Consider the following 72,089-nt stretch of genomic DNA (forward strand, 5'->3'; position numbering starts at 1 on the left):
AAACCTATACGATCAACTTGATACCAAGGAAGGCGAAGCAAAAATATAAAAAAACCCAAACAGAGAGCAAAGAAAGCAAGAGATTTTAATCAGATATATGTATCCGAGATGAAAATAATAAAATACTAATTGACGAAAAGGATGTTAAAAAGAGATGGAGAAAGTATTTTAACAGTTTATTAAATGAAGAATGTGACAGACAGCCTATGGAGTTAACGGAGAGAGTAACAGCAATGGTTACCGGAATAACAAACGGGGAAACGGGGAAGTGGCTCAAGCGCTTCAAAAAATAAAGAAAGGAAAAGCAGTTGCACCAGATGATATTCCTGGGGAAGTATGGAGAGCATTGGGAGAGACAGGAATAAGTTGGCTAGCAGGTCTTTTTAATAGAATTATGGAAGTTGGACAAATGCCAGACGAACGGAGAAACAGTATACAGGGTGAGTCATGAGGAACTCATACTCCTACCTCGTATAGAGGCTCCTATGGGGAATAACAAATGTCCATTAAAAAGTGTCCGCTCCCATTGTTTAATAATATACAGGGTGAGTTTCGCATTTTGACAGAAATTTCTATTCGTCATAATTTTTTAACGGTCAGACCGATGTGTCTCTTATTTTGGTCAATCGTTACACTATTACCACCTAATTAAATGATTTATTCAAACTAGAAAAAAATCAGGTCCGGCTTTAAAAAATTAGTTCGTTTGGGTCTTAGAAAAAATTTCACCCTCTATACGCTTTTTGAAAACTCTAATATGAATTTTACAAATTAGACAAATAGGCAATTAAAATGGCAGATTTATTTTATCCCCACATGATTACTTATTTTTTTTTTTAATAAAATTTGTCTATGAATAATAATTAAAAGTTTGGTAAAGTGAAACATAGATTAAAAAAATTAATTTTTTTTAACAAATATTTAATTAATGTTACCACCCAATTAACTGATTTATTTAAACTAAAAAAAAATCAGGCCCGGATTTAAAGAATTATTTCGTTTTGGTCTTAGAAAAAATTTCACCCTGTATACGCTTTTTGAAAACTCTAATATGAATTTTACAAATTAGACAAATAGGCAATTAAAATGGCATATTTAATTCTTTCCCCACAAGATTACTTAATTTTTTATTAAAACATTTTTTCAAAATCGGAATTTTAACCTAAAAATGAAAAAAAAAAAATGAAATCACGGTTAACTCGCTACGACTCTGTTCCATTTTAATATTTTTTTTCTGAAATTTTTACAGCACATATCTCTTACCATTGTGAAGACTATGAAAATTGTTGTATACTTTCAGTCTTCTTCTCGTAAAAGTTATGAATTTTTACAAATAAAAGGTGCAGATTCGTAAATTGCAAAGTTACATCGCAAAAATTAAGTGAAAAAATTTAAAATTGATCTATTTGATCACGTCTATGTTAAACTATAGAGTCCAAAGAGAAGTGTTATGGGGAGTTATAGATCTAGACGTGTTATAGAAAAAAAAATGGTGAAACTTTTAATTTTAAGAAAAACGTTGTTTAATTTTTTTTATTATTATGATAAAATTGCGATTTTGACAAATTTGATTTTTTAATAAAAAATTAAGTAATCGTCTGGGGAAAAATAAATACGCCATTTTAAATGCATATTTGTCTAATTTGTAAAATTCACATTAGAGTTTTCAAAAAGCGTATACAGGGTGAAATTTTTTCTAAGACCCAAACGAACTAATTTTTTAAATCCGGACCTGATTTTTTTCTAGTTTGAATAAATCAGTTGATTAGGTGGTAATAGTGTAACGATTGACCAAAATAAGAGACACATCGATCTGACCGTTCAAAAATTATGACGAATAGAAATTTCTGTCAAAATGCAAAACTCGCCCTGTATATTATTAAACAATGGGAGCAGACACATTTTAATGGTCATTTGTTATTCCCCATAAGGGCCTCTATACGAGGTAGGAGTATATACAGTTCCTCATGACTCACCCTGTATTAGTACCTGTCTACAAAAACAAGGGAGACATACAACACTGTACAAACTACAGGGCTATAAAACTACTTATCCACACCATAAAAATATGGGAGAGAGTAATTGATAGACGGATACGTGTAGAAACCGAAATATCCGATAATCATTTTGGCTTTATGAAGGGCAGACCAACAACAGATGCAATTTTCATTGTAAGGCAACTGATGGAAAAATACAGGAATAAAGAAACCAACGCTCATATGGTATTCATTGATCTTGAGAAAGCATATGATAGATTTCCTCGAGAGATCCTGTGGTGGGCACTCAATAAGAAAGGAGTCCCTGGCGAATATGTAAAGATTGTGAGAGATATGTATGAGGGAGTAACGACTAGTGTTAGAAAAGGTGTGGGAGAGACTGATAAATTTCAGGTGAAAGTAGGATTGAACCAAGCCTCGGTGCTTAGTCCTTATTTATTCTCATTAGTTTTGGACCAGATAACAGCGAAACTACAGGGTAGCATTCCAAGGTGCCTAATGTATGCTGATAATGTAGTGTTAATAGGAAATAGACAAAAAAACTGGAACAGTGGAGACACGATCTGGAGGAAAAAGGTTTAAAACTTAGTAGGACAAAAACAGAGTATTTGGAGTGTTCGTTTTAGGATGAAGTTGCTACAAATAAAATGGTATCTTTGGATGGTGAAATGATTGTGAAAAGCAATAGTTTTAAGTACCTAGGATCGGTATTATAGAGTAATGGAGAAATAGATCGAGATGCATGCAGTAGAATTAGGGCTCGATGGATGAAGTGGAAAGCAGCGAGTGGTGTGTTGTGTGACAGAAAAATTCCAATGAAGCTGAAGGGAGAATTCTATAAAATAGCCATAAGACCTTTTATGATGTACGGAACTGAATGTTGGGCAGTGAAAAAGAAAGAGGAACAACGAATGCATGTGGCGGAAATGAGAAGGTTTAGATGGATGAGTGGAGTGACAAAGAAGGATAAAATTAGAAATGAGTATATTAGGGGAAGTCTAGGTGTGGCATCAATCGATGTCAAAATGAGAGAGCATAGGTTAAGATGGTTTGGTCATGTTCAACGTCGAGAAGTTAATCACGCAATACGAAGAATGGCTGAAGTGCAGATTCCTGAAAGGAGTAGTAGAGGAAGACCAAGGAAGACCTGGGGGGAGACGATAAGACAGGACATGTTGGTAAAGTGGATTAACATTGATATGACCCAAGATAGAATTCTGTCGAGAAATGCAATTAGATACTATAAATTTACTTACCTTTAATACGTGAAAGACTTTTGCACATTTTTTTTATTTTGTTGCCTCTACTCATTTTAATACGTAAAAACACGTTAAGGGAACACCCATAAACTACGTCGTTGAAAAGCAGGAGGAGGGGACTTTGCTTATTACGTCGGTATACGACAGCAGGGGTCAAAGAGTGCACACAAAACGTCGTTTGATATATTTAAATTTGTCTCTAGAAATATAGTTTTTTACTAGCTTCTACCAAAACGAATCTTTTATAAAAGTATCAGATACGTAATCATAATATAAAAACGTAAAACTTCAATACTCACTATGCAGTGATGAGCGATCTAATAACCGGCAAAATAACGCAAAAATGGAAAAATAATTAAGTTTTGAGATGAAAAGAAATGAAACTAGGGAAGGTGGGAAATTTAGCTATAAAAACCTATAACTTACATTATATTTATTGTTTCCCACCTTTAAACGTATTAAAGTAGTATATATGTCAACTAAAACTGTCACTGCCATAGTGGCAGTTGCTAAACTCGTCCGATACGTCTAAAGGTGGGAAACAATAAGTACATAGAATGTAAAGATATAGGTTTTTATCACTAAATCTTCCACATCTACTAGTTTCATTTCTTTTTATCTCACAACTTATGTATTTTCCATCTTTTGCGTTATTTTGCCGGTTATTAGCGCACTCATCACTGTCTAATATTAATTACATTATAGGTATAATATGCTAATATAAACGAAATTGAAAATAAGAGAAAACAAAAGGTTCACGAATATAAAAAGTTTACCCTATTTTAGAATTAAAAGAATTATATTTAGTACATTGAATCACGGATTTTGTTCCAATTTTCAATGTAAACTGAACAAAAAACTTATATCAATTTAAATTATATATATAAACCAAATTATTCAGGCCCTTACTATGTTTTCGTGGAATCGACAGACAAAAAGTTGTCACGTTTATCAGCAGTTCGTGTAGGTCATTACCTATTTAAAAACCAGTATCTTAAACATGATGTACTAGACATTCAATCTGTTGGTAGAAATAAAGTTAAAATAATTTTTAAAATTTATACTTGTGCAAATTCTCTAGTCGAACACGAGCTTATTAAGAGAAATAAACTTGTTGCGTACATTCCTTCGTGTTTTGTTCAGAAAAAGGGAATAATCAGGGAAGTTGACACGTTTTGGGAAGAAAAGTATATTTTGGAAAATTAGTTTCGGATAAAAAAGTTATCGAAGTTAAAAAGTTAAAAAAAAAAGGAGTATAATAGATTCTGACAACGAAACAGTTCTTGTTCCTCGCCAGATGGTAATATTGACTTTTGAATGATATATCATCCCTAAATGGACATGCGGCCTGGAATAACCCATATGTGAGAATGGACAGCAAAGTTAGAATTTATAAAATTTGCATCAGACCTGTTCTGACTTATGGCATTGAATCAAGAGGAGACATCAATAAAACTAAAAGCATGCTACGACCAGCCGAAATAAAGACACTAAGAGCAATAGCAGGGAAGACAAGAAGAGATAGAATACGAAACAGCATCATCAGGAAACAATGTGGCGTGCAAGATGTAGTCAGATGGGGCAGGCAAAGACGAAGAGAATGGTTCAGTCATGTAAAAAGAATGGAGGAGCACAGACTACTAAGAATTGCGCTAGAAGGAAAACCAGCAGGCAAGCGTCCACCTGGGAGAGCACCAAAAAGGTGGAGAGATAGATAGGCAGTCTACCTCTCAAGAAATATTTCAACGTCGGAATTAACAGATCGACAGATCTACAACAAGTATAAGAAGATGAAGAAGAAGAAAAAGAAGAAGAAGAAGAAGAAGAAAAAGGTATTAATATCCTTAAATGTGTCACTAATCGTAGATGGGGTGCTGACCCTAAAGTTGCACTGAAATTTTACAGAGCCTACGTGGGATCTATTGTAGACTATGGTTGCATTCTGTATGGTGCTGCCAGTAAAACACATTTACTGACTGTGACCGCATTCAGTTCAAATATCTAAGAATATGCTTGGGCACCATGAAGTCTACTCCTTGCCCTGTTCTACTTGCTGAAAGTAACGAAATTACTCTCCAAAATCGCCGAGAAATTATGGCAATTAAACACATTCTGAAGTTAAGATTAAATAATAATAATCTGCTTAGCCAACTGTATGAGTTATCTACTGAAAACCTCTCAAATCATTATTGGCGCATAAAAAATTCTCCCCCGCTTGCTGATGCTTTCTTAGATACTTACGATTATTCTAACATCTGTGGTAGAGAAAAAAGATTACCAATATATAGAGTTGATTTTCAGGTAATGTTAAATAAAATGAATAACAAAAAATGACCACTGGGAACAGTTTACAAAAAGGATGGAAAGCGACTTCTACGAAACACAAAGACAAATATGGAGATTCATAAGGAACTAACGGAAATAAATGGCAGAATTGGAGAACTACAATAACATACCAGCAAACGAATGGGAAAGATAATTACGGAAAGATAATTAAAAATTGTTTAAAGGAAAGGAAAATAAAAATCAAAACAATAACCTACCTGAATTCAGACACGAAATAGAAATCAGTTTTCAGGAAGTAGAGCTAGCCATAAATTCACTCAAAAATATAAAATTACCAGGACCAGACGGAATAACCAACGAGCTTCTAAAATACGGAGGAGAAACTATAACCCTAAAGATGACAAAACTTATGCAAAGATTAATATTGCACTGCAAGATACCAGACACATGGAGAAATAGCATAATGATACCAATGTTTAAGAAAGGAGACACAGAAGACCCCAACAATTATAGAGGTGTAAATCTACTAAGCACCGCACTTAAGCTAACCACTAAAGTCCTAACCAACAAAATCAATAAACTAACAACTTTATAAGATAAACAACAATGATTCAGATCCGGAAGATCCTGCGTAGACGCCGTATTTGTACAGAGACAAATCACATAAAAGGCCATTGAGTACAATAAACCAGCATATCTATGTTTTATAGGCCTGAAAAAGGCTTTCGATCGCATCCAAGTCGAAGACGTCTTATATTTACTGTATAGAAGAAACATACCAATCAATATTATACAAACCATCGAAAACATCTATTTCATAATCGAATACAGAAAAAGATAAATGAAAAACTAACGCAGTTTCTACCAGTACAAAGCTGAGCGAGACAAGGTGACTCATTAAGCCCACTGCTCTTTAATACAATAATGGACGAAATAATAGGGATATATAGAAATATATTTAGTACATTGAATCACGGATTTTGTTCCAATTTTCAATGTAAACTGAACAAAAAACTTATATCAATTTAAATCATATATATAAACCAAATTATTCAGGTCCTTACTATGTTTTCGTGGAATCGATAGACAAAAAGTTGTCACGTTTATCAGCAGTTCGTGTAGGTCATTACCTATTTAAAAACCAGTATTTTAAACATGATGTACTAGACATTAAATCTGTTGGTAGAAATAAAGTTAAAATAATTTTTAAAATTTATACTTGTGCAAATTCTCTAGTCGAACACGAGCTTATTAAGAGAAATAAACTTGTTGCGTACATTCCTTCGTGTTTTGTTCAGAAAAAGGGAATAATCAGGGAAGTTATGAAGGGAAGCATGGTTACAGAATGAGGAATAAAGAAATCCAAATATTATGTTATGCAGACGACGCCGCATTAATCGCCGAGACAGAAGACGATCTCCAAACATTAACACACATCTTCAATACAACAGCCAAGAGATACAATATGATAATATCAGCAGAAAAAAACCAAATGTATGACAACATTTAAATACCCATTACGATGTAAAATCGAAATTGATGGAAAAATAATAAAGCAGGAAGCAAGGTTTAGATACCTGGGAATAGATATAACCAGATCTTAGTGACACAATCTGGAAGAACAAACACCTAAGACAAGACACAAAAGCAAGAATCTATAAAGCAGCAATTAGACCTATATTGACATACACGGCGGAGACAAGACCTGACACATCTAAAACGAGACGACTACTAGAAACAAGAGAGACGAATATCAGGGAATTACACAGACGAATATCAGGGAAAAGTCTGTTGGATAGGGAGAGAAGCGAAAATAATATGAAGACCATGCAGTGTAGAAGACATAAATGGATGGGTAACAAAACGGAAACAGCAGTGGAACGAACACCTTAGTAGAATGCCAGAGGATAGGATAGTATGAATAGCATGAGATAAGTCACCAAATGGACGCAGAAGTGTTGGCAGACCAAGAAAAAGATGGTGCGGTAACTTAAACAATTTAGGAGGTTAATATTGAAGAAGACACAGGCTTTAAAGCCTACATACAAGAAGGAAGAAGAAGAAGAAGTTAAATAAACCAAAAGTCATTATACCAAATTCACAGAATCTCCAGAAATAAACCCTGTCTTAGTTAAATCCTTGATTGAATACACGGTTAAATCCATATTGAGTGACTATAATGATCACGTTATAATGTATACCGATGGTTCCAAAAAAGAGGATGGCGCCACAGGTTGTGCAGTTTACATTCCACCGTTGATTGAGGTATTGGATATATCAATATATCAATATTTCAATCAACGATTCTACATAAAAGCGAATTTTTGAAAATCAAACTGCCATCATATTGTTCAATATATACTGCTGAAGCGGTAGCAATTGAAAAAGCGTTAGACTGGTTAAAATTACTCAAATTAAATATAGCAGTTATATTATCAGATTCATTAACGGTCATTAAAGAATTAAATTCAAATAGGACTCAACATAAAAGAAATAGTATTCTATGTGCCATTAAAAATAAAATATATAATAAAGATATTACAGAAAGATAAAGATAAGGATAAAAATAAAAACAGTTTCTTGTTTTAATTTGATTCAGAGTTGGACCACCATCTCCATATAGCTATTTCAGCATCTATGCATCCTCAGTGGAGCTATGCAGTCACAACTCTAAAACGAAATCAACAAACTCTGCCTATTTAAGGGAAAACATCGCGATGCGATGAATCCACCTTTTGAGACGCATAACAGCGACATCTCTCGTAATAGGAGTAAGACGAAAAGCCCCAGATGCAAAGGTTACTCCTTTTATACAATTAAAATAATTGAAATAAAAATAATAAACAATAATTTAAATCCAAGATTTTTCGTTATAGACCAGGGCGCATCTGTAAAAATATTAGTACATTTGGACGTTGAGAGGTGACTCAAATTTTTTTGCAGAAATTGCTTGAAAATAAATCAGATAATAATATTTGAGTTATCCTCCCTCTCAAAAAGGTCCGGAACATTGTTTAAATAATCAAAATGTCAAAAAATTAAGGAAAAATGCGATTTTTTTCTTGGTTTTTTTAATATAACTTTAAAAGTATTCATTTTCGAGAAACGTTGTACTGACATAAAAGTTGCGTAATTAAATTTTCTACAATATAGAACTGGTTAAAAATTCAAAAAACAGTCATCCTTGTTGCAAAATAGCAATAATCGTGAAAAAAACATACAAAAACAAGTATTCGTATTTTACGTTTTTCAACCATTTCTGCTACACTTAGGACCTTCATATTTCACCCTGAAAAACTTTATGATACAGTAAAACAATACTGTAAATTTCATTAAGATCGGTTTAATATATTTTGCAAAATAAATTTTGCAATCCAGCTTTCGTAAAAAATATTCATTTTTTCAAAATGTTACAGGACTGAAAATAAAGCAGATAGCAAGTTGAAAATTGTTTTGCATATAGAAGCGTACTGTACCTTTCATTCGCAATTTTGCAAAATTAAAATCGATTAACACCACGGCGTCAGGAATTTTTTTTAAATAATCATTAATTATTGGTGCTACGCGCAGGACAGCGGATAGTTTGCTCTGATTGGGCATTCCAATGACCTTTGATAATGATTGATACATTTTAATTTTTATTACATTTCGATATAAATAAATAAATTTGTTTATTGGAAAATAAAAACACATACTCTATCCTTTGAAATAACACTTTTATTAGCAAGAACTTACTTTGTTCATATATTTTAACTTAAATAATAAAAGTTTATTATTTTTAAACATATGCAATTGTTTAAACAATATTTCACAAACAATAATAAAATTAGTTTGATTTTTGTGGAATTAAAATATTAAAATACAACAAAATATAGAGTAAGAAAATAATACATTAGATAACGATTGGAAGAAATTTTGGTGGAAATCAACTTTTGTGAATCGAACACCGCTGTCCTGCGCATAGCACCAACAATTATTGTTTATTTCAAAAATTTTCTGACGCCGTGGTAATTAATCGATTTTAATTTTGAAAATTGCAAATGAAAGGCATAGTACACTTCTATAAGCAAAAAAAATTTGAACTTGCTATCTGCTTTATTTTCAGTCCTGTAACATTTTGAAAAAATGAATTTTTTTTGTGAAAGCTGGATTGCAAAATTTATTTTGCAAAATCTATTAAACCGATCTTAAAGAAATTTACAGTATTGTTTTACTGTATCATAAAGTTTTTCTTGGTGAAATATGAAGGTCCTAAGTGTAGCATAAATGGTTGAAAAACGTAAAATGCGAATACTTGTTTTTGTATGGTTTTTTTTCGCAATTATTGCTATTTTGCAACTAGGGTGACTATTTTTTAAATTTTTAACCAATTTTGTATTATAGGAAATTTAAATACGCAACTTTTATGTCAGTACAACTTTTCTCGGAAATGAATACTTTTAAAGTTATAATCAAAAAACGAAGAAAAAAATCGAATTTTTCCTTCAATTTTTGACATTTTGATTATTTAAACAATGTTCTGGACCTTTTTGAGAGGGAGGATAACTCAAATATTATTATTTGATTTATTTTCAAGCAATTTCTGCAAAAAAATTTGAGTCACCTCTCAACGTCCTTCTCAAAACAGATCCGCCCTGGACTATTAAGAAACTGCTTTCTGGCTGCATCCCGTATCTCCGGCTTTTACAATATATAGGCACAAGAGACGACGAATATAGAAGAAAGCAAATAAAGGACACTTAGGCCACGTATTTACCTTCTTTTGGTCTAGGAAAAGGGCCGAAAGACAGTTTCAGGTACTCAAAACTGAGTAAGGATGAAAAAGATAAAGGCAGTTTTTGTTTTCATTTGATTCAGAGTTGGACCACCATCTCCATATAGCTATTTCAGCACCTATGCATCCTCAGTGGAGCTATGCAGTCACTGATATTACAGTTATTTGGGTAAAAGTCATACTGGCATCAAGGGTAATGTACTGGTTGACCAGCTTGCTAAGGATGCTGCCATGCTGGACTATATGTAGCTATATTCACACTGGATGACTTATTACAGCTACACTATAATAACAAAGCTTTAATAAAATGGAAAGAAAAATGGAAAAACATAGCAGCGAACTCAAATAATCAGTATTATACTATCCTATACTATACTACTACCTTACCACAAGATATTCCCTATATTTTTAAATACACAATGCCGAAGAAGACGACAGTGACAATAACTTGTCTGAAGACTAATCACGGCGCATTCTCAGCTCACTAGCTCTTAGCTAAGTTAAATATTATCCATTTTGGGGTATGCTTATGCGATAATACATAATATATCACAATATGACATCAACCATATTCTTTTCAAGTGCGGTAAACATAAGTATGAAACAGATTAACTCTATTCAAAATTATAAGAACTTAAAATTCAGACTCCCATAAACATCACCCATTTACTTTCTTTAGACAGTAGAGAAATATATGAGCTAATATGTAACTTTCTTTTTAAAGTTGGATATATTATTTAAAAACCAATATCTTATATTACAATTCTGTGGCTAAAAGTCTAGCTTTCAATCCAACTCTTCAAACACACACACACACACATAGAAATTCTGCAAAAATATTGCTTGTTTTCACAGATTTTTTAAGTGATTTCTTTTTAACAATTTGTCTTCAGTTTATTTGTTTTTGAGCTTTTCATAATAGCATTATAATTATCCAAAATCGAATAATTATATAATACAATACATAATTTGATGTCTATTTATTTATATTTATGTAATCGATAATGTAAACCAAATATAATGTATGGACTTTTAATAATTATGATATCAATCACACCACAAATACATATACATTGTAAAAAAGTAGTTTAAAGGTTCACGGAAAATATTCCAACATAAGCAAAAAAAATGAATACATTTAAAGATATTTTTATTACAGTTTAGCTTTAGTGAATAACAAGTGCAATGTATTCAGGATAGGACTCGATTCATTACTAGAAACATTAATTTATGTTTATTGATTACTAATGTTTTGTATTTTGTTAACAATTTCAGAAGTGGAAGTCGAAACGTCAAATAAATTTAATTTCAAACTCAAACTGTGGTTTATTCCCAGTGCAAATTGCATATGTGTAAATTTTAAATATACCCAATATATTTTTTATCCTAAAGGTTTTGTCGAATTTTAGTTGGAATGTTGATTGAAAGTAGCCGAAAATTCAAAATGTAAGCGAAATCCAAAATCCAAAAGCCAAACACCACTCGTTCAATATGCACAATAAAATCAAATAAATACTGAACATTGTAAAACCAAGTCGAACCAATCGTTTCTATGACTTGTCAACTAGCAATTTGTCATTCCAATCTTCTTTATGGTCCTCGTCTAAACTATCTCTACTAGCAATCTTGGCCCAATCTTACATACTTTTTTACACGGGTATTGAAAATAAGATCGAAGAAAATAGTTTTCATTTTTCCTTGACATGTGTGCTGCTTATATTAATCTACCTATTTCTATAAAAATCTCACCTTCTCCAGATTTTATTTTCAGAGATTACAATACAGCTATATTATTTATTTTTTTTATTAAGAAAAAGTCGCATCCACCTAATGGTTATTAGCGACGGAACAATACATAATAGGTTAAACAAAAATGTGGTACAATATAAGTATAGTACAAAGGTAAGGTTACATGCATTATCTACAAAATTTGTTAAATTTTATTGAATACACCAATTGTTTTTAAAAAGTCAATTAAATTTTTTGGTTCTGTATTATTGGCACCCAGGACTGACATATTTGACACGATATTAAAATCAATCCGTTCTTGTGTATATTTTGGCATTCAATGTTTGACAGTTAGTTGTGTGATACACGATTCACAAATAGGTGGTTCAGATCTTGAGAACAAATATGAGTGAGTAAGCCTGGTAAGGCCTAGTCGTAGGCGGTTGAAACTGCTTGCTCATAACAACTTTTATAAACTGTTTTGCATTTTTTTACAGTGTCTTTAATTTGCCTGAGTTTTGAATTTGAATTTTGCCATTCATCGAGCCAGTCATTTAGCACAGATTGTTTTATCAACACTTTCAAGTCATTAGGGGCACATTTTAATATAGTTTCTGAATCCGCACTAGTCACTGCACTACACGCACCTGAGTCTGCATCTTCATTTCCACTAATGCCCACGTGGGAAGGAATCCATATAAAGTTGACTATTCTACCGTTTTTGAGATAAGTGAAACTACAACTTGATCATTTGTTCAATTGGATGATTTCTTTTGTACCGATGTTATCGCACTAGCGAATCAGAAAGAATCACTACTCTAGTTATGTTATTGTCGTTAGAAAATTCAAGCGCTCTGTAGAGAGCGAATAATTCGGCTGTGTATATACTGCAATACGGGAAAGTTGAAATAAGTGGTACTAAGATGGTACTAGTAAAAGTTTATGTTCTATGGATTTGTGTACTAAAATTGCAACTCCCCCACTTGCGAGAGCTGTGTTAGTTCGGTCTTTCCGAAAGCATGTAAAATGTTTTGGCGAATATGGGTTAGAACATACAAGATTATTTTCCTGTAGACATATAATTTCGGGACAGTGTTCTGATTGAATGATATTGAGCATTGGTAAGCGATGGAAAAGTCCATCAATATTCCACTGTAAAATTGAGTTGAATGTTATGTTTCAGTTGAAGAGAGATCACTCTCAGTAGTAGCTTCTTCACCGAGAAAACGTATCAGTAGGGTTTTTAGCCTTGTAAAACGATGTTTTGTGGCTCTGTCTGGAATATATTGATAAGAGACGGTAAGCAATCTTATGAGGCCAAAGAAATCAGATGTGAATTCTTTAACAATTTCGATAGGAGATTGGCTGCCTTGAATATTTTCAATAAGCATCATTAATTGGTCATAGCTTAAAATGGACGGTGTTGATTGTTTACTTAGATATGATTCAAGCGATTCCGGGATAGGTAATGAGCGTTTAAATTTTTTATTTTTTTGAGTTTTGGTTTTATGAGGCTCAGCAGGAAGAAGACATGTTTGATTATCAACAATATTTTTGACAGGTGGAGATAATGTTTCCTCTATGGTTCGTTTGGTGGAGGGACAGGGTGATTCTTTCGGGATCGCTAGTGAAGTCTGTGAAATTATCTCTATATTTTCGGCTGTAGCAGAAGATTCCAGTGGAGTATTTTCGTTAGTTTTTAAATCTTGGGTTGCTCCAGAAACGGGCTGTATAATTTCCACTGATGTAGAATTAGAGGTGTTTGATGTGGATACTTGTGGAAGTATTTCGGTATTTTTATTTTGATCATTATTAGAAGTTTGGTCTACTTGATTACCAGCATTGGTAGGAGAGCCAGAAGATTGAACAGTATGGGGGGCCAAGGGTCCTGAAGTCTGAGAAGAAGAATTTTTATTGCTTGAACAGTTACTAGCAATGTGACCGATTTGTTTACAGACTTAGCATGTCATACTATCCTGGTAAATGAATATTCTATTATTAGTATTATCATAATTTAGAAGAATTGAATCTGGAATTGTCGTGTTATGCGGACTAATAAACACTTGCCTTCTAAAACTTTTTATATGGCTATATTCTGGAAGAGAGGTACTGATCTTTAAGAAAGTGATTGTAGAAACTAAGTTTAGGCCGAGATGTTTTAATTCTTGGACGATTACTTCGTGTGGGATACTTGGACAAACATTTGTCCATAGTTTGTCATAAAATCCTCAACAGCTTGCTTGCTACTTAAATACATGCATATTCGATTATTAGATAGGTGAGACGAGAATAAGATATTTTTGGGATTTATTAAATTACCTAAAGAAATAAGGTATTCTTGCAGTGGTGTATTATTAATAGCACTAAAAAGTATTGCGTTTTCTTTTCCTGGGAAGAAATTTTGCTGTGAAGCTGCGGTAGAATAAGATTTATTCGCTGGGACATTCTGTATAGTAACATCTGATGATATATTGACAATTTATTTACGGTACTACCGAAACTAATTACTTTCGTTTCCCGCAAAAAGCAAACTGGTAAATTGTTTATAATCCATAAACCTGCATCTATTTACAATAACTGCTGTAGTAGATAGGAATATAAACTAACAAAACTGGTTCAAATACGCAAATATACGATAAAATAATATATGTGGTATAAAACTTACAGTTTAAAGTTACTTTGATCACTTTAACTATAATTAAAAACTGGTAGTTTCACTGGTAATAGACAAAATATCAAGAGCCGAGACACTACGTATTTACAGCTCATTAATTTTTCGGTCTCTCAGCTATATTATTCTTAAGATTTTTCGTTCCAATATAGATGAATTTCAATTGTTTTAGAAATAGTGTGTTTCGGATCCATAATTTTTACACCATATGTTTAGTGTCTTTTAAATTGTCTGATGTATTGTTAGTTGTGTTTCTTTTTGGGCTTAAGTTTCTGTTCATTAGATGTTTGCTAATCCTAAATAACGCCTCTTTGCTAGTAAAATCCTGTTTTTTCTTTCTTCAGTTGTATATCTTTCTGAGTTATCATTCTGAGGGAGCCAGTAGTAAAACAATAGTAATTTGTAGCTACACACACCGGCAAAATTAGCCGAACACGTTAAAAATGGAACATGTTTGATGTCTCGTATTTCATAAACCAGTGGTCCGATTTGAGTGATTCTTTTAGTATGTTATAGCCTTATTATTTAAGAATATCGGTGTAATAATATTGTTGCTAGACAGGTAAATGTCATTTTATACCGGGTGTAACAAGCATACTGTGTTTTTTTCTTAAAGTTCGGAACACCCTGTGGAAAATTCCAGCATATATAAAATATTAAAATTAAAACTCGATTGTAGAATTATGCTTTCTTAACATTTTATTTTTTGATTCATTTGCTTATGTTGGAAAATAAAAAAGTTATGTGCTTTAACAACTAGCCATGTGTTTCATCAATAAATCCTCATAGTAGGGGAGAAAAGTATGCTAAATTTGCAATTACTCGAGCGTTCTTGGGACCCGGAGTGGATTGTAAAGAATGGGTGGTACAACCAAAAAAATTTAAGTTAAGTTTTCCATAAAGTGTGGTACTCTCCATTTTTCAATTTAATTTTCCATTTCCACCAATCGTTTTTTCCGATTTTAGCGCCATTTATCCATAATAGGAAAAAATGTTGCGAATAAAAGTTGCTTATTTTTACGTCAAGGATCCAAATCTGCAATAAAAATTGGGGGCTCCTATTTAATATTTTAATGTAACCCCCCACCCCACCTCCGTGGGGGGTCGTGTTTGGTGCCATTCGGTAGATTTTTGAAACATATTGAATAGGTGTATTTTGCAGTTTTACGATCTGATGTTCATTTCGCAAAATATCGGAGGGTTCGTATTTATAATTTTTAATTTACCCCCACCCCTCTCCGTGGGGTGTCACGAGCCCCCACGGAGGTGGGGTGGGGGATTTAATTTAAAATCTTAAATAGGAGCCCCCAATTGTTATTGCAGATTTGGATGCTTTACGTAAAAATAAGCAACTTTTATTCGACATATCCTTTCGAATTATGGATAGATAGCGCTATAATCGTAGAAAAATGATTATTTCAAATGGAAAATTAAATTAAAAAATGAAAAGTCCCCCACTTTATGGAAAACTTAACCTAACCTTTTTCTGATTTTAGCACATACTCTTCACAATCCAATAGGTCCCCATAACGCTCGAGTAACTGCAAATTTAGTATAATTTCCTCCCCTACTATGAGGATTTATTGATGAAAAACATGGATAGTTGTTAAAGCACATAACTTTTTTATTATCTCACATAAGTAAATGAATCGAAAAGAAAAATGTTAAGCAAGCCTAAGTCTACAATCGAGTATTAATTCTAATATTTTACATATGCTAGAATATTCCACAGGGTGTTCCAAACTTTAAGAAAAAAACACAGTATGATTGGTACACCCGGTATAAAATGGTATTTACCTATCTAGCAACAATATTATTCCAACGATATTCTTAAATAATAAGGCTATAACATACTAAAAGAATCACTCAAATCGGACCACTGGTTTATGAAATACGAGACATCAAACATGTCAGTCCCATTTTTAACGTGTTCGGCTAATTTTGCCAGTGTGTATATTACCAGTAGTAATTTGTAACCTTAATTGCATTTTTCCAATCTAAAATTTTGGCAAGTGTTTGATCTCTTGTTCTGCTATCTGGACATCATTACTTCAGTTTTTATTTCGTTTGTGTTGATTCTTATATTTTCTGCTCCAATTGAAAAGAACATATGCTCTTAATTTTTCAGATCGACAGGAGATATCAGCTCTTTATAATTAGCGTATAACAATTTTGATGTATTTATAATAGTTACCCTATTGCTCAAGAAAGGAATACATTGTTACAAGAAAAAGGAAAACCTACTGGCGGAGAAGAAAAACTCAGTCATCACAAAGATGAAAGAATGTCCGTGGTCCTTAATAGACCAGAACAGCAGATAAATAAAGTAGTTTCGCGACATCTCTCATCACATAATTCATCTCGAGCGCGACATCTCTCATTACAGTATTCTCTAGTTCTTCTTCTTCTTCTTCTTCTTTTTGTATAGACATGACTCTGTCTGTTTTTTCAATGTGTCTCTAGTAAGTTGTCGTTCCATGGTTTTCGTGGTCTTCTGACTGATCGTCTTCCTATTCAGGAACCGCGTTTCGCTGTCCTGACTATCCTATTTGTTGTCATTCGGCTTATGTGATCATTCCATTCTATTCTTCTGTTTCTTACCCAGTTACTAATGTTATCCACCTTGCACCTTCGTCGTATATCTGTATTTCTAGCTCTGTCCCATAGAGTCTTACCATCGATTTTTCGAAGGGTTTTCATCTCCGCTGTTTCGAACAATCTTTGTGTCCTCTCTGTGTCGGGTCGTGTTTCTGCCGTGTATATCATTATTTGTCTGATGACTGTTTTGTAAATTCGGCCTTTCATTTCTTTTCCGATATTTTTATTTCTCCATATTGTGTCATTCAGGCAACCTACGGCTCTGTTTGCTCTATTCACTTGATCTTTCACTTCTGTTTCGAGCCTTCCGTAGCTAGATAGTGTGATGTCTAGGTATTTAAACTCTATCACTTGTTCTATTATCTGACCTTCCAGCTCCAATTTACATCTTATTGGATCTGCTGTTATAACCATGTATTTTGCCTTTTTTGGGGAAATTAACATTTCAACATTTTTCTGGCAGTTATGTTAAATTGTATTCTCTAGTTCTATGTTAAAAATAGACATCTCTGTCGTCATACATGTTTAGAAGCGTTGTGAGGAATCGTTTTAAATATATTTGTCGTTTACAGACCAGATTAGTAATAGTCGTTTTAACAAATTATATTATTGTTCTGTTGGGGAGGTTAATTTCATTTATTATTTCATTCAGTTTACTCATTAACCCTTTCATTGCTGACGAAATGTTCCTAACGCGACCTGGGTTCCAACTCGATTTTTCGCTGCATCTGCATTATAGTGTTTTGGTAGGGATGGCCCTGGAATTTCTACATCCATAATACCTATAATATGTATAATCTTATATCAATGACATTATATCTATCTATCTAAGCTGACTGTTATAAATACACTTCTTTCTATAGGGCTTTCATCGATTGTCATTTGTTTCGAGCTTCTGTCATGTGTCACATAATATTAATATATCTACGTCATACGTCTTTGGTTTGTATCCTTGGTATACACTGTGAGCTCGTACGTAGATGGGATATTTATAAATTCGCGAGCGCCAGTAGTGGCAAATCTGTAAACGTTTACCGGAAATTTGACATAAATGTCAAAGTGATTAATTTAACCCTTAACTACAGACATCCGGTATTTTTTACCGGCGGGCATTCCCAAAATGTGGATTTCGTGGTAACCTCACAACTTACAAGTTCATGTGTCTCTGTACCTCTCGGGCAGTTTGTATAACAATGCTAGTCAAATCGTGTATTGTGTATTGTCAATATTTTCTTTTCTGGTACACATCAAAAATCTTAACCGGTAAAAATTACCGGATGTCTGTGTTAAGGGAGTATTTTTATATGAGTACTATATTTGTAAATCTGAAATGTTTACATTATTTTTTTGTGTTTTTGGGGAAAAATTAAAGAAATGGACTGTGGAAGATATCCTGGACCTTCAATGAAGGTTAAATTTGAAGATAAAAATTTTGAGGCCACTTTGCAAAAATGGAATTGCCATTTAATTTTATTACAATTTTACCCCTTGCAGATTTTTTTTCATGCATGTAAAAATTTTCGTGGATGCTATTTTATATTTCCTTTGTGATTCTATGTTACGTTTATTTGTTAAAAAAACGTTTAAATTTTTGTCCATAGCATTTATGGCCGTTTGTTTCAATAGACCAAAAATGTTACCAAAATTCTGGTTTAATAGATTATTCTTCAAAAATCTTGTCATTATAATATTAAAATCACTCATTTTACCATTTTTCCCATATCTAGAGACTCCATAAAAACACATAATGCAAAAAGTTTTTGTTTTTTATTATTAACTCTATATTTTGACTCTATTTTATAATGACCGGTAAAAAATACCGGGAGTCTGTAGTTACGTGATAATATTGGGATGTCTGTAGTTAAAAGTTAAAATTAAAATTAAAAACATTAATTATAAAAAATATTAGTTGGTCAAAGCTGTGGTATATATTTTTACCTTAAATATACTTATGTTTTAAATACTGAATTTATGTTTTTTTAATATTCCGTAATATGTAATTATAAATTATTCTATTAATCTTAGCGCCATCTACACGATAATTGTGAAAGTATCAGAAGTAAGAAATTAATATTTCATCAATAGAACGTCAAAATGTATAGCAAAATCTTAAAAAAATCTATTACAATTTAATTACTTTTTAGCGTTGTAAATATTAAGCGATAACAATTAAATAATAAATTTAAAAATTACCGGTGAAAGTTAAATTAGTAATCCGCCAGGAGCGACACCAGCGAAGCTCAGAGCGTATATACCAGTACCTAATGTATGATGTAAATATATTAATATTATGTGACACATGACAGAAGCTCGAAATAAATGACTGTGAATGAAAAGCCCTATTCTCATACTAATATATCAATTATGATGTCACTACCTGTATCATATAATGAACTTTCTTTATGATACAGATTTTCATTAAGATACAGATTTTTAACCAATAGAATCGCGATATGGCATTCGCGATAAAGGTGGTACACGCGCAGTGACCAATGGCGAGTCAAATACATACGCTTTGACAGTTCTCAATATGTACACAAACCGTCAAACTGACAAACCACTGAATTTATTTGTGTTACAAAATTAATAAATTTGAATATATTTTTTGTTGTGAATGATCATAAAAAAAATAGTGTATAAAACTTGCATTTAATTATCATTATGAAGCTCGTACTATATATGAAACTCGCCGCATACGGCTCGTAACCCCTTAACCCCTCATACTCGCTTCATAATGACCATCATTAAATGCTCGTTGCATGATATACTCTTATCTACGTACTCAATAGAAATAAAATTTGTTTCAGTCAAATTCAAACAAATACTAACCTGTAAACGAATGTTTATACAGAATGCATATCTGCAATGACGACTGAATAAGTAAAATGTAAAATGATTGTATACGTTCCACAGGAACATCATCTGGTCCGACTGCTTTTCCTTTCTTCATTTTTTGATAATCTCTAACCACTTCCTCATTTGTTATTTATTTGTTGATGATTGCTGTTACTGTCTCCGTTAATCTTCTTGATATCCTTTTCGTGAATTTGTATGTTATTATTTTCATATCGGATACATCTAATCTAATTAAAATATGTTGCTTCATTTGCTCTACCTTTGGCTATTTTATAAATCTTTGTTTCGCCTTCCTTGTTATCAAGTTCATCGTATAGATTTGTATACGCTTCTGCTTTAACATTTGCAACTGCTACTTTCGCTTCCTTTTTAGCGACCGTAAAATTTTGAAGATCTGTGTTCGGCCTATTTTTTGTCAATTTTTATATAGTTTTCTCTTCTCTTTCATTTTTTATTGTACTTTGATTAACCACCACCAAGTTTCTCTATCTTCGAACTCATTTCCGTATAAAAAAAAAACTAAAAAACCGGTAGAGGTGCTTGCTGCACTCTCTAATTGAACTGGAATAATGATGCGGCTGTAGTTTCGTGTTTCAACGAAATTGAAAATGGTTATTCATTTTTGATTTATGTTTACTCCCATTGGAGTACGAAGGGAACCATTCTCGTTGGAACTTTACCGCGCTGAGCAGATGGGACGTGAATTATATATTGTAAAATTCCCTCATCTTCCTTAGTCTCAGCATCCGTTATGGCTTCCAAATTGTAGAAGCCTCGGAGGTGTTACCAGAGAAGTTTCCTATTGTTTTCAGTCTGGTAAGATGTAGAATGACATTTTTGGATGTTGTTTTATATGCTATTAGATTGAAAACTTAGTTTTTTGATAGCAGTTGCCGCTAGGGCATCCCTGCCATTTCGTTCGTTGCAATACGTGACAGTACGCCGGGGTTTGTCCTAGTTGGGTCAGAGAGAGCAGTATATGTGCCTTTTGATGAGAGACTAATAAGTTTCGAAACCGGTAGAGGTGCTTGCTGCACTCTCTGATTGAACTGGAATAATGATGCGGCTGTAGTTTTGTGTTGCAACGAAATTGAAAATTGTTTTTTCTACGAGCGTGCAAAAATGTCTACTTCCGCGCACCCATTTTAGTTTAGAAAGTTTTACTTTTCCGCCCGCGTGTTACTTTTCCGCACGCGTTTTACTTTTCCGCACGCGTTTTACTTTTCCGCACGCGTGTTATACATGCAATAAACCAATATTTAGATATTATTTACTAATTTATTTCAAATATATCTTATTGTGTTCATGTTTTAATGAAATTAAAGCGGGAATTCGATGAAATAAAATAATTTTGACATAATATTCGAAAGTCAAATCAGCAGACAATAACAGTGGTTTTGAATCGTCGTCATGGAAACCAAGATCGTCGTCATGCTAACCAATTATACTGAAACTTTGGTTTTGACAACCATGTCAAAGAATTAATTTGTGTATGTATTTTCATATTAATTAAATTACTTAATTAAGATTTGGCCATTTTTTAAAGACTCGTAGAAAAAATATTGTTCCTAACGCTTGCAGAAAGTCTCTTTTCCACACTCGACTGCTTGCCGAACTCCCGCTTCGCGTCGTTCGGCAAACTGCAGTCGCGTGCAAAAAAGTATGACTTTCTGCAATTGTTAGGAAAATAACTAATTCATTTTTCATTTCCTTATGTTTTTTCAAGTAATTCAATAGAAATCTCTAATAATGCTAGCAATCTTTCTCTAAATTGTATTGGGGCTTTCTTTCATGTCCAAAATATTCTTTCTACTAGTCTTGGCCACAGTATATAGAGGTTCCACAATAAAATCACTCTTCTGTCGGCTCTTTGATCTCAGGAAGAAATACCGGCAGTACGCAATTGGTAATTCACCAGTGATGGATGCGGGTTTTCCCTGTTAAAAGCCGTACGTTTCTATGCGAATAGCAATGCGAGAGTGGGGCAAAAGCGACTGCCAACATTGCGCGGTCGCCATGCGCGACTACAGATTTTACTTCCAATTTTTCGGAGAGTGGTTCCACTGTCCCTCTTTATACTGTGTCTTGGCCACAAAAACGATGGAACGATAACTTACTAGAGGCACATTGAAAAAACCGACATAGTCATGTCTATACAAAAAGAAGAAGAAGACTTTTGTCTTGAATAGACCTTCCTCTTGGCCTTTTAACATGCACCACATGATTTTTTGTGGTCCTCTCCGATATTTTGGTTTAGTTTCGCTTTTATTTCGACGTTCATCACAAGCAACGTGTGTTGTTGGCTTAATCTCACACTAACTGTTACCTTGTAGTCCGTACATTCATGTATTGTATTACATATTTTCTTAGCTTATCATGAAATAATCTATTTGAGTGTGATTGTGTCCACTTTTGTACGTAATAAGTTGAGTTTCCCTCTTTCAAAAGAATGTGCTGTAGATAATTCAAGCATAAAATTTCCCACTACATTTCTCCATGTATTGTAAATAAAAAGCTTTTAATAAATAACTTATTTTTATCACATCTTTAATTATTGTTTTTGACTCATAATCAATGATCGTGCAGAAAATACTCTTTTTCTATGGATGCTATACAATGTGCAACTTCTCTCACTACTTACATACATTCAAAACGAACAATTTCTCACGCAGTTAGAAAAGTCGGCCATTGCAGTGAGAAATATTTGTTTTAAACACAATTATTGTTGTTAAACAAAATGTGTTGAAGCAACACTTACCAGGAATTACCTTTCACAACTGTTAAAATGTAACTGTTACATAATTATATTTTTGAATAAATAAAGTATATAAATATTAAGAATATTAAATACTTACATATAGGCAATTGATTATGTACTATAGAAAGGAACTACAACGTTAACGGGGTTTTATTATTTCATATGGTCAATGAATCTCTATATATGAAAAAACCGCGAAGTGCTACCATTTAAAGGGGTGCGTTTTTGAGAAATGGTTGAATTAGTCCCTGGGCACAGGTTACATTAGGGTGAGTTCTATGCAGTTTTGGTACAAACACGTCTACATAAAAATTGTTGTTAATGTAATTGAAGTGTTAAAATAAATCTGTTGTGATATGAAACAGTTATTTAGACTTTAAATTAAAGTTATTAATTATAATAAAACAAACTAAATAATAGTGTTTTTAAGAAGAAATCTGCGCCTTTTGTCGAAGTTGGCAAAATTTCTTCATACGCGAAATTTACAAACTATTGTAGTTTAAGTGCGGTAAATTAAAAACTCATTAAGTGCTTAACTACTACTTGGACAGTAACTTCTTTTTGTGGACCACTCGATTCAGGTCGGTAAGTGGTTATTTTAAATAATATAATTTAAGAATTACATTTATCGAAAATGTTGATTAAAGTTAAATTCAAAACAAATACAGGTTAACCGTGTTTGGATAAAGAATAAAATATAAATATGGCTGCAGGAGGAATGCAACCGACTACAATAAACGAAGCGTTTTTAATGCAACAAAATAATAATTTATTTCAAGAAAATTGTCAACGTTCCCAAAACGAACAATTATTATATACAGAATGGGTAAAAGTCAGCAATGAAAAAGATCAACTACATAGTATGATCACGCAAATGCAAACACATATAAGTATGCTAGAAAATCAAATCAAACAGATTTGCAATCAATCAAATAATAACGCTAAAAATACTGAGGCAACGCCTCCTCCCAGGCAAGAATACGAGACTGATGAAGAGGAACTGGCTAAAGAAACAGAATGGGTAAGGGTAAGAAACAGGCAAAAAAAAAGGAAAATAATGAATACCTCATTTTCTCCACCTACTCCTACAAAAAATGAAGAAATAACCAATAGGCTTGAACCTAAACAAAAAAAAGTCCAACCTCCACCACCAATAATAGTGGAAGGAATTAAAGAATATAATAAATTTATCGAACTGCTCACAAAGGAAATAGGTATAAATAAATTTATAATCCAAATGGTAAATAAAGAAAACTTCAAAATTAAAGCCAACGATGAGGATACGTATCGTGGCGTGACAAAAATACTACGAGAGCAAACACCACACAGTTGGTTCACATACGAAGATAAAAGAACCCGACCAATTAAGGTAATAGTCAAATATCTCCCGCATTCGTGCAAACGAGACAGCAAAATTGAAGAATTGGTAGGGAGAGGTTTTAAAGCAGTGAATGCTATAAATAAAATTAAGTGGCGTACCAAGGAACCACTTGACATGTTCATAGTGACTTTTGACAATAGCGAAGATATAAATAAAATACATAGTATACAGCATATACTACAATGTAAAGTCGAAATCCAACCATTTAAATCCTCCAAATTAATATCTCAATGCAAAAATTGCCAGGCATATGGGCATACCCAAAAATTTTGCGCCAGACAAGCGAGATGTGTCAAATGCACAGGGAAGCATCATACTAAGGAGTGTACCAAATCAAAAGATGTCAAACCTAAATGCGTACACTGTGGACAAGAGCATCCAGCTAACTATCGTGGCTGTAAAGTGGCTATTGAATTACAAAACATGAGGAATAGAGCAATAGATAAAAAAAGGGGGGTTAATAAACATCCTTCAGTAAGCAGGCAAGTTAACGAAAATCTAACATTTGCCAATGCAGTAAACAACGAAAAGGAAAGTGGCAAAAAGGAGGAACGAACTAATAATATCGAACAAAGTCTGCAACTCATATTAGCGAAGCTAGAAAATCAAGAACAAATCATAACAACACTGGATCAGAGGCTAAAAAGATTAGAATATAGTGCCAAAGGAGCTATACTTAAATCGAAACAATATTAATTCAATTAAGTTACTAGTGTGGAACGCAAACGGACTCCTGAACCACCAGCAGGAGCTTCAATTAGTTCTACAGACAGAAAATATAGATGTATGCCTCATCTCAGAGACACATTTTACTAAACACTCATTTATCAAATTTCACGGTTATAGAGTCTATCATGCGATTCATCCTGATAATAATGCAAAAGGAGGAAGTGCAGTGATAATTAAAGAAAATTTACAACATTACGAAGAAGCCAACTACGTAACAGAAAAAGTGCAGTTAACTGCAGTAACACTTAGAACTCCTAGATACCCACTGATAGTGGCAGCAATCTATAGTCCTCCGAAACATGCAATAAGTAAGGAGGAATATATTGACCTCTTTACCGAGCTGGGAAATAGATTTATAGTAGGAGGCGATTATAATGCTAAAAATACCCACTGGGGCTCAAGGTTAACCACAACAAAAGGCAGAGAACTTTTAAAAGCTGTGAATGAATACGGAGCCATAACCTTGTCAACAGGGAAGCCAACTTATTGGCCTACTGACCCCAACAAGATACCTGACCTAATTGATTTTTTCATAACCAAAAATATATCGCAAAACTACCTGAAAATAGATGAATGTCATAAGTTATGTTCTGACCATACAGCAATAACACTAACACTAAACGAAAACATAATATATAAAGAAAATAACCCTTCGCTAACTAATAAGTACACCGACTGGATAAGCTTCAGACAAATGCTAGAAGAAACAATTAATTTAAACGTTTCTCTTAGAACCGTAAAAGACATTGAAAAAGAAGTTGACCAATTCAATAAAGACATCCAAAAATATCTTGGGAATGTACTCCAGACATCAAAAGACGCCTAAAAGGATGCAACTACCTGGCAGAAATTAGAACGCTGGTATACGAAAAACGGAAAGCAAGACGAAAATGGTTCCAAAGTAGAGCTCCTCAAGATAAAACAATTGTAAATAATCTCACCCAACAACTAAAAAGAGAGATAAAAGGATTTTAAGAAGAATCCATTAGGACGTACTTAAACAACCTAACGAATGAAAGATCCACAGAATACTCACTATGGAAGGCAACCAATGGATTAAAAAGACCAATGATGCAAATACCACCCATAAAAAAAGAAGACGGCACTTGGGCTAGAAGCAGCGAACAAAAAGCAGAATGCTTTGCTACACATCTAGAAAAAATATTTCAACCGCATCAACAACAACAAGAAGAAGAAGCATTACAGAGCAACCATTTGCAAGAAGAAGAGAACATAATGCCAGTAACTGTAGAAGAAGTAATAAAAGAAATCAAGTATAATTTAAACCCGAGAAAAGCTCCTGGCTTTGATTTAATAACAGGACAAATATTAAAACAGCTCCCAAGAAAAGCAATTGTCAAGTTGACCTATTTAATTAATGCTGCGATCAGATTAAAATATATTCCTTCATTGTGGAAAGTGGCGGAAATAGTAATGATACCAAAACCAGGCAAACCACCACATATAACCTATTCATATAGACCAATATCACTGCTACCCACAATGTCTAAATTATTTGAAAAACTTCTCCTCAGAAGATTGCAACCAATTATAGTAAACAAAAAATTAATTCCAAATCACCAGTTTCGTTTTAGGCAAAAACACTCAACTGTAGACCAACTCCACAGAGTCACCGATATTATAGAAAATGCACTAGAGGAAAGAAAAGTTTGTTCAGCTTTATTCTTAGATGTTGCCCAGGCATTTGACAGAGTTTGGCATGAAGGACTATTTCATAAATTAGAGACTATTCTTCCAAAATCATACACAGACATAATTAAATCGTACTTAACTGATAGATATTTCAGAATCAAGCAAGATGATGCTTATTCTGAACTTAAAGAAATAAAAGCCGGAGTCCCCCAGGGTAGCGTATTGGGCCCGGTCCTATATCTCCTTTATACATGTGATCTACCAGAATTCGATAACTACTGTTTAGCTACTTTTGCCGACGACACCGCCATATTAGCAGTAGGTAAAGATAACGTAGAAACAGCCAATAAACTACAAAATGCGATAAGCAAATTCCAAAAATGGACTAAGACGTGGAAGATTACATTGAATGAAAGCAAATCAGTACATGTTGATTTCACTAATAAAAAAATTCTGTACGCACCAATAAAAATTAATGGACAAGACATTCCGTATGCCAACACAGCCAAATACCTGGGCTTAACCCTAGACACGAAGCTTCGCTGGAAAGCCCATGTAAAGAAAAAGAAGGAAGAATTAAATATTAAATATAAAAAATTGTACTGGCTACTGGGAAGATACTCAGGGTTGTCAACGTATAACAAGATGCTAATCTACAAACAAGTTATAAAACCAGTATGGACGTATGGTATCCAACTGTGGGGATGTACAAAAAAGACAAACTTGAAAATAATACAAACTTTTCAAAACAAAGTATTAAGGGGCATAGTTAACGCACCCTGGTACATCCGTAATGACGATATCCACAAGGATCTACGAATGGAGCCCGTCGACAAAGAAATCCGAAAACACGCAGAAAGTCATGAAAAAAGACTTCTTCTCCACGAAAATATTGAGGCCATCCAGCTCCTGGACAACTCAAACCAGAAAAGAAGACTGAAGGGGACCAAACCTCACGAGTTGGTGTAGTGTGCGACAAAGCTAATAGCGGAGCATTGCGCGACTAGTGTGCAAGCAACGTGTTGGTGTAGTGCGTGATAAAGTGAAAAGCAGAGCTTTGTGTGATAGTGCGCAATCAAAAAGTGCGCCAGTAATAATAAAGACAACTAAGAAGACATCAAAGGGTGACTCTTAGATATTAAGTAGTTAGTAAGATAGGATAGATAAAAAGTTACTCATTGGTCAAAGACCAGATTGTAGCACTTAGCAAATAATAAAAAAAAAATAAATAAAAATTGTTCCTGGTTCAATTTCCTATCTAAATGTAACTTTTAAAAGTCAAAGATACTTTTTTTTACAAAAATATATTCAAAAGAAAAAGCACAAAGAAACCCAAAAGAAAGAAATTTTGTTTTTGTCCCATAACTTTTGTCCACGGGGATAGAGATATAGACATTGCTTCATAGAAAAAAAACTTACATAATTTCTCTTTAAAATGATGTTTGGTAGAGGTCATTACGATTTACAGTTTTCGAAATATGATTTTTTAAAGTTCGCCACTCACAGCAATTTTGGGAAATTTTCCTTGTTATTTCGCAAATATTATTCTGTAACTTCTTTCTACGTAACTTTAGGCATATGCAATGGTACATGTAAGAGGAATAGAAATCAATTACTTTTAAAATGTTCTACTGTATAATGTTGTACGACTTCTTTTAAAGAGGTTATCTTTTTCAAGACTTTATACTTTTAACGAGTTTTTATATTTTTTACGATTATTTTTTAAATTTCCCATTATAATTTTTTTTTCTACATTTAGGTATATATTATATAATAAAAAAGAAAGCTTATTCTGTTTACTTTAAAATGGTGTATTGTAAAAAATTCTAGGATTATTTTTGAATAAGGTATGCTTTTTCAAAATGTGATAAGTACTTGCAACGATTTTTGATTTTAGGATTATTTTTTAAATTCCTCAGTATAACTTTTTTATGTGATTATATGTTATGATTGAATCTTATTTTTTACATATAGGTAATACTTTGGATCCACTTGAATTCGCCGGGAAAACTTCAAAATATGGATAAATTCTAATATTTACTGCCAAAGCTCCTGCACCACAAGTTTTGCTTGAAAAAATAGCATATAAATGTACCAAAGGATGTACAAAAAACTGCGGTTGTAAGAAGATAGGAATTGGTTGGTCAATATTCTGCAAAGGGTGCATGTGCATGGGTACTAATTGTGGGAACTCTAAGATAAATGAGGTGTCAGAGGAAGATACTGAAGCTAATGCTAACGAAGAGATGGACTTTGATTTTGAACATTTTTTAAATGTCAACGTTTAAATAATTTTAACTAAAGTGATGTTTTCTACGATTAATGTTGATGTAATTTTTGTAAGAGAAATAATTTTAAATAATACAGGTAAAAAAATATCAAAGAATCACTCAGTTTCCATTACATGTTTAAATATATATGATACTCCATTTTAAAGAACAAAAAGTAAGCCCTCTTTATTGAGCAATAATATAGTATATTCGTGTACCAGAAAAAAAAGTTATAATGAGAAATTTAAAAAATAATCTTAAAAAATGTAAAAAATAATATTTTTTTAAATTAGGTATTATGTAATATATAATATATTATTATATTATATATAGGTACTATATGAAATAAGCCAGATGGTCATAACAAAGAGACTAAGTTAGTTAGGTCATCTTGCGAGAATGGCTATCGGAAGGTGGGCAAATGACACGCTGCTGAGAGGGGAAGGAAAGAGGAGAAGAGGACGACCCAGGAAAAAGTGGCTAGAAGCATGTAAGGAAGACCTACAAACAATCGGGATATCAAATTGGAGAACTGCGGCCATGGACAGGAGAAAATGGAGAAAAACCGTGGAGAAATTCCAAGCCATGGGCCTTTAAGGCCTGTTGAGCTGCATTATATATATTGTATATATATAAACTATATATAATATAATATATAATAATATTATTTTATTTTTATATTATATTATAAAAAATTGTTAAAAGTATAAAACCTTGGAAAACCATAATCTCTTTAAAAAAGTCGTACAACGTCATACAGTAGACTATTTTAAAGGTATTTGATATCTATTACTATTACGTGTACCATTGCATATACCTAAAGTTACGTAGAAAAAAGTTACAGAACAATTTTTGAGAAATAACAAGGAAAATTGCCCAAAAGTGCTGCGAGTGGCGAACTTTGAAAAATTATATTTCGAAAACTATAAATCCTAGTTACCTCTACTAAACAACATTTTAAAGAAGAAATATGTAGGTTTTTTTTCTGTAAAGCAATGTCTATACCTATATCCTCGTGGACAAAAGTTGTGGGACAAAAAACAAAATTTCTTTCTTTTGGGTTTCTTTGTGCTTTTTCTTTTGAATATATTTTTCTAAAAGAAAGTATCATTGACTTTAAAAAGTAATATTTAGATAGGAAATTTAACCAGGAACAATTTTTATGTAGACATGTTTGTAGCAAAAGTGCATAGAACTCACCCTAATGTAACCTGTGCCCAGGGACTAATTCACCCATTTCTCAAAAACGCACCCCTTTAAATGGTAGCACTCCGCGGTTTTTTCATACATAGATGTCCATTGACCATATGAAATAATAAAACCCCGTTAACGTTGTAGTTCCTTTTAGCTATCTTATTTTGAATATAATCAATAGCCTAATATGTTTACATGTATTTTATTTCAATTTAGACATATAATATACCTAAAAGCACCTACATTATTTTATTTTTGGAGTTTGAACTCTTGACAAAAACGCATCCATAGAAAAAGTAGGTACAGTCTACAACACGGGAGAAAATGACATAGTTCTGCCTCGCTTGGTTTGCGGCACTCGCCTCGTGCTTAGGCTCGTGCCAACAGACTTCTGGGCTCGTGAGAAATATGTCTATTTTCTCACTTGTTGTACAATATGCTATTTAATCGGTTACAATGAACGTTTAATATATCACTCGTATCGAACTTTCATTCTAACATATTTCTGTAAATAATATTATTGTATACCCCTGAGAGTAAGTGAAATTTTGCTCAAGATAAATATTATCTTCGGTACGGTCCTGTTACTTATTATTTCCAAACTCTGTATAAAATGGTAGAGCGAAAGAACATTATCGTGTTCTCTCCAAACCAACTAAACCAAGATGCAACTAGCAAATATTTTAATTATTGCTTTGGTCTGCCTAACAGCGGTAAGAAATTGCTTAGTATTGTTATTGTGTTAAAATATTTTATATTCTTAGTAATTATTCTAGTCACTATGTTTAAATTTAGTCCAAGTTACGTATTATTCCAACATCCAATGATATTGAAATATTATTCTTTTGGATAATTGTTTGCTGCTAGACTTTTTTTAATTTGGAACCAGAACATTTTTTTCTCTCGTTGGATAGTTGATGTAGGTAATGGATATAAAGGCACCGGTTTAATACTATACTTTTTTATTAACTTTTTTATTAAGTTTTTTTTGTCTTAAATGCTTATTATTATTGATGTTTATTTGTTAATTTTATCGTGTTTTTCCATTCTTATCGTCTTACTCTTGGTAAGTACCTACCTACTCTTCTATACTTTGTCATTTTACTTATGTCATTCCATTACGATTTTCGGGCACTTTTGTTTTTGGGTTCATATTTTGTCTTCTTGTTGACTGTTTAAACCCCAGTTCATGAGAAATTAGTTGGTATTATAAGAAGGAAATAGGTAAATACATACATTTCCTGTCTGTAGAGCTTTAGGTACCTGTTAAAATTGATACATTTTTTCAATGTTCTCAGTTAAAGCTTTGTGTTCTAAATACCAACAATTATTCTCCTTGGAGTATGTCTTATTCATTTTCAGAGTGTGGATGTTTACAATACTTTTTACTTAGTCAGTCGTTCATCATCATCATTCTCTTTGCGTTATCCATACGCGGGGTCGGCTTCCCTAATTGCATTTTTCCACACAATTCTATCTTGGGTCATATCAATGTTAATCCCATTTACCAACATGTCCTGCCTTATCGTCTCCCCCCAGGTCTCCTTTGGACTTCCTCTCCTACTCCTTACAGGAATCTGCACTTCAGCTATTCTTCATATTGGGTGATTAACGTCTCGACGTTGAACATGACCAAACCATCTTAACCTATGCTCTCTCATATTGGCATCAGTTGGTGCCACACCTAGACTTCCCCTAATATACTCATTTCTAATTTTATCCTTCTTTGTCACTCCACTTATCCATCTAAGCATTCTTATTTCCGCCACATGCATTCGTTGTTCCTCATTCTTTTTTATTGGCCAACATTTAGTTCCGTACATCATAGCCGGTCTTATGGCTGTTTTATAGAATTTTCCCTTCAGCTTCATTGGAATTTTTCTGTTACACAACACAACACTCGCTTCTTTCCACTTCATCCATGCAGCCCTAATTCTACTGCATGCATTTCCATCTATTTCTCCATTACTCTGTAATACCGATCCTAGGTACTTAAAACTATTCCTTTTCACAATCATTTCACCATCCAAAGGTACCATTTTATTTGTAGTAACTCCATCTTTAAATGAACATTCCAAATACTCTCTTTTTGTCCTACTAAGTTTTAAGCCTTTATCCTCCAGAGCTTGTCTCCACTGTTTCAGTTTTTGTTCTAAGTCTCGTTCACTATTTCCTATTAACACTACATCATCAGCATACATTAGGCACCATGGAATGCTACCGTGTAGTTTCGCTGTTATCTGGTCCAAAACTAATGAGAATAAATAAGGAATAAGCCCCAAGCCTTGTATTGGTGCAATCCTTCTTTCACCTGAAATTTATTAGTCTCTCCCACACCTGTCCTAACACTAGTCGTTACTCCCTCACACATATCTCTCACAATCTCTACATATTCGCCAGGGACTCCTTTCTTATTGAGTGCCCACCACAGAATCTCTCGAGAAATTATATCAGATGCATTCTCAAGATCAATGAATACCATATGAGCGTTGGTCTGTTTCTGTTCCTGTATTTTTCTATCAGTTGTGTTACAATGAAAATTGCATCTGTTGTTGATCTGCCCTGCATAAACCAAATTGATTATTATCGGATATTTCGGTTTCTTCACGTATCCGTCTATCAATTACTCTCACCTATATTTTCATGATGTGGCTAAGTAGTTTTATAGCCCTGTAGTTTGTACATTGTTGTATGTCTCCCTTGTTTTTGTAGACAGGTACTAATATACTGCTTCTCCATTCGTCTGGCATTTGTCCAACTTCCATAATTCTATTAAATAGACCTGCCAGCCAACTTATTCCTGTCTCTCCCAATACTCTCCATACTTCCCCAGGAATGTTATCTGGTCCGACTGCTTTTCCTTTCTTTATTTTTTGGAGCGCTTGAGCCACTTCCTCGTTTGTTATTCTGGTAACCATTGCTGTTACTGTCTCCGTTAACTCCACAGGCTGTCTGTCAAATTTTTCATTTAATAAACTGTTCACTTAGTCAGTTGTTATAGTGTCTTTATTGAATTTGTCTTCCGATTTCTAAAAATTGTTACTAATTCCTTATTGGACGTTCTGATGATGAGAAATAGAATGTTACTTTAATCACTACCCTGTTCTAAATAATAGTCACTACCCTATTCTAAGCACAAACAATAATTATTCTCCTTGTAATATGTCCTATTCATTTTCAGAGTATGGATGTTTACAATACTTTTCACTTAGTCGTTATAGTGATTTTGTCGTTATAATCGTTATAGTGTCTTTTGTCTTCCGATCTCCAAAAATTGTTGTTACGTCCTTATTGGACGTCCTGATGATGAGAAAGAGAATGCTACTTTAATCTCTTAAGGCCGGTATACATGAAGCTAAAGCTAGTAATAAAGCAAGTAAACTGGCCTGGTTACTTTCCACAATTTACTTGCCTTTTGTAAAAGTTTACTTGACTCATATTTTACTTTTCTTGCCTTAAAATATGACTTAAGTAAGCGTCCAGTGTCCTCCTCTTCGGAATGAAAAACTGGTTGCTTACAAAAGATGCCATAAAACGATTAGAGTCGTTGGTAAAGTGGTGTTACCTACGTATGTTGAGGGTCTCATATGTACACCATACATCTTACATAACGATTCGGCAGAGGATAAGAAAAGACAAAGAAATTCTTATCGCCGTAAAGAACAGAACATTTTTGCTGACTTCGGCCACATTATGCGTAATAATAAATACTGACTTCTACAGTTGACTCTACAAGGCCAGATTGTAGGAAAGAGATGTGCTGGACGTGTCGTATACCTATCCTGGCTGGTTAAACTTAGGAAGCAGACAGGTCTAACTTCAACTGATCTATTTCAGACTACTGTGAATAGAGTAAGACGGGCCAGTATGGTCGCCAACATCTCTAGAAGATAGGCACCTTTAGAAGAAGAAGCGTTTATTTTAGGCAAGTAGCTTGTGGCAAGTAACCTGCCCAATTTACTTGCTTCTTTATTGGCTTCATCTATAGCGGCGTTTAGCGATAAATGAGTATAACTATTAATAGTCCTGTAGCCAGGGGGGCTACAACGGCCTCCTTTATTCAGATGGACTTACCCAAGTTTTTTTATGTATTTTGGCCCGTAGAACACGAATTTTTTGGGTAACAGTTGATCCAGATGTCGATAAGATTGTAATTAACAAAGAACTTGAGGAATTACATAACAGCGATTTCTCGCCAAACAACACTTTTTTGTATTTTTTGGGTCATTCTAAGCAAAAAATGTTCTGAAAAGTTTTCTCGTAGGATGATAATTTTCGAGATAAACGCGGTTGAACTTAAAAAAAATCGAAAAATTGCAATTTTTGAACCCGAATAACTTTGGATTAAAAATGAAAATAGCAATTCTGCTTACCGCATTTTAAAGTTCGAGTCAAATTGTATAGGTTTTAAGTATATGCATTGTTAAAAATTTATTTTTTTTATTGTTAAACAAAGCTATAAACACATAGTGTTTGAGTGATGTTTTCAGTAGTAATTGCACAAGAGCTCTAAAATTATTGAATTTTCCCGAGTGACACTTTGACAGTTTTAATTTCACGAACCGAAGGCGAGTGAAATTATGCCAAATTATCACGAGGGCAAAAATTCTATATTAATTTTAGAGATCGAGTGCAATTTGTTGCGATTATTTCATGAATAAAACTGTTTAAAACCAAAATTTTATTGTAATTTATTTAAGTAAGTACAAATTAGTACAATTAAACACACAGTTGTTATAAATATTTGACGGTTGAAAGTCATTACTTTTATAATTTTTAAAACATTAATTGTCATTAATGTCACTGAATGTATTTTTTCATAGCAACGAAGGGCATTTGACGTAATATACTTGACGACGGGAAATTATCAAAAATTATCAGTAATAATTGCATAAGAGCTCTAAAATTATTGAATTTTTCCCGAGTGACACTTTGACAGTTTTAATTTCACGACCCGAAGGGGAGTGAAATTATGTCAAAGTGTCACGAGGGCAAAAATTCGATATTCATTTTAGAGATCGAGTGCAATTTGTTGCTATTATTTCATGAATAAAACTGTTCAAAACCAAAATTTAATTGTAATTTATTTATGTAAGTACAAATTAGTACAATTAAACACACAGTTGTTATATATATTTGACGGTTGAAAGTCATCATTTTTATAATTTTTAAACCATTAATTGTCATTAATGTCACTGAATGTATTTTTTCGTAGCAACCAAGGGCATCTGACGTAATATACTTGACGACGGGACATTATCAAAAATTATCGGGTATAATATCACAAGAGAGTGAGAATAAATTGAAAATAATGCGACAATTTTTCAAAAATTTGTTGTCTGGCAAAGGCTATTGCCCAATGACAACAAATTTGAGTAAAAATGAAGCAATATTTTTTTATTTATTCTTAATATCGTGTGATATTCGTAATAATATTTTTTAATACGTATATTATGGACATTTTCTTAAATGTTACAGTTGTCAAAACAAGGAAACTGGTTGCCATTAAACAGAATCAATCTACTTAAAAAATTCTATCGGTAATTTTGTACAGTAGATAATTCTCAGTATAATTTTAATCTGATTGGAAAAAATTAAACACGTGATGAAATATCTTACTATACGATTGGAAGTTAAAATCATCAAAAAATAATCAGTTTAATTTTTATTTCTGTAGCTTTCTATTAGTCAGAATCTCCTATGAATGAAATAATATGGTATAATATCACAAGAAAGTGAGAATAAATTGAAAATACTGCTACAGTTTTTCGAAAATTTGTTGTCTGGGAATAGACACGAGAGCCGGCAGGGCTCGAGTAGCTATTGCCCAATGACAACAAATTTGAGTAAAAATGAAGCATTATTTTCTTATTTATTCTTACTGTCCTCTGATATTTTTAAGATTATTTTTTAATGCGTATATTATGGATATTTTCTTAAATGTGACAGTTGTCAAAACTAGGAAACTGGTTGCCATTAAACAAACACAATCTACTTAATAAAATTATATCGGTAATTTTCTACAGTAGATAATTCTCAGTGTAATTTTAATCTGATTGGACAGAATTAAACACGTGATCAAATATCTTACAATACGATTTGAAGTTAAAATCATTAAAAAATAATCAGTTTAATTTTTATTTCTGTAGCTTTCTATTGGTCAGAATCTCCTATGAATGAAATAATCAATGATCTCGCATTTAAAATCGAACGAGTTGGTAGAGTAGATACAAGTGCAAACGAAGCAATTTCTACGTAGCATGCGTTAAAACGCATGTATTGTCCACGGGAAACACTAAGTGTTTATAGCTTTGTTTAACAATAAAAAAATAAATTGTTAGCAATGCATATAATCAAAACCGATAAAATGTGACTTGAACTTTCAAATACGGTAAGCAGAATTACTATTTTCTTTTTTAATAAAAAGATATTCAGGTTCAAGAATTGCAATTTTTCGATTTTTTTTATGTTTAACCACGTTTTTCTCGAAAATTATGCATCCTCTGAAAAAACTTGTAAGAACATTTTTTGCTTAGAATGACCCAAAAAATACAAAAAATGTTTTGTTTTGCGAGAAATCGCTGTTATGTAATTCCTCAAGTTCTTTGTTTATAACAATCTTATCGACATCCGGATCAACTGTTACCTAAAAAATTCGAGTTCTACAGGTCAAAATACATAAAAAAAACTTGGGTAAGTCCATCTGAATAAAGGAGGCCGTTGTACCCCCCTGGCGATAGGACTATAACTGCATCTTCAAATGAATACCCTAGATATTTTTTGTTCTCCTCAAGTTAAGATGCTTTTAACTATTTATAATGGGAAATAAGCCACAATATTATTAAAAAATGATTTTTATTTGGAGAGAATAAAAAATAGGAAATTAATTAAAATCGAGAAACTTAAAACCATAGGAAATAAATTCAACATTTCAACAACATTCAAAACAACCAACACATTGAGATCTATTATATCTAAAACTAAACCTAACAATGAACAAGAAAGGACAAAGAATTGTATTTATAACATACCTTGTGAATGCGAACAGTTTTATTTAGGTGAAACATCAAGACCATTAAACGTTATAAAAAGTGAACATCAATCTTATATTAAAAATAGAGAATTTGATAGATCTCAAATATGTCAACACGCATGGGATAATGAACATAGAGTTCAGTGGAGAGATTCAACTATAGTCCTGAAAGAAACAGATAGTAAAAAGAGAAAAATCAAAGAAGCGGCTCTAATTATGCTAAACGAAACCAATTGTGTCGCAAATTCCTCGGTGGAATACAGTAGGATGTGGATACCCATACTGAAAGAGGAAGTCAATAGAAAGAAAATACCACAATTAGTAAGTCAATAGTCGAGTTAGTACATATTTTATATTTTAGTATTACTTATATATCCATGTATTATAGATATTATTTATAATTTAAACAAAATTATAGTAAAATCAGAATTTGGTATTAATTTTGAGAGTAAATTAAATGGAAGACCAAATACTTACGATGTCGGGATAGTATCACGAGGTTTTTCCTGGTTTTCCCTCGTGATTTACTATGAGATCTCTAACACGAGAATTTTAATGTCATCGTTGAATGTGGTTGTCTTTTTAAAGACAGATCACATGCTATGATTTTTTTGTGACGTATATTCTTGAGTTGGGGTTGATTTCATGTAATCGAATGAACTCTCTTTCAGTAAAGTCGTCCCAGGAACGCAACTCATAAATATTGGCAATATCATTTTAAAGTCTTCTACTTTAAAATGTATCATATGTATCTGAATTGCCGATATAAATGAGTCAAATTAAATAAATTATAAGAGGAATTTTTTTTACTAAGCACCAACATTTTTGTTTATGTTAGTAGTATTTTGTATTTTGACAACGGCACCCGATTTGGGCGTCGAAACATTAATAAAAATAATTTTTTAATAATATTGTGGCTTATTTCCCATTATAAATAGTTAAAGTTGTAAAAATGCCACAAGAAAATAGCTTCAGAACAACATTAAGATGCTTTTCTCACACGTTATCTAAACAGTTTGATTTTAGTCTGTTTCCATTCTATTTTGATATTATCCAAATTTTTACGGTTAAGTAACTTATTTGCTATGTTTTTTGCATGCTCTATGTTAGTTAATCTAGCATTAATATACCATATATTTTTCAACAGTACACCGCCAATACTGAAAGGGGAAGATTATCTGAACTGGTTAAGGAATGTCAAAAAGAATCTGGTTCAACCGTTAATGAAATCGAAATCATTAGAAATAATGGAGTTATAACCCCTGATACTGGCAAGCAAGCTCTTTGTGTTAATCGTAAATTTGGTGTACTGGATCAGAATGGAGACGTTATTCCTGATCAGTTCAATCAACACATTGAAGTTTTGAGTGGTGGCAACAGTGATGCTCGGAAAGAATTTAAAGACAATTGTAGCAAAACTGAAGGAGAAAATCCCGAAGCTAAAGCTATCAAATTTGTTAAATGTATGCAAACCGTGTTAGCAAAATATCCTGTTTGATTTGTTTAAAATTTTAAGGAATCCTTACCTGAAAGGTAAGCAATGTACAAATATGTAAAATAATTTGTAATAAATACATGACCAAATATGTTCCTCTTGTTTAATTACTTTCTTGTGTTATATAAAAACATGTAAACATGTATTAAAAACAGTACAAAAGTTGAAAATCTAAGTTCACACAAAAAAATCAGCAAAATCCATGTGTAATCATAATTCGTCCAACAAATTATTCCAATAAAAAACAAATTTCAACGTTTTATCTATTTATCTCAAATTCCGATTGTGATAAATAGATAAAACTAACTAAGATGGAAGGCACCATTTAATAGACGAAGCACTAAAAATCCCAAAACCTAGGAATTTTGTGCAGTAAGATGGATCGTCATGCAACTTTTTGCATTCGATTCGAGAGAGCGCCAGGCAATTTTGTGAACTAAAGTGATCTCCGGCAAAAATTTTTGTGCATAAGAAAATGCATTTTCAAAGTTCATCTCGAAGAGATGGAAAATGAAAAATTTAGAATTAGGAAATATTGGCACAAATTAGTTCAATTTTTATACTTGGGGGTTTTGGAGGTCACTGAACACGAATTTCATGACGGCGATGCTCTCCGAGGTACCTGGTGTCCAGGGTAGAAGTCGTCGCCTGGGACGATCGAATAATTCGCGAAATGAAGATTAGAACGAAAAACTGAAAAATACATGTTTAATATTTTTTAAAAATCTGTCGAATGACACTAAACATGAACCCCTACTCCACCCCCTAGAGGTGGGGTGGGGTAACTTTAGAATCTTAAAAAGAAACCCCAATTTGTTATTTTAGATTTGGATTACTTTTACGTAAAATAAGCAACTTTTATTCGAAACATTTTTTCGAATTGTGGATAGATTGCGCTATAATCGGAAAAAATGATTTATCGTGATACCATAGGTAAATTATAGAAACGGTCTAATATCTCGAGAAATACATTTCTAAATAAAAAACCAATAAATATGTAGATGTTTAGTATTTTTCAAAAAACTATCGAATAACATCAAACACGACCCTCCACTCCACCGCCTGGAGGTGGGGTGGGGGGTAACTTTAAAATCAAAAAGGAATCCCCATGTTTTATTGCACATTTGGATTTCTCATAAAAAATAAGTCACGTTTATTCGAAATATTTTTTAGAACTAATTATGGATGGCGCTGATAAATAGTGTTTTTCCGATTATAGCGCCATCTACCAATAATTCGAAAAAATGTATCGAATAAAATACGTAAGGAAGCCAAATCTGCAATAAAAATGGGGGCTCTCATTTAAGATTTTAAAGTTACCCCCCCACTACACCTCCAGGTGGTGGAGTGGAGAGTCGTGTTTGATGTTATTCTATCGGTTCTTGAAAAATATTAAGCACGTATTTTTTGGTTTTTATCTGGAAGTGTAGACCGTTCCTATAATTTACCTCTATGGTATTGCGATAAATCGTTTTTTCCGATTATAGCGCCATCTATTTACAATTCGAAAAAATGTCTCGAATATATGTTGCTTATTTTTACGTAAGCAATCCAAATCTGCAATAACAAATTGGGTTTCCATTTTAAAGTTACCCCCACCCTACCTCCAGAGGGTGGAGTGAGGTTCGTGTTTTAGTGTCATTCACAGGAGATCAATTTAGTTCACAAAATTGCTTGACACTCTCTCGAATCGAATGCAAAAAGTTGCATGACAATTCATCTTACTGCACAAAATTCCTATACATACTTTATTTCACGTTAAGAATAGAACGTTACGCTTATGAAGACCAGTGTTGACAAAGCTCTCGGGCAGGGGTAGCTACTCGACTGCCGATATACGACTCATTTTAATCAGTACGGCGTGGCATCGGCGCGCTTCTATCGTTCATAAGAAATGCATGGGGATGTCTTCGCAATGTTCTATTCTTAACGTGAAATAAAGTATAGGTTTAATGCTTCAGTGCCTAGCCTATTAAAGCGAAAAAGCAAAAGCAATAATTTAAAATTAAATTAATTCATCATGGATCACAAATATTCATAGAAATGAGATATACACTCACCGGCACAAAATTCCGCCACCCAAAATTTTTGATTAAGTTTGACAAACTATAACTTTATTATTTTTGTAGGTATTCTGATTTTCAAGATTCTTGCATCAGTTTGTAGGTATATGTATTGATGTCATTTGTTATAATTCCGGTAACAAAATTTTTTTTGCTTAGATGGCATTATACTGCGGTAAATGGAAGCGTTGTATTTTCTCCTAATTTTAAAAAATTCTGTGGAAAAATTGAAGGGCTGATTTTATTTCATACTCCTTTTTTATTATCTTGGAGGGATCACTAAGGTTTTGCTTTTTGAATTATCCGAATATCTCTTTTCTTGTAAGAGCTGTAAATAAAAACACTGCTTTGAAGGTTAATTTAATTAAAAATATCAAACTCACTAAAATTATCAAAACAAAACAAAATTAAAAACAAAACAAAACAATTCAATAGCGGGTATGTCCACCTCTTGCAGCAATGACTGCTCGCAATCTGTTTGGCATCGAATAAAGATGTGTTGTCCTTGCCTGGGGAATAGCCCAATATTCCTCTACCAGGGCCATAACTGCACCAAATTTTCTGGAGGCCTAGGATGACGGCGAATAGCTTTTTTTAATTCATCCCATAAATGTTCAAAAGGATTGAGATCTCTATTTTATGAGTCAATTAGTGTTTTTATTTACAAAAAATGGTAGAGCTCTTACAAGAAAATAGATATTCGGATAATTCAAGAGACAAAATTTTAGTGATGCCTCCGGAATTATATGACAGGACTATGAAACAAAATCAGCTCTTCCATTTTTAGACAGAATTTTTTAAAATTAGGAGAATATACAATGCTTTCATTCACCCCTGTATAATGCCATGCAAGCAAAATGTTTTTTGTACCGGAATAATACCAAACGATACCAATACATGTACCTACAAACTGATGCAAGAATCTTCAAAATCGGAGCACAAATAATAAAGTTATAAATAATTGTCAAACTTAATCAAAATTTTTGGGTGGCAGAATTTAGAGTGTAGTAGGGGACGAAAGTATGCTAAATGTGCAGTTGCTCGAGCGTTCTGGTGACCCATTGGGTTATGAAGATTGGGTCCTAAAACCAAAAAAAGTTAAGTAAAGTTTTCCACTTAAGTAAGAATTTTCCATTTTTGAATTTAATTTTCCATGTTATTCTGAAGCTATTTTCCTGTGGCATTTTTTCAATTAGCTAGTTTTGATGGGAAATAAGCCACAATTTTACTAAAAAAAATGATTTTATTAACGTTTCGACGCCCAAATCGGGTTTCGTTGTCAAAATACAAAAAATATTAATGAACTAAACAAAAATGTTGTTGCTTAGTAAAAAAAATTCTTCTAATAATTTATTTAATCTGACTCATCTATATCGGCAATTTAGACATATATTATACACTTTAAAGTAGAAGACTTTAAAATGATATTGCCAATATTTATTGAGTTGCATTCCTGGGGCGACTTAACTGAAAGATAATTCATTCGATTACATGAAATCAACCTCAACCCAAGAATATCCGTCACAAAAAAATCATAACATGTGATCTGTCTTTAAAAAGACAACGACATGCAATGGTGACAGTAAAAACCCTGTCGCTAGTGATTCCATAGTAAATCACGAGGAAAAACCAGGAAAAAACCTCGTGATACTATCCCGACATCGTAAATATTAGGTCTTACTTTACTTTACTTTCAAAACTAATACCAAATTCTGACCTTAATATGTACCTTTACGATCACTGAATAGTTTACACCGTAATTTTTGTATTGTAATACTGTAAATGCCATGCACATGGCATTTATTGACTTCAGAAAAGCATTCGATAGTGTGGAACACTGGGCAGTAAAGAATTCCCTACAAAACAGCAGAATAGACTACAGATATACCGACTTAATTACAAAAATATATATGATAAGGCCACAACAACTATCAAGCTAATGAAACAAACGGAGCCTATTAAAATAAACCGATGAGTAAGACAAGGAGATACCATCTCGCCCAAGCTATTCAACCAAGCGCTAGAAGATGTGTTCAAACAACTGCACTGGGATGGTTTGGGTATAAATATAAACGGGCAATATCTGAATCACTTACGATATGCTGATGATATTGTATTAATAGCAGAAAGAAGTGAAGAATTACAAAGAATGATGGAAGAACTAGATAGAGAATCGACAAAGATAGGACTGAAGATGAATTACAATAAAACAAAAACCATGACCAATCAACAAGAAGAACTAGTAATTACAGTGGCACAAACAAGAATAGAACAAGTAAAAGAATATATATATATATATATATATATATATATATATATATATATATATATATATATATATATATATATATATATATATCTAGGACAAATCACTAGATTAAATAAAGAAAATCAGACCGAAAAAATAAAGAGAAGAATAAGGTTGGCCTGGGCATCATTCGGAAAACTCTCTTATATTCTAAAGAACAGAAAATACCCGCAATACCTAAAAACAAAAGTCTTCAATCAATGTATACTCCCTGTTTTAATATATGGCTCTCAGACATGGACGTTTACAAAAGAGAATATGGAAAAAATAACAAAGACAGAAAGAGCCATGGAAAGACAAATGCTGAACATTAAATTATCAGACAGGAAAAGAAACGAATGGATCCGTAACAAAACAAAAGTGAAAGACGTCTCTACCCAAGTAGCAAAGCTTAAATGGAAGTTCGCCGGACACACCCTACGGCAGAAGGATGAAAGATGGACTAAGATGGTAATACATTGGAGACCATGGAACCACAAACGAAAAAGGGGAAGGCCACAGATGCGATGGTCAGATGACCTGAAGAAACACACTGGGTCAAAATGGATGCAAATTGTCCAAGATAGAGAGGCATGGAAGAAGGAAGAGGAGGCCTATATCCAAGGATGGATGTTTAGGGCTGATTAGATAGAATACTGTAAAATTGCAGTGTCGTACTGATTTTGATAAACTGCATACTGTTGTACTGATTGATTTTGATAGTTGCTGCAGATTTGAACGTGAGCCATATATTTATGTGCATATGGAAAATCAAACAAAGATTGGATAATTTGGGATAGACATAAAATAAAATCGGTATTTTTAAACCAGACTTCCTTGTTTTCATTATTAAGACCATAATCCATTATATTCAAAAAAACTTCTTTCTATATTTTCCTGTTTGTTAAACATTGTAAAATATATTTATATTATTTGTATATTTTAATTTTAAATAACCTATTCTAGGTACACCACTGGTAACGTCACTTTGACGTAAAAGGTGCGTTTGAACGAGTTAATAATTTAAAAAAACGGCTCCTAGATACGTAAGCCTGTAAACTATTCAATGACCGTAACTGTACATACAATATGTTATTTTAAATGTGTTCTGAAGCTATTTTCGTGTGGCATTTTTATAATCAACTATTTTCAATGTTAAATTAAATTATATAGATATTTATATAAATTTCAATTAAATTATAAATAATATTAATAAGATATATATATATATATATATATACACAATACTAAAATATAAAATATGTAATAAGTCGATATGTTATTGACTTACTAATTCTGCTATTTTCTTTCTATTGACTTCCTCTTTTAGTATGGGTAACCACATCCTACTGCATTCTACCGAGGAATTTGTGACACAATTGGTTTCATTTAGCATAATTAAAGCCGCGTCTTTGATTTTTCTCTTTTTACTATCTGTTTCTTTCAGGACTATACTTGAATCTCTCCAGTGAACTCTATGTTCAGTATCCCATGCGTGTTGACATATTTGAGATCTATCAAATTCTCTATTTTTAATATAAGACTGATGTTAACTTATTCTAACGTTTAATGGTCTTGATGTTTCACCTAAATAAAATTGTTCGCATTCATAAGGTATTTTATAGATACAATTCTTTGTTCTTTCTTGTTCACTGTTAGGTTTAGTTTTAGATAGAATAGATCTCAACGTGTTTGTTGTTTTGAATGTTGTTGAAATGTTGAATTTATTTCCTATTGTTTTAAGTTTCTCAAATAGTCCTTTTATATATGGTATTGATATTTTCCTCGTATTATTTCTTGTGAATGCTATAGGATTCCGTTCTAAGTTGTTCTGTTCTATTCGAACCAATCTTGACAATTCCTTATTTATAAACGATAAAGGATAATCATTTTTTAATTAAACAGATGTTAACAATTGTTTTTCTTCTAAGAATGAATTTTCGTTAGAACAAGTAATTTTGGCTCTATCATATAAGGATTTAATAATTCCCTTTTTAACGTTGATGATGTGATTTGATTTGTAATTGAGATATCTGTTGGTATGTGTTGGTTATCTATACACTTGAGTCTCATATACAGTATCCTTCTTTGAGACTAAAACATCGAGGAAAATTAGGGTGATATTATATTCCTTTTCCATTGTAAATTTTATTGTCTCTTCTTGATCGTTTATAATATTTAGGAATGTATTCAACAATTCTGATCTATGAGGCCATATTGAAAACACATCATCTACATATCTCCACCATACTGTGGGTTTTAAATTTTGTTTAGAAATGATATAAGTTTCAAAATCCTCCATAAATATATTAGCCAATAATGGAGATAAAGAAGAGCCTATTGCTAGACCAAAATTTTGTTTATAGAATTCATTATTTAGTCGAAAATAGGTGTTATTAGTACATAATGTCAATAACTCCATTATAGCTGATTTACTTTTCCATTTGCAATAATCGTTTTTTCCGACTATAACGCCATCTATCCATAATTCGAAAAAATGTTTCGAATAAAAGTTACCTATTTTTTACGTAAGGAATCCAATTCCATAATACAAAATGTGGGTTCTTATTTAATATTTTAAAGTAACCCCCCCCCCCCACCTCCGCGGGGGATTGTGTTTGGTGTCATTCAGTAGATTTTTCTAAAATATTGAATACGTATACTTTGCAAGTTTTCGATCTGATATTTATTTCGCGAAATATCGCGGGGTTCCTATTTAAGATTTTAAATTTAGTTCCCACTTCTCTCCGTGAGGGGCCGTGTTTAGTGTCATTTGATAGAAAATATAGAAGAAGTATTTTTCAGTTTTTCGATGTGACGTTTATTTCTCGAAACATTCGCTTTTTTCTTGTGAAATTTTGTGACTCACCCATTTCCTTACGCCCCGCTCAAACCGTCAGATATTTTAAATATTACACTGTTCTGCTTGTATTTAACTTACCTTATCTTAATCTGACAATTTCGAGTTTTTCTAAGGAGAGATTTTTTCGGACCCCCCTTAACGAACTCCCCTGTATTAAGATCCAATATATGGTAGAGGTATATTTACAGCGTACAAGATCTCTCCCCATGTAATAATCTGACGCGCCTGAGTAACTGCAAAATCCCTGCTTGGGCTCCCGTATCAATATGCATAATTGATACATAAGTATATAAAATGTTTTACGGGCTATTAGTCCATTCTTTCACGGTTTTTGCTCTAAATTTTAAAGAACCGCTTGGATTGACATGAAATTTGGCATACGCATAGCTTACATGTCAAAGAAAAAAAGTGATATTGTACCGATGTGTGCTTTTGTCCTGGGGGTGACTTTCACCCCCTCTTGCGGGTGAAAAAATATAAGTCTAAAATAAGTCCGGAAATGGATAAACTTACCAATTTTAAGTAACTTTTGTTCTATAGAGCTTTTTCGCCAAGTCAACACTTTTCGAGTTATTTGCGAGTCAATATGTTCATTTTTCAACAAAATAACTACATTTTTAGACGATTTTTCGCAAATAACTCAAAAAGTAAGTATTTTGTCGAAAAAAATGTTCTTAGCAAAAATATAGCCTGTAAAAAAGTAAAAAAAAATGGTGTACGCGTTAGGTCTCTGGACCTCGTAAAACCAGAGTTATAGCCAATGAAAAATAGATTCATATTCACCAAATTTCAAATAGAATAATTCGAAGTGAAATATCCAAAAAATTAAGCATTTTTTGGGGAAAACTCATTGTAACTTTTTTAAAGTGTTTAAAAAAGCTTTATTTTTGTTTTTATAAAAAGTTTCTAGCATTAAATTTAAGCAAGTTCCGCTCAAAATAAAGTTGGTCGCCTTTGTTTTGGTAAAAAAAATCGGGAAGACCACCTCCTAATTAGCAACTTAAATGAAATTAGTCGTTACCGCTCCACAAATTATTTTACTTATATTGTGTTTATATGATCTGTAAGTTTCATCGATTCAAAGTGCTTATTTTGGGAAAAATTTGGTTTTAAATTAAAATTTTTAAAAATTTTAATTTTGAAAAATATGCTTTTTTTCAAAATAACTTAAAAATTGTTAGAGATACCAAAAATCTCGAAAAACAAAAAAAGTCAGCATTTCTTTTCTGAATATCATGTATTTTTTTGTTTTTCTGTTAGACAAAAATTGATTGAGATTTGGTGTTTCTAAATTTGCATACATTGGTGATGAGTGACTCGTTCAACCCCTTTTAACTACAGCCCTTTCAAAAATAAGGACTTTGAACCGATGAAACTTACAGATCATATAAACAATAGATACACGGGTCAAGAAACTTGTGAAGTCGTAAGGATTAAGTTCATTTGAGATACTAATTAGGGGGTAATTTTCCCGATTTTTTTACCAAAAAAAAAGGGACTAACTTTATTTTGAGCGTAACTTGTTTACTTTGGATGCTAGAATTTTTTTTTAAACAAAAATGAAGCTTTTTTTAAACACTTTAAATAAGTTGTAATGAGTTTTCCCCGAAATGTGCTTCATTTTTGGCTATTTCACGTTAAAGTATTCCATTTGGAATTTGACGAATATGAACCTATTTTTAATTAGCTATAACTCTGCTTCTACTAGGTATAGAAACGTAGTACAGAAACTCTTTATTGATTTTCAGTTTTCATTAAAAGAAAATTGATTTGTTTTTTCGTTCTAGGATTGGGAGTATAGACAGGCTAGACAAAGGCAACAACTTTCAAAAGGATAATTACGAAGTACAGCAACATTGAAGATAACATTAATGTCGTTAGGTAGGTAAATAATTATTTTATTTATAATAAATATTTTTACTTTAATCCACAGAGCCATAAGGTAAAAAAGTACCTTATTGGTAGGTAGGTATATGACAAATATTTTGTGTTTTATGGACCTTGATAACTAAAATGTCTATGTTAACCGCAGTGGGTTCGGTGGACTTTTTAAATTATTAACCATGTCCAAAAATGTACCCTTAAAATGGTGGTCAATAAATTTTAACAATTATTGTAAAAATGAACATACAACCAAATTTTTAAATTACATTCATGTGGTGTTTACAACAAATCAAAATTGCTTTCGTTTAGGAGATAACTTCTCAAAAACTATGATGTGATTAATTACAGCATTATACTAAAAACTAAAAGTAATATTAATTCCATATTTTCCAGTAATTAATATTATTTTTTTCTTAGTTGCAAAATGCTATTTGTGTATTCTTATAAATACTTTTACAAATTTAATAAGAAAATCATTTTACATTTTGAGTTAGTTCAGCTCTTTAACTTTGATATCCACTCTATATATGCATTGTATTAATATTGCCTTATGTTTTATTTTCAGGTACTTGGAATTACAGAGAAGTGATAATAGACTAATCATCATCAGCCTCTCTCGATCCACTGCTGGACATAGGCCTCTCATGTTTGTCTCCAAAGAGAGTCAAGTAGACTAATAGAATAACAGGTATAGTGTAAATACATGTAAGTAGATAGGTTAACACCTTGGCTACCGTGTGAGATGCCAGCATCTCACACCAAATATGACTGTAGTACCGTGTGAGACGCCGGCTTCCATTATTATTAAATGATTTAAAATGCTCTAAGGAGAGAGTTTTTAGTTTCTCATATTGGTTTCAAAATAAGATAATGAAATTATAGTTACTTACCATGGTTTTCGAAAAAGTGTAATATAACTTGCATATTAGATATTCAAAGTAAAATGTGATGATAAAATTGTACAAAATTACAAGTTATTAGTTTAAGTGATCGCTAGCCAAGGTGTTAAACGTTAATAAAGGTATGGTAGTTATATTGTATGTAGGTACAGTTGAGTCCATGGTTCTTTACCCGTGGTTCATTAATACCTGGAGAGATAAAACACATACTTTTTATTTAGCACAATTGTGTTCCACGCATGACACTAAAGACAAACCAGCTACCGCCTGTTATTAAGTAAAGACACGTTATTTTTATGAACATTCTACTCAGTACATCGAAAACATAGAGGTGCAAAAAATACGCTTGGGGCGTTTTCAGATTTAAGTACAATTTGCAACGTTTGTGGTTTGTTTATTGTTTGTTTTTTCACAACTAATTTTATTTTATCATTAATTTACATACAAAGTTCACATCATTCACACAGATTGTCATAACCACTTTCTGCCAATGGACTCAACTGTAAAATTAGTTTATCATTTTATAGTGTAAATACAAATAAAAAAACTAGTATTGTGACAAGATAGTGTTTTGTAAGTAGGTAGGTTAAATATCAATAAAGGTTCTGTTTAGTTACAATTTATAGTGGTTATATTGTATGTAGGTAATATTAGTTGATCATTTTGCAATGTCAAATTCTAAATCCAAACCCGGTAAATATGTTCACGGATGTTTAGCGCCCTATTGTAATAACAAATATTTTCATCCTGTCACAGACCCAGAGTATACAAATAAAAAGTTTTTTAGATTTTCAGATAAAAATTTAAAAAGACGTCATGACTGGTTTGAAATTATTGGTATTGAATTTACTGAAACTAGGTGTTATTTATGTGAAGATCATTTTGAGGAAACACAATTTACAATCAGTTTAAAAACAAAACTATTGAATAATGCAGTGCCCTCCAAAATAATTCACGATCAACTTTTGCCTATACCTGCACATTCTTCTAATAAAATCTCTGTTTCAAATGTACACATTTTTAGTAGCAAAGAAATAGTTCCTTCAATAAGTAGAATGTAAATTTATAGCTTTTATCCCTAAATCTCACACCTCCTAGTTTCATTTGTTTTTATCTCATGACTTGAATGTGTTTTCCATCTTTTGCGTTATTTTGCCTGTTATTAGCACGTTCATCACTGTATAACTCACATATAGTATTTTTACTACAAAAATGTTATTATGTAGGTCAAAATTTTTGACGTAAGAGAACTGTCAAAACATTAGAATGTGACTTTTCTTTATTGCCATGTTTATTAATAAACATGGCAATAATGAAAAGTCACATTCTAATGTTTTGACAGTTCTCTTACGTCAAAAATTTTGACCTACGTAATAACGTTTTTGTAGTAAAAATACTATAGTATAGTAGTCCCCAGTACAAGGACCTAAAATCTCACTGATATATGAGGCGCTCAGAGCAACAGTGGCCTAACCCACATCCCACAATTTTACCAAAACGCTTTTATTACATTAAAATTATGCATTACTAATTATTTTCAAATGCAGATTGGCTCAAGCAACCATTGCTTGAACTACTCTGCATCTGAAAACACTTAAATAAGGGATAAATTTAATGTAATAAAATCGTTTTGGTAAAATTGTGGGATGTGGGTTAGGCCACTGTTGCTCTGAGCGCCTCATATATGAGGCATTGCGGATAGTAAAGGGGAACTCAACAAAAGCGTTTCAAGAAATGTGGGTTTAAAAATGCAGGTAGTAAGGGCGAACTCAACAAAAAGAAGTTTTGAAGGTATATTTTGAAGGCGAAACTTCAAATGAGGTAGGAAATTTAATTTAAAATGGTATCAAAAAAAATTTTTTTGACCCAATGTTGAGTTCGCCCTTACTATCAGCAACGGCTCATATCTGGACCTCGGAGGTAAACTACACTATGTCGACATGGTGTTTTTTTGAACAAGTTTTTTAATCCACTTGTTTTACTAGTTGGATTATAGAAATTGATTATATACATTCAAATATAGATATATTGTCTATCATATAGTTTAAATCTGAGGTCCAGATATATGTTTCAAGCTTTGTGTATGCATTCCTTGCGACATGTACGTACAATAAACTTTTCCTCTGTGACCATAATTATATTTATATAAACCAAACTTGTATTGAGAGACATAATAACGTAAAAGTGACATCTTTGAGATCTAAGCGTTCAAAAACATAGCAACTTTGAAAGATATCCCAGAGGAAAAGTTTGTCTGACATGTCGCAGGGAATACAAACACAAAGTTTAAAACTTAAATGTATCAATGAAATTTTAGGTCCTTGTACTGGAGACTATAGTGTAAAGTTAAACAATTTTTAATGGCAAACATTTTGATTTTTCTTATAAACATTTATTTAAATTGCAGGTTTGTTCGATTTGTTTATCACCTAAAAATATTTTACTTATTTATTGTAAGTTGATATTTTAAAGGTTTTTATTTCAGCTTTAGTAAAGTTCTCTGTGTATTATATAATTTTTTTCTTTAGATATTTTTGGCTACTAATCAAATTTGTAATATGTATCTGCATTTTGTAAAATACATATAAGATAAATAAAGAAGAGTGGGGACATGCATGTATTTTGTGTTGATCTGCGTTTTAAATCATTATTTCAAAACAATTTTACTGCATAGATTTTCTTATTTTGTTTTATCAGCACTCCATACATGCATGCGGTAAGCGGGGGGTCCCCGTGAGCAGAGGCTATTTTACTTCAAATCAGGCCCGAGGCACTACACAATTTTCGGGCCCCTAAATATAATTTAATAATAATATCTTTTTTAAATGTATTAATTATTTAATAGTTGGACAAGAAAATAAAATTTTTATTAACAATAAATAAAATTTATATTTAAACAATTAAACATTGTTTAAGGGGATAGGCGCAAACTTTCGGCTTCAATGCTATTTAAAAGCATTCGTCTTTTTCGAAGCCTGAGAAAACTAATAAGTATTTTTGAAAAAATTAAACGCAGAATGAAAGATTACGTTACTACCGAGGGCCGAAAGTCACTGAAATTTCGATAATGTTTATTTTAATAAGTTACAGGGTCAAAAAAAGAGAAAATTGAGTGTGATTTTTAATTTTAAATACATATCTTATTCAAAAGAAACTTTATATTTATTCTAAGGGACATTCGGCCCTCGGTAATAATGTAATCTTTCATTCTGCGTCTAAATTTTTTAAAAATAATTATTAGTTTTTTGAGGATTCGAAAATATGAATGCATTTAAAGAGCATTGAACCGAAAGTTTGCGCCTATCCACTTAATTATAACTCTTATGGTTGTCATTTATTCGTAAAATGAAAGAATTTTGAAAATTTGTTTTGTTATTGTTATAAATTAAAGTTTGGTGATCTTTCCGGGCCCCATTCAAATACGGTCCCGAGGCAGGTGCTTCAGGGGGCTAGGCCCTACCCTTGAGGATTAATAAAAATAAAATGTATGTACATAGTTTTTTTCCCAGTGTTTATATTATTTTCTATTTTTCTGAAAAGTTCTGAGAGAAATATGGAATAACTGATTTACTGTAAGAGTTGATATTTTAAAGGCTTTTATTTTAGTTTTAGTAAAGTTCTCTGTGTGCTGTATAATATTTTTCTTTAGATATTTTTAGGCTACTAATCAAAATAGTAATATCTGCATTTTGTAAAATATGAGATAAATAAAGAGGTCTTCGTAAAGATTAATAAAAATAAAAGGTGTGTAGTTTTTTTCCCAGTGTTTATTCCCATGTTTTACGAAGACCTATTTACAAAACCAATATAACTGTATTTTTAATATTTTTCTGTAATTTTTTTGTGAAAAAATATAATTTCTATGAAAAAATTTAAAATTTTAATATTATTTATGACATTATAAATACAATAATGCGTAAGTGATACTACAATTTCCAAATTATTTTATAGAAATTAGGTTTTTACACTAAAACATTACAGAAAACTTAAAAATACAGTTATTTTGTTTTTGTAAATAGATCTTCATAGCTAAGTGAAATCTAGAACAATTTTAAATAACCCGCCACGCCCGCTTTTAGCCGTGTAGTTCAGTAAGTAGTTCATCGAGTCGCTAGCGTCTAGTATGACAATCAAATGTATGCAACCAAGCACTCTCCTTGTTGTTATTTCTCTATGGCCGCATCAATTGGACGGCACCCTTATAATAGTCTCTATTCTCTCGTGCGCATTTGGGTACCCGGGCATGCCCCGATCGAAACCGAAAGCTATATTTGCATTCCTGGACGTCTTACTACGTTATCCCGTAGTATTTTTATGACGTTTCGTACCTTTTCATTTGAACAACCCTCCAGTAACACCATCAACAATGGCTCTAGGAGAGCGGTCCTGAAGATGATAAGACAAACTGTGTTTACATTTCAGTACCGAAAAATAATATTTTTCAAAGTAATCTAGGTATTATTGTGGATCAATCTATCAATCAAAGATAGAATAAAAATTTTAATTTTTTTAATATAACGCGGGCACATAAATTTGATCCACCCTGTACATTGATTTGTAACTATTTATTATAAGTAGTTTTTAAGAAGTGATTTATCGTTAGTAAGTTTTTTCCCTGAAAAATAGAACACATTAGGGGAGAAAGTCATATGAATAGACAATAATTGTTCAGGGTATTTGGAGATTATAACGGTGTTTTGTTATGCACGAGAGGAAAAGCCATAGTAATTAGTTCTTAGGAGATTGAGGTAAAGAAATTTTGGAATTTTAAATATGTTTGTTTAATGATAGGAATATTTAGATAATTTCCGGAAAGTTATAAGTTTGGGTAGGAATATTTTTGAGAGAATGACTGTTTGTTTTCAAATAAAAAAGGAAGGTGGGGAGATAAATGTTTCTGATTGGCTAGGCACTTTGGAATGGGGAAAGTTTTGTTTGAATGTTGAGATAGTTTTGGAAAGAGGATCGTTATGTTATTGGCATCGCTGAAGAGCAGTCAACGTTTTCGTGGATAGTTAGATAGCAAGGGTGTTTTGATAGTGGAGAATAGAGCTGAAAAGTGTAACGAGAGACAGATCAAATTGAGATGAAATACCTCTTTGATTCTGTATTACTGTGAGAAGGAGAGGAGAGAATTTTGGGGTTTGTGTTTTGTTGGAGAATTGGTGCTGGTATGCTGATAGATTTGAAGCTTGAGAACGGAGAGGGCTTTGATGGGTAGCCTAACATAGTCAACGGGGGAGAGCTGTTTTGGGTCAAGAGAAGACATCAGAGTGAGTGAAGCAAAAGGTCAGTCAATTTATGTGAAAGATATTTTTATGTTCGGAAACTAAAATTTTGAGTAAAAGCATATGAATTAAGATTCCAATATTTCAAAAAGTAAATAGGAAGTATAGGTAATTTTGCGAATACCTAAATTTGTTTGTTTAGCTTGTTTTATCAAAGTCATCGGGAACAAACCGATAAATTGTTTTTTTTAACTAGAATAAATTTAAGTGGTAAAAATTTCATTCGGACAGCTGTGTCCACAGGTTTTAAATTTGATCGATTTTTAGAGTATTAATTTTGATAATAAAATACAATTCTGTTTGCTTATTTTATATTTCTCTTTAATTCATTTTCCTAATATTTTTTTCCTGATTAGAATCAACCAAGAAATACTGAAACCACGAGAGAAGATAAGTAAAACATAATAAAATTTAGATAATTTTTTTGTATTATAAAAAGGCACCCTGAGATTTTTACTTAAATTTTTGTATGTTTTGCGACAATTGGATAATTGATTAATAATTAATTGGAGTAATCAAATAAAGATAAATTGATATTAAAGTAATAAAAAGTAGATCATAACAACATGGCGAACCAACGTGTGGCGTGAAGGTATCTCTGGTTGTGAATTTGAAGGGATAGGAAACGGAAAAGACAGGTGAAGGAAAATTTATTTGCCCGTCGGAAAAAGTGATATATTTAAAATTTATGAAATATTTTGTTTGGAGTTATTTTTTATCTAGGTACAATTTTACATATTTATTTTATTTTTGCTTGATTTGAATTTTGATAAATTTGAAAATTTGTGTGATAAATTGATTATATTTGGGGAGAGAAAAATTTTCGTCTCTACAGCATACAAGGTATTTTCGAATCTCGTATCAAGCGGGGATAAATTTTAACTACATGTCGATAACAACCAGAAGCAAAAGTAAAGAAAACAAAAAACAAGAAGAACATTTGGAACAAGCAGAACATCTAGAACAAGAAGACATTTTCGAAACAACAATCATAGCATCAGAACAACAGGAATTATCAGGAATAGATAAATTATTACAACTGATGCAACTCCAGTCACAAAAAATGGATACAATGCAAGAAAATCAGGAAGAAACATCAAAGAAAATGGATAAAGTGGATCAAAAAATGAATGAAACACAACAAAAAATGGATGACAATCAACAGGAAACAAAACAAGCAATAGAAGAAAACAACAGAAATATAGAGTATCAAAAAGAAATTATTAAAAAAATCGAAGAGATTGCAGAAAAGAGCGAGAAACAGGAGATAGAGATTAAAGAAATCAAAATCAAAATGAGGGAGATAAACAATTGCCAGAAAAAGGAACTAGAAAATTTAGAAACCAAATTTGAAAATGCATTACAAGAAGACAGGCGAGAAATAGAAAGAAAAATGGAGGAAATGAGGAATCAACAAAGTTTCGGAGAAAGAAGGGAAACGATTATTCATAGTACAGAGGATGTGAAAATAAGATTTGGCGGGGATGTAAAAAAATTACACCCAGTAATTTTCATAAATAATTTAAAAAGAAAGTACAATACATCGGTAACTTCGAAACAGCCAAAGAAACAATAAGGAACCATCTTAAAGATGAGGCGAGTTTATGGTTTGATAGCAAAGAAGAAGAATTGGACAATTGGCATAAATTCGAACAAAAGTTCCTGAGTAATTTCTGGGGAAAAATACAACAGCTAGAAATAAACAAGGAGTTGCAAAATGGGAGGTACCATGATAGAATGGGTATTTCAGAAAAAAACATATGCACTACAATTATACAACAATGCAAAACATCTACAGTACAATTATTCTTCCGAACAGCTAGTAGAACCGATAGCCAGACATTTTGAAGATACCTTAGAAGATCACATAACGTTACAAAACTACAAAGATATCGACAGTTTATGCCAATTCTTACAAATACGAGAAGCAAAAATGAGAGAAAGAGAAATAAGAAGATCGCAAGAAAATTATAGACAACGCGAAAATCAAGACTATAGAGATAGAAGACAAAACTTTAGGAGAGATTATACAAGAAGAGATAGGAGGGAAAACGAAAATAGAGACAACGGAAGAGGAAACTATGAACAAAGAAATCGGCAATGGAACGAAGACAGGTATTGAGAAAACCAAAATAGAAATAACACCCGCACATATCAAGAAGACAGAAATGATAATAGAAGGAATGAACAGGAAAATCGTGAAAACCGATACGGGTCCGACAGACCAAGAGAAAATAGAAGAGCGGTAAACAATACGCAAATAGGTGAATATGAGGATGAGAGACAAAGCGACGGAAGAAAAAGCGAAGAAGAACAGCAAGCGTCTTTTCACGAAGGCGCTCACTAAACACAAAAGAACAAACAGGAATTTTTTGTCACCCGAAGGAATTTATTAAATTAGCAGGAAATAATGATAAAAGAAGTGGATTTAATTTAAAATTTGTAGATGGTTTTATCAATGAGAAACCGATTAAAATTATGATTGATACTGGTTCGGAAATTACATTGAGTAACAGGAAATTAATAGAAGAGGTTGATTTAACGAATTTAATTTACAAAATTCCCAGGGTAAATTTAGTGGGCGCAAATAAACGGACTTTGGCAACAATAAATGAAGGAATACGAATAAAGGTTCGATTGGGGAAGAAATTTTATGCACTACAATGTGTTATAATGCCAAACATGATGCATGATATGATCGTAGGAGTGGATGAAGTGTCAGAAAAACATGTGGTGATAGATTTCAAAAATAACACGATGAAAATCACAAAGGGAAAAGAAGAAGAACAAGACATTCTGGAAATGGACAAGGAACATGAGAAATGGAAAAAGGATAATGTAGACAAAAATTAAACGGTGGAAATGAATTTGGCAATGAAGCAAGGACAGAAAAGAAAGAGAAGAAAGCAGCAGAATATAAGCAAAGACAATGAATCCTGGGATTCCTCGAAAAAAGAGATGAGCCCAGAAGAAGAAAAAGAAGAAGAAGAAGAAAAGAGATTGACAAAAGAAAATGAAACTTAGGATTCCTCAAAAGAAGAGATGAGCCCAGAAGAAGAAAAAGAAGAAAAAAGATTGACACAAGAAAATGAAGCTTGGGATTCCTCAAAAGAAGAGATGAGCTCAGAACAAGAAGAGATCAGAATAGAAAAAGAAGGCGAGAGAGAGACCATTGAAACTGTGGTATTTGAAGAAGAAATATGCAAAATGGAGGAGGCAGAATATACAATAAACATGTGTAAAGAATCGGAGGAAAAAGAAATAAAATTGATAGGTGGAGAAGGAAAGAAGAAGGAACTGCGTGAAATATTGAGGGAGTATGAAAATTTAATAAATGAAGAAAACAGAGTAGCTAAAAAGTATGAACATTCATTTGAGATTAAAGACTTAGGAAATTTTCGATCGAAAACTTACCCCATCCCATATAAGTACCGACAAGAGGTGAAAGGAGAAATCAATAAAATGTTAGAAGATCAAATCATAGAGAGATGTGACTCGCCGTATGTCAACCCAATCGTGATTGTTAAAAAAAGCAGTGGACAATTGAGGCTATGTTTGGATGCCCGGAATATAAATCAACACACGGTATCTCAATATGAATCACCTGTCAACATCGAGGCTATTTTTGGGAGAATTACGGGATCACATATTTTTTCTAAAATTGACTTAAAACATAGTTTTTGGTTGATACCGTTAGCAGAAAAATGTAGAAACTACACCGCTTTTTCAATCGATGGTATTGTGTACCGATATAAAGTAGTGCCTTTTGGGTTACAAAGTGCTTGTGCAGCACTGGTAAGAGCTCTCCATAGAATATTGAACAGGTATGTTGATTTTATAGTACACTACATCGACGACTTATTAATTTTTTCACCAGATACATCGAGTCATTTGAAACACATAAAAATTATCTTAGAAGATTTGGACAAGGCCGGATTAAAATTGAATATTGAAAAATGTCAATTTTTTCAAAAAGAAGTGACATATTTGGGTTTTAAATTGGAAACAAAAACAGTTAGTTTAGCCGAGGACCGGGTAAAACTCATAGATGAATACCCAAGGCCAACGAATTTGAAAACATTGAGAGGTTTTCTTGGGACGATCAACATTTCAAAAAACTAATTCCTGATTTGAGCCAGAAGGAGATTCCATTGATAAACTTATTGAAGAAAGGTGTTAAATAGAATTGGAAAAAAGAACAAGAGAAAGCTTTCCAAATATTAAAAGAAGAATTCTCGAAAGGAACTAAAATATATCATCCCATGTACAATTTACCTTTCATATTACGAACTGATGCATCCATCCAAAAATTCGCGGGAGTTTTGTCGCAGATACAAAACAACCAAGAAGTGCCAATTTGTTTTATTTCCCGGGTGACAAAAACACACGAAAGAAAATACAGTGTGACTGAATTAGAGTTTGCTAGCGTACTTTTTTGTGTAAATAAATTAAGGTTTTATCTATTAGGAGCAAAATTCACAATCGAAACAGATCATGCAGCTTTGGTGCATATCATGAAAAATCGACTGGTTAACAATCCTATACATCGAGGCATTTTGTTACTACAGGAGTATGATTTTGAGTTTCGATACATAAAAGGAAAAGACAACATTATAGCCGACGCTCTCACACGGGATAAAGACACTGGAAAAAAGGAAGCAATTGTTTTTCAGGTGGGACTCAATATTTTGACACAAGAGGAAGGTGTATTTTCGTTAAACGAAATAAGAATAAATCAAGAAGATCTGGAGGAAAAAGAAAAAAGAAGAGCGGAAAGGGAAAATGATATTTTCTTCAAAAGAATCGATAGAAAGGAACTATATTTGGTAACACAGACATTGGCAGAGGGGATCATACAAAAATTAGACGATGACAATGGGCATATCGGTAGCAAGAAGGTTTGGCTGGTTTTTCGAGAAAACTATATCTGCCGAAAAGATTACCGGATTGCCAAAGAAGTGACACAAAAATGAGAAATATGTCAAAAATATAAAAGCAGAAATTTCAGAAATAAAAATATTGCTAAAAATATTGTATCCCGTCAAAAATTGGATATTGTAGCAATAGATATGTTAAGTGATCTGATAATGACCACGCAAAGGAACAAACATATTTTGGTGATGGTCGATATATTTTCAAAATACGTAAAGTTATACAGTTGCCGTACGACAAAGGGTGAAGAAATAATGAGAAAGATTGACAATTTTATAGCCACCGTAGGAACACCAAGAAGAATTCTCTTAGACAACGCAACGTATTTCCGGAGTGAGCGTTTCAAGGGACAGCTTCAAGACAGGGGAATAGGGACACATTTTGTCAGTATCCGACATCCTCAAAGTAATCCTTCAGAGCGTTTTATACAAAAGACTACGAAATTCCTTCGCATTGCTGCAAATGGACAACATCGACGATGGGATAGGAAAGTGGCAGAAATAGAAAACTACTTAAACACCATTTTAAGTGCGGTGACAAAAGAGACTCCGGAATATATCATGAAAGGTGTTATGCCAGTACGGTCATGGGAAGAACCTGAACAGAGGGAATACCAACCAGTTTTGGAAACTGTGCAGAGGAGGCTGCAGTGCAGTAATGAGAAATATCTCCAAAGACAAAATCATAATAGGAGACGACGACCAGTGACTTTTCAGAAGGGAGAAAAGGTGCTTGTAAAGGCACTACGAGTATCAAATCTCACTGGGGACGTTTGCGCAAAACTAATGCCTATTTTCGAGGGTCCATACATCGTGCACAATGAAAATGGAATAAACAGTTATGTTCTGAGGCATGTGGAATCAGAAAAGATACGAGGAGTTTACAATATCCATGATGTGTACAAATATCACGAATAAGGACAAATGCATAAAATTTAAGGTAGGATAAGAGAATTAGGTTAGGATAACATGATAACAAGAAAAAAATTTGTTGTCGAGAGAAAATCATTTCTTTCGTTGCACTTAGTAATAACGATTTTATCTCAAAACAAGGCGGGGATGTTATTGTGGATCAATCTATCAATCAAAGAAAGAATAAAAATTTTAATTTTTTTAATATAACGCGGGCACATAAATTTGATCCACCTGTACATTGATTTGTAACTATTTATTATAAGTAGTTTTTAAGAAGTGATTTATCGTTAGTAAGTTTTTTCCCTGAAAAATAGAACAAATTAGGGGAGAAAGTGATATTAATAGACAATAATTTTTCAGGGTATTTGGAGATTATAACGGTGTTTTGTTATGCACGAGGGCAAAAGCCATAGTAATTAGTTCTTAGAAGATTGAGGTAAAGAAAGTTTGGAATTTTAAATATGTTTGTTTAATGATAGGAATATTTAGATAATTTCCGAAAAGTCATAAGTTTGTGTAGGAATATTTTTGAGAGAATTACTGTGTTTTCAAATAAAAAAAGGAAGGTGGGGAGATAAATGTTTCTGATTGGCTAGGCACTTTGGAATGGGGAAAGTTTTGTTTGAATGTTGAGATAGTTTTGGAAAGAGGATCATTATGTTATTGGCATCGCTGAAGATCAGTCAACGTTTTCGTGGATAGTTAGATAGCAAGTACCAGTGGGTGTTTTGATAGTGGAGAATAGAGCTGAAAAGTGGAACGAGAGACAGATCAAATTGAGATGAAATAACTCTTTGATTCTGTATTACTGTGAGAAGGAGAGGAGAGAATTTTGGAGTTTGTGTTTTGTTGGAGAATTGGTGCTGGTATGCTGATAGATTTGAAGCTTGAGAACGGAGAGGGCTTTGATGGGTAGCCTAACATAATCAACGAGGGAGAGCTGTTTTGGGTCAAGAGAAGACATCAGAGTGAGTGAAGCAAAAGTTCACTCAATTTATGTGAAATATATTTTTAGGTTCGGAAACTAAAATTTTGAGTAAAAGCATATGAATTAAGATTCCAATATTTCAAAAAGTAAATAGGAAGTATAAGTAATTTTGCGAATACATAAATTTGTTTGTTTAGCTTGTTTTATCAAAGTCATCGGGAACAAACCGATAAATTGTTTTTTTTAACTAGAATAAATTTAAGTGGTAAAAATTTCATTCGGACAGCTGTGTCCACAGGTTTTAAATTTGATCGATTTTTAGAGTATTGACTTTGATAATAAAAGAAAATTCTGTTTGCTTATTTTATTGTTTTCACCCAATTTTAAAAAAATGTGAAAACTTTGTATTATCCACGTCCGTCTGTCCGTCCATCCATCCATCCAATGGCACTACAGCCCAAATCGAGCCTTGGCCTCCTTCAATAAGCTTCTCCAATCATTTCGATTTACGGCTGTTCTTTTCCATGAACGCGTTCCCAGGAAGTTCTTGGCATCCTCATCGACTTCGTCTTCCCATCTCTTTTTAGGTCTTCCAACCGGTCTTCTTCCCTGCATTCTTGCATTCAGCAATTTTCTGGGGATTCTATTCTCATGCATGCGGACCACGTGCCCTGCCCACCGTAATCTCTGTAGTTTAGTGTGTTGTGCTAGAGTTGGTTCGCTATATTGCTCGTATATTTCTCTATTATACCTAATTCGCCGTCTGTCCGTCCGTCTGCCTCTAATCACAACTCCTCAGTCAATATACCAGCTAGAATGACAAATGAGGTGTCAACTGAAAGCTGATAATCCAAGGATGGTACTAAAGGTGAGATATTTGACCTTGGCGGTCTGTCCGACCGCGAATATAACTCCTCCCTCATTATACCAGGTAGAATGACAAATGAGGTGTCAAATGAAAGCTTATAATCCAAGGATGGTACTAAAGGTGAGATATTTGACTTAGGAGGTCTGTGCGTCGGTCCCTCCGACCGCGAATATAATTTCTCCATTATTATACCAGCTTGAATGATAAATGAGGTGTCAAATAAAAGCTTATAATCCAAGGATGGTACTAAAGGTGAGATATTTGGCCTAGGCTGTCGGTCAGTACGACCGCGAATATACCTTCTCCGTCATTATACCAGGTAGAATGACAAATGAGGTGTCAAATGAAAGCTGATAATCCAAGAATGGTACTAAAGGTGAGATATTTGACCCAGGCTGTCTTTCCGTCGGTCCGTACGACCGCGAATATAACTCCTCCATCATTATACCAGCTTGAATGACAAATGAGGTGTCAAATTAAAGCTGATAATCCAAGGATGGTACTAAAGGTGAGATATTTGACCTAGGCGGTCTGTCCGTCGGTCTGTCCGACCGCGAATATAACTCCTCCGTCATTATACCAGCTAGAATGATAAATGAGGTGTCAAATGAAAGCTTATAATCCAAGGATGGTACTAAAGGTGAGATATTTGACCTAGGCAATCTTTCTGTCGGTCTGTACGACCGCCAATATAACTCCTCCGCCATTATACCGGGTAGAATTACAAATGAAGTGACAAATGTCAAAGTTTAGTAAAAATGACTCAAAATTAGTAAATTCGTATATCAATCCACGCAAAGTTACACGTAAAATTCAAATATCGTCTTCCAGTTCTACTTTCGATTACTTTGGGTGAAAACCTAGGACTTACGAAGTCCAATTACTTGTATTTCTGTTTAATTCCTTTTCCTAATATTTTTTTCCTGATTAGTATCAACCAAGAGATACTGAAACCACGAGAGGAGATAAGTAAAACATAAGATAATTTAGATAATTTTTTTGTATTATAAAAAGGCACCCTGAGGTTTTTACTTAAATTTTTGTATGTTTTGCGACAATTGGATAATTGATTAAATAATTAATTGGAGTAATCAAATAAAGATAAATTGATATTAAAGTAATAAAAATTAGATCATAACAGTATATTCAAATAAACTTGAACATACAATATAATTGATAGTATATAGTGCAGTTACCTTACAGAATAAAACAGTGAGTTATTCTTATTTTAATTATTAAAAACAGTACAAAGCATACCGTGCCTTACATCACTATGTGGTAAAAAGGTTTTTTTGAAAATATATATACATAGCATACCGTTTGTAAGGTTAAGTGAACAAACTTTTGGCCGAAAGTCAAGTTATGAGAACCAGTTCTGGTTCTACAACTAGTTCCAGTAATTCTAATTACTAATAAGTTTAACAAATGATACCGGATCCAACCTCACAAATTTGTCAACAACTATGACTGACGATCAACAATTCCAAAACAAAACATCATACTCCGATGTGCTTAATAACACTTTAATTCAGTTCTCTTCTAAGAATCAAGCAATTTTATTTAATGCGCTAGGTACCTGATACTAAAATAAAAGGCTACTTAATATCACTTGTGAACTTGTTCATCCACGGAATTTATAATTTTCATCAAGATTATCAAATAACAGAATATGTGTTTATCTCTACTGCGAATTCTTGGTTGAAAATTTTATGCCCAGTCCAGCAGAAATAACAATCAAAAGTGATATTTTAAAAGCAAGAAGATTGATAATTCCGAAGGAAAGATTGTTACTATCAAATGTTTGCCCTTCTATTCCACATATTCTAATAGAAAATGAGTTAATTAGATAAGGTCTTAAATTATTGTCAACTTTAACTTTCCTTAGAATCGATAGCCAACTTCCAGAGTTTCAACACGTTCTCAGTTTTAGATGACAAACTGAATTTCAATCACTTGTAGATATAGACCTACCTTCTTCCTTCTTAATTTACATATGAACAAACTTCGTTTCACATATTTTTAAGTTTAGATAAACCTTCATGTTTTTTTGTAAGAAAATAGATCACATTGCAGCATATTGTTTATGTCATAATTAACAAAATTATTTCACTCTTATCCACCAAACAAGAGAGTGGACTTTCACAGGAAACATCTTACCAGAAATTAGATTAACAAAATACAAATATCTAAGAGCCAAAAGCACACTTTCCATAAAAAACGTAATATTTAAAATCTCGTTTTCCCACAATAAATTGATTAAATAGATTTTTCTAGAAAACGGTTAAAATTAACAATAATTAAAGTAACAATAAAATGTAAAAATGTTTCCATCATATTTTCTAATTTATTACAGAGAATCGTCGCCAAAAAAGTTTCAACCTAATTTTATCATCACAGGTCATCCACATGTCGCATCCTATAAGAAAATGCAAAATTATAAATAAAATTATAAAGGTGCCGCATGTTACGCATGATACGTCTTGATGCCACTTTGTGCAAAAAATTTAAATTTTAACACACGTTATCTTTTCCACAGAAACATTTCATTACGATTTGGTATATAGGCCATATTTTTATCCAAATAGCGTGTCCCAATAGTTATAACTCATCTTATACCCAGTAGCGTACCCCGCAAGGGCCCGCTCTAACGCGCTTTTTTCTTCTTTTGTTTCTAATTTGATGGGGACATTTTGAACTACACAAGTACATACTAAGAAATGTAACTGCTTAATAAATTTTAATTTTTGTGTAGGTACTTTAAATAAAACCGAAGAATACATATTCATCCAAAAATTTGAAAACAAAATTTATTAAGAAACAGAGGGAACGCTTTTGTAAGGTTTTTTACTCGTTTTACCTGCTTACCAAAACGCTTGTTTTTACCACTTCTGTTTAAAGACAAACTGCCGCGCCGGTGCCTGCCTACACGTGCTAACTCAAACACTTGTATTTTTTTATATTAGCACGATCCATGAATAAGTTGTAGGTAAACTACAAAGTTGCAGAAATTCTGAAACTGATCAATGCAAGTTTTACGCGGTGGGTCAAAAAAATAATTCCAATACAATAGGCTCGATGCTCGATACTCGTGTTTATAGCACCCTCATCCTTCAGCCTGTAATTTTAGGTAATTTTTAATAGCTTAAAATGAATTCTAAATATAGACAATATGTAGTGATAAGAATAATAAGGATAAATATAAGCACTAATTTCTTTTTAAGAAAATCTCGCCGTTTAATAAAATCGCCATGGTTGGGGGTTGATAAAATGAAAAATTATTTTTTTAAAAACTATAAAAAGTTGTGATTAGTTTTTCTCCGAAAAGAGAAATAAAAAAGGAAAACAAAAAAAATCTCCTAAAAAATTCTAAAAAATAAAAATAAAGCTTTTTGTAAACAGTTTAAAATTGTTTTAATGGGTGTTTCCTGAAAGTGGTTCATTTTTTGGTTATTTCACGTTGAAATATTCGATTTGGAATTTGACGAATAAGAACCTACTTTTCATTACCTACAACTCTGCTCCTACTAGGTCTACAGACTTCGTAAATACATAATTTTTTCACTTTTTCATAAGCTATATTTTTACTAGGAATATTTTTTTCGATAGAATACTTACCTTTTGAGTTATTTGCGAAAAACCGTCTCAAAGGTGTTTTTTTTTTGTTGAAAAATAAATATATTCTCGATATGTTCATTTTTCAACTTGATACCAATAACTCGAAAAGTATTGACTTAGTTAAAAAACTGTACCTATAGAACTAAAGTTGCTTAGAACTAGTCAGTTTGTCCAATTCCTGACTTATCTTGAACGTATATTTTTCACCCGCGAGAAGGGGTGAAACTCACCCTCAGGGCAAAACCACACATTGGCACAATAGGTATTACTTGTTTTTTGTTTGACATGTTAGCTAAGTGTATGCCAAATTTTATCTTATTCCGAGCGGTTTTTTTAAATTTACGGCAAAAACCGTGTAGACAAGGCGAAAACGGCGGGTTCTTTGAACAAAATATTCCCATGAAATCTTTTTGCATAATCACATTCGTGAGATATTCCAGAATAAGATTCAAAAAGTCGCCCACGCGAAAAGTCGGCCAAATTTTGTTTAAAATTTTTTTTTTAATTAAATTGCAAAAATCAATATTTTTGGCTTGGACAAATTTTTTACGTTTTTTGGACCATTCTGGATAAAAAAGGTATCATATAATTTTTCTCAAAAGTTGATCGTTTTCGAGGTAAAAGCATTTTAAAATTGAAAAAAACGAAAAATAGAGATTTTCAAGGTTTAATAACTCGGTTAAAAGTTATTAGTATGAAAGTCAGAAAGTGACTAAATCAAATTTTAAAGGTCCTCCTACAACATCCTGAAGAAATTTTTATCATTATTTGATTACTAAGTTGTTATTTTCAAGTAATAATAATGAGCGCCATGCAAGTTTTAGGCGGCCGTCCATGATGAGTGAGAAAGAGATGCCATTCAAGCAATCCAATGGCGCATCTCACTCGCACTCACATTTGCAGCCGAGTGAATACGATCTTACCGCTCATTATAAATAAATAAAAATAACAGCTTAGTAATAAATTAATGACACAAATTTCTTCAGGATCATGTAGGGGAGGCTTTAGATTTGATTTAATCACTTTCTGACTTTCATAATAATAATTTTTAACCGAGTTATTAAGTCTTAAAAATGGCCATTTTCGCGTTTTTCAAATTTTAAATTGCTTATAAGCCGAACACTATTAACTTTAGAGGAAAGTTATATTTTTTATATTTTTTATCCAAAATGGTCCAAAAAAACGTAAAAAAAATTGTCAAAGCCGAAAACATCGATTTTTGCAATTTGATTAAAAAAAATTGTTACAAAAAATTTGGCCCACTTTTCGCGTGGGCGACTTCTTGTACCTTATAATGGGGTGTCTCACGAATGTGATTATGCAAAAAAATTTCATGGGGATATTTTTTCCAACGAACCCGCCGTTTTCGCTTTGTCTAGTGAGTAAATTATAAATTAGCTTGAGTTTTTATAAATATGTATATGATATATTTTGTATTAAAAACTTTGGATATAGTACAATGTGTGTTTTTATTGGACGGGCGGGCCCGCATCCCAACTGGAACCAGGGTCCGCTGATCTATTAGTACGCCACTGCTTATACCTACAAGCTTACTACGTTTATTATGTATTTATTTGAGCCAAATATAAATAAAATATATGAACTTTCTGTTTAATAGTTTAGATAACAATCACACTACCACTTAATTGGTACAAAAGCTAATTTAAAATTGCAATATATTGTTAAAGTGTACACTTTATCTTTGGCGAAAAAAAGTATAACTGAAACAGAATTGGACTCGATTTATTATTAGTATGGTATAGTTAGACCCAAACCCAGACATCCAAAGTGAAAGTTATCCTCCAACACCAAATTGTTCTATATGGTCCACATAATGTTCAGAAAAAAGTCACACTATTTTGAGCGTCTGGTTTGGGGGGAGAGGGGGGAGAAATCTGCAAATTCTTATTTTTTACGTTTTTCGTCAATATTTCTAAAACTAAGCGGTTTAGCATGAACAACCTTCTACACAAAATTGTTCTACATTAAATTTGAAATAAAAAAGGCCCTATGCATAACCCTTTTAAAATGAACGGTTCCAAAGTTACGGAGGTAGTATAGTATAATTGGTCCAAAAAAAGGCCTAACCCAGACATCCAAAGTAAAAGTTTTCCTTCAACACCAAATTGTTCTATATGGTCCACATATTGTTCAGTAAAAAGTTACACTCATTATTTCTTAAAATACATTATAGTCATCAATTATTTTTTGTAGGATATCTCACTTAGTTTGAATGCAATCGACATTTAATATTACTCATTTTAAAGGTCTTTTCAAGCACTACAAAAGGTATTGGAAGCATTATACACCTAAAGTCGACCGGTTCTCTGTTATTCCAAGATGAATACACCGATTTGAGCATGCAGTAAAAAAACAAACTCTTTTCACCTACCATATCTCTTTTTCTATTATAACTTGAAGATTTATGAAGGAACAAATCTCTTTGTTTTTTATAAGCTACAAAATTGTTTTATACAGTTTTTTTAGTTAGATGTATATTTTTTAAGGTATTCGTAAAAAACCGTTCGAAAAGGTGTTAAGTTTCAATGAAAATGGCCAATTTTCAACCGCGAAAAACTCAAAAATATTGAGTTTTCAAAAAAAAATTACAGAACAGTTTTTGCTTAGAATTAGTTTCTGTAGCGAATTCCGTGGTAATTTTAACCAAAAATTTTTCCACCCCTAAAGGGGAACCACCCCCAAGATAAAAGCACACATCGGCATAGGGTAGACTTTGAATTAGGAGATAAGTAGAGGCTAGGCCCAAAATTTCATTAAAATCCATGCAGTAGGATAGAATTCGGAGGTAATATCCTATTCCTGCTCCCATTGACTGGCATATAATGGTCTGTATTGTTTTTGTTTAACCTAGTAGCCCAATCAAAGAACAATCTTACCCCAAAAAAAATAAAGGAAGGATGAAAATTTGGTAATAGGTAGTTGAAATTGTCTATTATTATATAAGAAAAAGTATACAATTCCACATCACCTCCATTTTCCAAAAATGGAGGGGAATACCCCCTTCTCGGGGGAAAAATATACATTCAAAATATGTCCGGAACTGGATAGAATAACTAATTTTAAGCAACTTTGGTTTTGTAGAGTTTTTTCCCCAAGTCAATACTTTTCGAGTTACATAATATATTTGCAAGTGAATATGTTCATTTTTAACAGAAAAAAACATGTTTTTGGACGGTTTTTCGGAGATAACTTAAAAAGTATGTTAGCGAAAAAAATATTCTTAGCAAAAATATAATTTATAAAAAACTGAAAAAAATGGTGTATACTTGAGGTCTGTAGACCCAGTAGAAGCAGCGTTGTAGCTAATGAAAAGTAGGTTCTTCTTCATCAAATTCCAAATCGAATATTTCAATGTGAAATAACCCAAAAATGGAGCCCTTTTCGGGGAAAATTTTTTGTTTAAAAAAATCAAATCGGTTAACATTAAAAGTAAGTGAGTTACGCTCAAAATATTGTTGCTCCCTTATATTTTTTGGTAAAAAAATCGCAAAAATCACCCCCTAATTAGGGTCACAAATAAATTTTATCATTACCACTTCACAAGTTACTTTGCTTATGTATTATTTATATGATCTGTAAGTTTCATCGGTTCAAAGTACTTATTTTTGAAAAAGCTGTAGTTAAAATGGCTTGAACGAGTAATTAATCACGAGTTTAGGCAAATTTTGAACAGCCATAATATAACCAATTTTTGTAGAAGAAGAAAACAAAAAAAACAAAAATATTCAGAAAAGCAAAATGTACATTTATTACGCTTTAATATTTTTGGTATTACTAATAATTTTTAAGTTATTTCCATGAACAATTCCATTTTTTTTTAATTAAAAAAAACCTTTTATTTTAAACTCAATTTTTTTTTAAACTGAGCACTTTGAAACAATGAAACTTATAGATAACACAGGCCTACAGAAAAAAAAATTGTTTTGGTGCCGTGAATCCTTAAGCTGATTTTTACTATATTAGGGGCGATAAATCGAAATATGGATTTCGTTTTTTTTGTATCAGCTCTAGTTTTATGGATATGGCAAAATCCGAAATTAGAGTTTTAATATTTGAGATAATGAAGAATGTGCTATTCAAAGGAATGAACATTGTTAATTAAACTTATTCCTCAGTATATATTTGTTGTCCTCAACGTATTATGCCTTATTTATGCAAGAAATAATACTTTATTATCGTTACATTACTATTTTATAAGGAAATAAAACAGCTTGGAGAGTATTTTTAAACTTTTAAAATGATACATTTACCACTTGTAAACCCATTCAGCCTCCATCTAATAATGGCTCATAGCCCATGGACCATGCTTCGCCTATATAGGAAGGAAGCTTCCCCAGATAAGTATGGAAAAACTTAAAGCTGGAATCTTTGATGGACCACAGATCAGACTTCTTACAGAGGATCCGGCTTTTGTGGGGTCAATGAATGAAGTAGAGAAAAAAGCTCGGCTTTCATTTGTGGATATTATGAAAAATTTTCTGGGAAATCACAAAAGTGAAAACTATGCTGAGCTGGTAAACCGTTTGCTGAATGACTTCCAATCACTTGGATGGAATATGAGCATCAAATTCAACTATCTTCACAGCCACCTGTACCGTATTGCTGAAAACTTAGATGACATAAATAATGAGCAAGGTGAGAGACTTCACCAAGAGATAAAAACCATTGAGGACCGCTACCAAGGAAGACGGGGCATGGGCAGCCTATGGAAACCTCAAAGACATCTTCAAAAGCGATATACCAATTTCTTTAAAACGTAAAACATGTGACCAATGTGTGTTGCCTGTGGTGACTTATGGTGCCGAAACTTTGACATTGATAGCTACAACTTCTAAAATGCTGCAAATAGCTCAGAGGAAACTGGAAAGGTCAATGCTGAGTATATCGCTTCGTGACCGAGTTGGAAATTAAGACTTAGACTAAGAACATGAGTTACCGATGTAATTTCCCGAATTGCCACCCTGAAATGGAACTGGGCCGGGCACGTCCCCCGAATCAGTGATTGGAGGTAAATGAAGAGATTACTTGAGTGGAGGCCGAAATTAGACAGAAAAAAGTAGAGGAAGACCCCCTACTCGTTGGACTGACGATCTCAAGAAAATGTCAAGAAATTGGATGCAAAGTGCTCAAAATGGAGCACAATGGACAAAAATGAGGGAGGCCCATGTCCAGGAGTGGACGCAAAGGACTGGATGATGATGATGATGAAATGGCTCAAAATATACGTATTTTTTAATTGTTTGGTTTTTATTTTAATTTAGTATATTCATATCAGCATATTCGAATTTTAATGCATAAAAGCTGGCATGATCTACGTTATCTTGAAAACTAGAGCTGATAGAGCAAAACTAAGGCCATATTCGGAATCAGCACCCCAAATATACCCAAAATCAGCTTTAAATACTTCGGCACCAAAAACACTGTAGGCCTGTGTAATATAAACAATACATAAGTAAGGTAACTTGTGAAGCGGTAACGATTAATTTTATTTAAAAAGCTAATTAGGGGGTGATTTGCGATTCTTGGACCAAAAAATAAAAGGGACCAACAATATTTTGAGCGTCACTCACTTATTTTTAATGTTTTTAAAAAGACAAAAATAAACCTTTTTCTAAACACTTTAAAAAGGTTGTAATGAATTTTCTCCGAAAAGTGCTCTGTTTTTTGATTATTTCACATTCGATTTGAAATTTGACAAAAAAGAACCTATTTTTCATTAGCTACAACTCTGCATTTAGTGAGTCTGTAGACCTCACGCGTACACCATTTTTTTTTAATTTTTTTATAAGCTATAGTTTTACTTAGTATATTTTTTTCGCTAGAATACTTACTTTTTGAGTTATCTGCGAAAAACCGTCCATAAACATGTGTTTTTTTGTCAAAAATTAACATATTCACTCGCAAATAACTCGAAAAGTATTGACTTAGTGAAAAAACTCTATAGAACAAAAGTTGCTTAGAATTAGTCATTTTATTCAATTCCGGGCCTATTTTTAACGTATATTTTTTCACTCCCGAGAAAATATTTTTCACCCCGTATTTCCCAATTTCTGAAAAATGGAGGGGATGTAGAATTGTAAACTTTTTCTTATATAATAATAGACAATTTTAAATACCTATTCCCAAATTTTCATCCTTCCTTTATTTTTTTGGAGGTTTTCGTAAAACTTTGTGTTCCCCGATCGGGCTATAGGTAGGTGGCAGGATCGGGCAATATTCCAGCTACAAAAGATCTGATATGAATATTACGTGGCGCGAAAATGTATTTTCATTTTGATGCAAAACAAAATTCTAGTTTTATTTTAAAAGATTTTTTCATAATATGTGCCCAACTTGAAGTAAAACGCGCCACAAAAGAGTAACTTTGATACAGTTTTAATTTTGAAACTCTTTTGTGGCGCGTTTACATCAAATTTAGCAAATATTATGAAAAAATCTTATAAAATAAAACTAGAATTTTGTTTCACATCAAAATAAAAATACATTTTCGCGCCACGTAATATTCATACCAGATCTTTTTTAGCTGGAATATTGTATTATTAAATGAATAAAGTTGAGTGCAATGTTTCTCGATTACACGTTCAGCTTTATAAATGGTCGCCTTTGTCGCATTATCTTCCAAGTGATCTAGTGTCCATCTAATATACACTAGATTATTTTCTATTCGAAATAGATTAAAAAAAAATATTGGGATGGCCGGTAAATGAACTCGGATTGCCCGTTGCCTATATATAATAAACCATTTAGGAAATAATCGTTAATTGGATTATACTTTTGTAGCTTAATAACTTCTAAACGGCTTAACCGATTTTGTTTACTAAACACGAGTTTGAAACGTATTGACA

At 32.6% G+C, this 72,089-nt stretch overlaps 1 protein-coding gene and 1 long non-coding RNA gene across 2 annotated transcripts; both read left to right on the top strand.

The window, feature by feature from the left end:
- Window positions 1-30,735: 30,735 nt before the first annotated feature.
- LOC126879002 (uncharacterized) lies at window positions 30,736-38,775 on the top strand. Its single transcript, XM_050641879.1, has 2 exons — window positions 30,736-30,867; window positions 38,335-38,775. The coding sequence occupies exons 1-2, from the start codon at window positions 30,820-30,822 to the stop codon at window positions 38,683-38,685; spliced, it is 399 nt and encodes a 132-aa protein (XP_050497836.1). The 5' UTR covers window positions 30,736-30,819; the 3' UTR covers window positions 38,686-38,775.
- Window positions 38,776-47,452: 8,677 nt separating this feature from the next.
- On the top strand, window positions 47,453-52,421 carry LOC126879007 (uncharacterized). Its single transcript, XR_007695936.1, has 2 exons — window positions 47,453-47,776; window positions 48,345-52,421. It is a non-coding gene; the product is annotated as an uncharacterized LOC126879007 (long non-coding RNA).
- Window positions 52,422-72,089: the final 19,668 nt, after the last annotated feature.

This window comes from Diabrotica virgifera, chromosome 1 (assembly GCF_917563875.1).
Source record: "Diabrotica virgifera virgifera chromosome 1, PGI_DIABVI_V3a".
NCBI classification, from domain to species: Eukaryota; Metazoa; Arthropoda; class Insecta; order Coleoptera; family Chrysomelidae; genus Diabrotica; species Diabrotica virgifera.

Bases quoted from the DNA above. Each gene is read 5' to 3' on its own strand.
- LOC126879002 (XM_050641879.1), top strand. From the start codon at position 30,820: ATGCAACTAGCAAATATTTTAATTATTGCTTTGGTCTGCCTAACAGCG. The intron at 30,868-38,334 runs GTAAGAAATTGC...ATTTTTCAACAG, and splicing joins CTTTGGTCTGCCTAACAGCG to TACACCGCCAATACTGAAAG.